We start from the raw sequence: 72,089 nt of genomic DNA on the forward strand, positions 1-72,089 counted from the left end.
ATAAACTTTCTTAAAGAAAACAAATGCATGAAAGATATAAATATTTTCAAGGTAGGATGTAGCTGCTTGAAAGAAGACAAAGCAATATACAAAAATGTAAGGAAATGAGGAGGAGCCACACAAATTGAGGACCAATTTGTATATCCTCTAGTGCACAGAAGCACGGACAAATGACAAAGACTCTAAACCTCCTATTTCCTACCTGTACAAAGGAGAACATACGTACCACATGTGAGCCCTGTGTTTATTTATAAGTGTGAGTAAAGACACTGAGCACTGTTCGAACCATAAAAAAAATAGCAAAATTGTTCCAAACTCTTAAACTTTACTCAAGACAAATGGCTACTTCTGAGACACTTAGGAAATTCAAGTATTCCTCTTTCCTTGAAAAGCAAGACGTGTAAATCAGTGACATATGTATTACAACACCCAGGAGGGCTCAGAGGAATTGTTACTGCACAGCCAACCCACTTTTAAGTGAGTTTTTGATCAGTTGGGACACAGCCCCAAATAGCATACTTCCCTTAAAATTACAAGTTAATTACTTCTTTTCTTCTGGAAAATTGTACTGAAAATCCTGTGGGATAGAGAACTTATGATAACTCACCTACTGGGAGAGAAAAACTAAACGTGCATGAGTAAGGGTTAGATACAAGTGTATGTATTAAAGATTTTAATTACCCATGGGTTTAATCTGTTTTTATTTGACTGATTTGCGAAAGTAAATGACAACATTCGGCTGTAATTTAATTGAGCCACTTCTGAAATATGGTTGCATTTTGTGGCCCGGGTTTCACATTATCTATTCAGAAATGAGCTGGACTCCTCAGAAGAAATTAGTTTTCAGCTACGTATCCAACAGATCAGAAATATCATTCCAATAAAGAAAACATGTTCATTTCCCACATATTCTAAGTTTGTTAAGACTTGAGATATAAGCTACACCTGTGGGCAGACATTCTCCCCCTTCTCTATTGCCTATTAACATTTATGACTTACAATAGAATGATCCAACTTATACTAACATTTTAATGACCCTGCCATGCACAGTGGCACAGTGACTGTCAGATTGTCCTAGCCATATGATCTTCAGTGATCTTAAATTGAGGCTTCACTTTCCCTAGGTTAAAAGTCGGGGTCTTTTCATCTTGTGTTAAGTAGTCCATTTGTCATGCTTCTTTAGTAAAATGCTCAGCCTGACAACCCATACCCAGAGGATGCAGAACTTTAAGTGGTTCAAGTCCATGTCCAGCTAACTAAGAAACAGGCTACAAAGCTTCATCTAGTCTATAAACATATAGGTCATTTAGCTTGTAAGGAAGTACAGAGGATGAAGGATGGTATGAACAGCTGGCCAACAATCCAGTTAAAATATCCCAAACTGCATGGGAGAATTGAATAATTTCATATCTGTCTTCCCACTAGTATTTTGTTCACACCAGTTTATCTGTATGGCCAATATCTGTGATTTTTATATGCATATTTAAATTCTAGAATACAGGAAGAGTTAAATAGATGTTTGTTGAATTCATGCTAACTTGCTTAAAAATCTTTCACATATTAGTGTGCCATGGTTAAATAATGATATAAACTTCTACATCTTTATTCTTACCTAACTGTAAGTCATACAGTAAGTATGGCCTTCCTCATGACTTATGGATGACTAACTGTAGTCAACTTATATCTCATATTTTAATAAATTTTTCGTTTATGACTTTTCTGACGTCTTGTGCTAAGATATTTTCTACTAATGAGCAGTTTCACAAATGCTTTGTACTTACCAAGCTTGTAGTGTTCTACAACTATGCCGAGGGAGGCATCTCATCTGCTTAGTTCTCAGAACACACAGATTGCTATGCACAGAGTACTATCACTATCAAATGAATTTAGAGTTTTTATTTTATTATAGTAAAACCATCGCATATGATCTACCCTTCTAATCAATCTTGAGTATTTAAGGAAGCATAATAACTACACATGTAAGATCACATAGTAGATCTGTAAAATTCATTAATTGTTCTGAACTGAAACTTTTTATTTATGGATTATTAAGTTAAATATAAATTTTTTCCCTCCCCTCATTCTCATGGTCCATGATTCCACTTTCCATGTTTGTGAACTTCACTGTTTTAAAGATCATATTATTTGGGATCATACAACTCCTGCTCTTCTGTAGTAGGTTTATTTCGCTCAGAGTGGTGTCCTCAGAAACTATGCATGCTGGGACATATTGCAGTTTTATTCTGTTTTAAGACTGAATGATAGTCTGTTGTATGAACATACCACATTTTCTACATCCAATCATCTGCTGATTTGCTTTGTTTTTCAAATTGTATTATTATTATTAGTACTGTAACTGACAGGAAATATTAATAATGCTTTGAAATAAATATTTCATTTCTTTTGAATAAATATTGAGAAGAAAGATTGTTAGCTCACATGGTAGTTTTATTCTTGATTTTGATAAACAAACTACATACTATTTTCTGCAGAGGTTGTACTGTTTTACAATCTTATCTATAACAAAGAATTCTATATTTCACATTAATGAAGCAACACTTTATCTTTTTTGCAAAAGCCATCCTAAAAAGTATTAAAATATATAATTGTGGTCTTAACTAAGATTTCAGCTATGATTAGTCACTCTAAACATCTTTCAATAATATATCCACTGGCCACTTACACATCTGTTCTATTTCTTAGCTCTTATTTATTTATTTATTTATTTATTGTATTTTACCTGGGTGTATATCTGGAGGCCAGAAAAAGATATCATATCCCCCGGATCTAGAGTTACTGGGCAGTTGTGAACTGCCACGTGGGTCCTATGAATCAAACACATGACTCTTAACTGTTGATTCATCTCTCCAGGCCTAATCTATTTTTAAATCGTGTCTGCTTCAGTTTAAGGAGTTCTTTGCTTACTTTTGCAAAGCAACTCTTTTTCTTACACATGATATAAACATATTTTCAAGTTCCAAAAGCTACCTCTTCGTCCTCTTGAGTCTTCTCTGTGTTCCGGACAGCCTTTCAGTTTTGATGGAATTTTCTTATTTACTTTTATTTATGTTACTTGCATCTTTAAGGTTCATATGTAAGAAATTGTTGCCCATATAAATGTCATAGAGTAGCCACATATGTATGATTCTAGGTTATTTAGAGTTACAGGTCTGACACTAATCCATTTTTGCCAGTTATTTTTATGGTGCAAGACTGAGATTAAATTTCACCCTTTTGCATTTAGCCACTTAGTTTTTCCAAACATTTGTTAAGGAAAAATTTCATTATCTACTATGTACATCGTCAAAGATCACTCAGAATATAGGTGAGAGATTCTATCTAAGATTATTAACTTATTTTTACTGGTTCCCTATGTTTGTCTTTAATACAGTACCACAATGTTTTAATTAATATGTATTTGAAATATATTCTGGGGTGCTAGAAAGATGGCTCAGGCATTAAAGACTAGGATTACAACCAAAACAAAGCATATTTTAGAAATAACAACTGTGATACTTCTGCTATGCTGTTTCTCAAGATAAACTTGATGATTTTGAGGGTTCTGTGAGTGAGTTTAAAAGTTTGAGTTGATATTTCTTCTTATATAGAGAAAGATTTTGCCAGAGCTCAGGTGGCTCTATAATCACATTGTGTATTATGGACATTTTAGTAATATTAAGTTTGTTTTATGCATGAAACGAAGAGGCCATACCATTTAGTTACCTCTTTTGCAATTTTGTTTATTACCCTCTGTAGTGAGGGGCTGCGGGTCGACTTCCTGCTGCCCTACTCCCAGCCACCGGGTAGCTTATGCCCTGAAATAATTACACAGAAACTGTATTCATTTAAACACTGCCTAGCCCATTAATTTCAGCCTCTTACTCACATCTCGACTAACCCATATCTAATAATCTGTGTAACACCATGAGTGGTGTATTACCGGGAAAGATTCAACACGTCTGGCTCCATCGCATCTCTCTCAAAGGAGAGGCATGGCAGTCTGACTAACTTAGGAGAGGCGTGGCATCTGACTGAGCGATCTACCTCACTTGCTTCTTCCTGTTCTGTCTACTCCACCCACCTAAGGGCTGGCCAAGGCAGTTTCTTTATTAATTAACCAATGAAATCATCAGATAGAAGACACACCTACATCAACCCTTTTGAAGCTGTCAATGGAACAACCACCTGTGCTAATTTTCCCTGTTTGTTTCATCTTTGTTTATACTTTAGAAATGGGCTTGTTTTCTGATTTCCTCTTCAAGAAGTTCATTATCCCTGTATAGAAAGGCAACCAAATTTGTTGGTTACATGGCATATATCTTTGATGACATATTTTAGTTTTTTGGACAAATTTCTTTTTTTCTTTTTTATTGATTTTATTGAGCTAAATGTTTTTCTCTGCTCCACTTTCTTCCTCTCCACTTCTCCTTTAACCCTCTCCCATGGTCCCCAACCTCACAATTTACTCAGGATATCTCATCTTTTTCTACTTCCCATGTAGACTAGATCCATGTTTGTCTCTCTTAGGGTCCTCATTGCTGTCTAGGTTCTCTGGGATTGTGATCTATAGGCTGGCTTTCTTTGATTTATGTCTAAAAAACTACTTATGAGTGAGTACATATGATATTTGTCTTAGTGGGTCTGGGTTACCTCACTCAATATGATGTCTATATTCAACCATTTGCTTGCAAATTTCAGGATGTCTTTTTTTTGCTTTGTAATACTCCATTGTGTAAATGTACATTTTCTTTATCCATTCTTTGGTCAAGGGGCATTTAGGTTGTTTTCAGGTTCTGGCTATGACAAACAATGCTTCTATGAACATAGTTGAGCACACGTCCTTGTGGTACAATTAAGCATTCTTTCGATATATAGCCAAACATCGTATTTCTGAGTCTTGGAGTAGGTTGTTTCCTAATTTTCTGAGAAGCCACCATATTGATATCCAAAGGGGCTGACCCATTTGTACTTCCACCAGCAATGGAGGAGTGCACACTTTACCCCATATCCTCTTCAGCATAAGTTGTCAACAGGGTTTTTGATCTTGGACATTGTTTTATATTATTATTATTAAAAATTTCCGCCTCCTCCCCACGTCCCTTAACTCCCTCCACCTCCCTTGCCAGTCCAAGGAGCAGTTAGGGTTCCCTGCACTGCAGGAAGTCCAAGTCCAACCCACTCCATCTAGGTCCAGGAAGGTGCACATCTAAACAGACTAGGCTCCCCAAAAGCCTGTACATGCGGTAGGATCAAAACTCAGTGCCATTGTTCTTGGCTTCTCAGTCAACCTTCATTGTCTGCCACGTTCAGACAATCTGGTTTGATCCCATGTTCTTTCAGTCCCAGTCGAGCTGGCCTTGGTGAGCTCCCATTAGACCAGCCCGGCAGTGATGCGGCGAAGATTGGAAATAACCAAAAATAGTCCTTTTATAATTATTCAAGTTTAATACAAAGGGAGATAAGGGAACTTACAGAACCAAGGGTCCAGCGGAGTGAGCGCGGGGCAAACGAACGGGGCGCCTTCCGGCTCCCCAATCCTATTTAAGGGGCATGGCTACCCCGCTGGAGCAGCCACGCCCCTGAACGCAGGGATTGGGCCAGCTGCCCCAACATCTCCCCTTTTTTGTCTAAATAAGACAGATTCAGAAACCAAATACAACTATATACAATGGGAACTGATCATATAAAATTACAAAAAGTAAACAATATCAGGCGAGAAGTATATAACGAAGAATTTTTCTAATCACTCTACTTTGAGAAGTCTAAATAATCTAGAAGGTAGCTACCATTATCTAATCTTCAACCCCATCAAAGATCTGAGAAGGAGAGTAAAATTACCAAAGCAACCAGGAAGCACAAACGAGAAACTTCCAAAATGTGCAACAGAAGACAGAGACAATTGACTACCTGGGCAACCACACGAAGTCTTGATAGCAATGTTGAGGCAACCAACTTTGGCTGAGGCCTGAAAAAACCTGACATACCATTATACAATGGCAAGGAACCTTTAGTAGAACTATCCTATCCTGTCTTGGCAAGATAAGACAATTCTGTTTTATCCACTTATGGATATTTTGTACTTTAGTCAGTAATGGAGGTATGGGCTTTTCTTTGCCCCAAGGCCAGTTCTGCCAAGTAGAAGACAAACTCCCAGTGGAGTGTCTTTGGTGCTCAACGTTCTCTCGGGAGTAGAGCATTGTTGCCAGGAGTGATTGTGTCTCAAAAATACAAAACTGTAGGTTAGATTAAAGGCCATGTTCTACAGTTCTTCAAAGAGGTTGAAGATTATGCTATCTATACTAAATACACACCTCTATGTGTCTAAAAAACCTGATTGTCCTAATATAAATATGACCAACATATAATTCTCAACACTTATGTAACTGTATGACTAATAGAATAGACGACTGTGCAAAAAATGAAGACAATGATTTCCAAATGTAAACAGGGTCCTTACATAAATAATATCTGAGGTAGAAATGTACAGTGCAATATGGTAAACAATGTCATTACATAAATAATATCAGAGGTAGAGATGTACATTGCAATATAGTAAACAATGTCAATATAACAATTGTTTCAAACAGAGGTGGTATCATACTCTCATATAATGTTCAATATATCAATATACAAGAATCAACACTCATATAGTTTTTTTTTTAAAAAAAAGAAAAACAATAACTCACAAAAATCAATTATTCCTTCAGATCACCAGTTAATCCCTCCCTCCCCCCCCCCTTTTTTTTAATACATATAGATATACACATAAATTATACCCCTGAGTCCATATAAAGCCTTCCACAACCCGACCACCCTATACCAGCCACCAATTAGTGTCCCTAAATCTGAGGGTAAACTTTATTGGGAGGGGGGGCGTCGTCATCCAAGATTGCTTCCAGCTGACATAGGGGCGACTTTTCTTCCCAGGGGTTCCTGTGAAAGCAAATGATGGTAGAATACCCAGGGTAACATTTCGTCTAGGAAAAATGTGTCCAGCCTCTGAATTTTTTTTTTTTTTTTTTTGAAAAATGAGGCCAGAACGTTGTCAAAAATGTGCACCATTCAAAAGTGTTCTGTGCAATTGGTACCAAAAAACAGGTCAAATATTAGCGCTACTAAAACATGACGTCATAATAACTAGTTGGAGTTGATGTTGCGGGGCCCCGTCTTCATCCTGGAAACTGCAAAGATTACTGAAGAAAAAAAATTTTTGTCGTTTGTTGTGAGAGAGATAAGCATTATCTACAAGGACACATACAGACGTATACGTGCATATCTTCAAAGAAAGGTGCATTAAAAACAACCATAGATATGAATGAAGGCAAAGAAGGCAAATATATTGGTACCATTATCAACATTATTGTTATGAATATTCTGTCTCATAATATTACTCCTAACCTGAGACAGAAACTCTGAGAAATCTCTTATAAACAAGCTTGGAATTGGAGAGGGACTGGGCCAGAGTCCAACTCCAAGAAACCAGCTCTGAATATCTATGAAGAAATGCATATTGACACACATACAAAAATTGTTTTCTATACTCACCGAGCTTACCCAATGTTAATGCTGATCCTTGTTGGGTTGCAATTGGTTCCAATTCATCAATATTCAAGGTATGCAGGGTCCCTCAGGTCCTTTGAAGGTGAGCGTCTTCCTGTGGGGATAAGAAAAAAAACCCTGCCCCCGTACTATATGTTTCTTACCATCAGTATGGTCACCATCCTTGTGCATGAATTGTTATTTTTCTTTTCCAAGGGGGTTCTCCTCTTCAAACCGAACCTTTATTAATTTTGATGGTATCCACGATTTTTCTTCTCCTGTGGAGACAAGAGCAAAACCCCTTCCCCAACGCAGCACATCCCCTGGCTTCCATTGTGAGGTTAGCACATCCTTGAAATAAACTGGTTGATTTAATTCAACAGACTTTTCCATTATCCAATGTCTCTCTGCAGCCGTTGTCCCCTTTTCATTAGCGTTGAGAAAATTCAAAGTTAGTAAAGCATTATGTAATCTATTTCTGGGGGTATTCTCCACCCCCTTTTGCTTGTTTAACATTTCCTTTATCGTCCTATTTGATCTTTCAATGACTGCTTGACCTGTAGGATTGTAGGGTATGCCTGACGTTGGGCGCCAGATGATGCGGCGAAGATTGGAAATAACCAAAAATAGTCCTTTTATAATTATTCAAGTTTAATACAAAGGGAGATAAGGGAACTTACAGAACCAAGGGTCCAGCGGAGTGAGCGCGGGGCAAACGAACGGGGCGCCTTCCGGCTCCCCAATCCTATTTAAGGGGCATGGCTACCCCGCTGGAGCAGCCACGCCCCTGAACGCAGGGATTGGGCCAGCTGCCCCAACACGGCAGTCTTAGTGGGTGGGCACACTCCTTGCGGTCCTGACTTCCTTGTTCATGTTCTCCCTCCTTCAGCTCCTAATTTGGGCCTTGGGAGCTCAGTCATGCACTCCAGTGTGGGTCTCTGTCTCTATCACCATCCATTGCCAGATGGAGCTTCTATGGTGATATGCAAGATATTCATCACTATGGCTATAGGAAAGGGCCATTTCAGGCTCCCTCTCCTCAGTTGCCCAAGGAACTAGCTGGGGACATTTACATGGATACCTGGGACCCTCTCTAGAGTGAAGTCTCTTGCTAACCCTAAAATGGCTCCCTTATTTAAGAGATCTTCTTCCCTACACCCCTATTAACCCTTCCTTTATCCCAACCATCCCATTCCCCCAGGGTCTCCCCATTCTTCCCTTCCCCCTTTTCCATCCACATCTCCCCATCACCCCTTATCGCCACCCCACCCCCACCCCCAAGATCCCAATTTAGGCCTGGCAATCTAGTCTACTTCCAATATCCAGGAGGATACCTATATGTTTTCCTTTGGGTTCACCTTCTTATTTAGCTTCGCTAGGATCAGGAATTATAGGCTCACTGACCTTTATTTATGTCTAGAATCCACTGATGAGGGAGTACATACTAAATTCATCCTTTTGGGTCTGGGTTACCTCACTCAGAACAATGTTTTCTATTTCCATCCATTTGCATGCAAAGTTCAAGATGTCATTGTTTTTTTACCGCTGAGTGGTACTCTTATGTGTATATATTCCATACTTTCTGTATCCATTCTTCTATTGAAGGACATCTAGATTGTTTCCAGGTTATGGCTATTACAAATAATGCTGCTATGAACATAGTTGAACAAATGCTTTTGTAGTATGATAGGGCATCTCTTGGGTATATTCCCAAGAGTGGTATTGCTAGATCCTGGGGTAGGTTGATTCTGAATTTCCTGAGAAACCACCACACTGATTTCCAAAGTGGTTGCACAAGTTTGCATTCCCACCAGCAGTGGATGAGTGTACCCCTTACTCCACATGCTCTCCAGAAAATGCTATCATTAGTGTTTTTGATTTTAGCCATTCTGACAGGTATAAGATGGTATCTCAAAGTTGTTTTGATTTGCATTTCCCTGATCGCTAAGGAGGTTGAGCATGACCTTAAGTGTCTTTTGGCCATTTGAACTTCTTCTGTTGAGAATTCTCTGTTCAGTTCAGAGCCCCATTTTTAATTGGGTTAATTACATTTTAAAGTCTAGTTTCTGGAGTTCTTTATATATTTTGGAGATCAGACCTTTGTCTGTTGCGGGGTTGGTGAAGATCTTCTCCCAGTCAGTAGGTAGCCCTTTTGTCTTAATAACAGTGTCCTTTGCATTACAGAAGCTTCTCAGTTTCAGGAGATCCCATTTATTCAATGTTGCGCTTAATGTCTGTGCTGCTAGGGTTATACATAGGAAGTGGTATCCTGTGCCTATGTGATGTAGAGTATTTCCCACTTTCTCTTCTATCAGGTTCAGTGTGTTCAGATTAATATTGAGGTCTTTAACCCTTTTGGACTTGAGTTTTGTGCATGGTAATAGATATGGATCTATTTTCATTCTTCTACAGGTTGACATCCAGTTATACCAGCACCATTTGTTGAAGATGCTTTCTTTCTTCCATTGTATACTTTTAGCTCCTTTATCAAAAATCAGGTGTTCATAGGTTTGTGGGTTAATATCCAGGTCTTCTATTCGATTCTACTGATCGACTTCTCTGTTTTTATGCCAATACCAAGCTGTTGTCAATACTGTAGCTCTGTAATAGAGTTTGAAGTCAGGGATGGTAATGTCTCCAGAAGTTCCTTTATTGTATAAGCTTGTTTTGGCTATCCTGGGATTTTGTTTTTCCATATAAAGTTGATTATTGTTCCCTCAAGGTCTGTGAAGAATCTTGATGGGATTTTAATGGGGATTGCATTGAATCTATAGATTGCTTTTGGTAGAATTGCCATTTTTACTATGTTGATCCTCCCAATCCAAGAGCATGGGAGATCCTTCCATTTTCTGGTATCCTCTTCAATTTCTTTCTTCAAAGCCTTAAAGTTCTTGTCAAATAGATCTTTCACTTCCTTGGTTAGAGTTACCCCAAGATAATTTATGCTATTTGTGGCTATTGTGAAAGGTGATGCTTCTCTGATTTCTCTCTCTGCTTCTTTATCATTGTGTATAGGAGGGCAACTGATTTTTTGGAGTTGATTTTTGGAGTTGTATCCTGCCACATTACTAAAGGTGTTTATCAGCTGTAGGAGTTCTTTGGTGGAGTTTTTGGGGTCGCTTATGTACACTATCTTATCATCTGCAAATAACAAAAGTTTAACTTCTTCCTTTTCAATTCGAATCCCCTTGATCTCCTTATGCTGTCTTATTGCTATTGCAAGAACTTCAAGCACTATATTGAAGAGATATGGAGAGAGTGGACAGCCTTGTCGTGTTCCTGATTTTAGTGGAATGGTTTTGATTTATCTCCATTTAATTTGATGTTAGGTGTCAGCTTGCTGTAAATAGCTTTATCACTCCTGGGTCAAGGAAGAAATAAAGAAAGAAATTAAAGTCTTCCTTGAATTTAATGAAAATAAACACACAACATACTCAAAACTATAGGACACTATGAAAGCAGTGCTAAGAGGAAAGTTCATAGCACTAAGTGCCCACTTAAAGAAAACGGAGAAAACATACATTGGACTTAACATCACACGTGAAAGCTCTAGAAAAAAAAGAAGCAGACTCATCCAGGAGGAGTAAAAGACTGGAAGTAATCAAGCTGAGGGCTGAAATCAACAAAATAGAAACACAGAAAACAATCCAAAGAGTCAATGAAACAAAAAGCTGGTTCTTGGAGAAAATCAACAAGATTGAAAAACCCATAGCCAAACTAATCAAACGGCAGAGAGAGAGCAAGCAAATTAATAAGATCAGAAATGAAAAGGGGGACATAACCACAGACACAGAGGAAATTCAGAGACTCATTAGATCATACTACAAAAGCTTGTATCCCACAAAATTGGAAAATGTAAAAGAAATGTACATTTTTTAGATAAGTATCATATACCAAAGTTGAACCAAGATCAGGTGAACAATCTAAATAGACCTGTTAGTCGCACAGAATTAGAAGCTGTTATCAAAAATCTCCCTACCAAAAAAGCCCAGGTTTCAATGCAGAATTCTACCAGAACTTCCAAGAAGACCTAATACCTATACTCCTTAATGTATTTCACAATATAGAAACAGAAGAGTCATTGCCAAATTCCTTTTATGAAGCCACAGTTACCCTGATACCTAAACCACACAAAGACTCAACCAAGAAAGAGAATTACAGGCCAATCTCACTCATGAACATTGACGCAAAAATTCTCAATAAAATACTGGCAAACTGAATCCAAGAACACATTTCAAAATTATCCATTATGATCAAATAGGCTTCATCCCAGAAATGCAGGGCTGGTTCAACATACGCAAATCTATTAATGTAATCCATCACATAAATAAACTGAAAGAAAAAACATATGATTATTTTATTAGATTCTGAAAAAGCATTTGATACAATTCAACTCCCTTTTATGATAAAGGTCTTGGAGTTTCTTTCAGTGTCTGTGCTGTTAGAATTATATTTAGGAGTTGGTCTCCTGTGCCAATCGGTTCAAGTGTACTTCCCACTTTCTCTTCTCTTATGTTCAGCATGGCTAGCTTTACATTAATGTCTTTGATCCAGTCAGACTTGAGTTTTGTGCATGGTGATAGATACAGATCTATTTTCATTCTTCTACATGTTGAAATCCAGTTATGACAGCACCATTTGTTAAATATGCTTTCTTTTCTCCATTTTATATCTTTTGCTTCTTTGACAAATATCAGGTGTTTGTAGGTATGTGGTTTAATAGTTGGGTCTTCAATCAGTTCCATTGGACCTCCTGCCTGTTTTTATGCCAATACTAGGCTGTTTTCATGCCTGTAGCTTTGTAGTAGAGTTTGAAGTCAGGGTTTGAGATGCCTCCACAAGTTTTTTTATTGTACAGGATTGTTTTGGCTATCCTGGGTTTTTGCTTTTCCTTATGAAGTTGAGTAATGCTCTTTCAAGGTCTGTGAAGAATTTTGCTAGGCATTGCATTGAATCTGTAGATTGCTTTGTGTAAAATTGCCATTTTTACTATATTAATTCTACCTACCCAAGAATATGGGAGATCTTTCCACTTTCTAGTGTCTTCTTCAATTTCTTTCTTCAAAGATTTAAAGTTCTTGTCATATAGGACTTTCACTTGTTTGGTTAGAGTTACTCCAAGATGTTTTATTTTATTTGTGGCTATTGTGAAGGGTGATTTTTTTTTAGTTAATCTTGTATCAGGATACAAGATATTACACTTTCAGTAGAAATCGTTTATAAGTTTTATAAGTTACTTGTTATAATTTTTGGGTTGCTTATATAAACTATATCATCAGCAAATAATGAGAGTTTGAACTCTTCTTTTCCTATTTGTATCCTCTTGATCTTTTTTGTAGTTGTTGTCTTATTGTTCTAGCTAGGACCTCAAGAACTATACTGAATAGATATGGAAAAAGTGGACAACCTTGTCTTTTTCCTGATTTCAGTGAGATCACTGTGACTTTCTCTCCATTTAGTTTGATATTGGCTGTTGGCTTGCTGTATATTGCCTTTATTATGGTTAGACATGTTCTTTATATTCTTTCTCTCTCCAAGAACTTTATCATGAAGGGATGTTGTATTTTATCGAGAGCTTTTTTATCATCTAATGAGATGATCATTTAGTTTTATTTTTCAGTTGTTTATATGGTGAATACAGTGACAGATTTTCATATGTTGAACCATCCCTGCATCTTTGGGATGAAGCCAACTTGATCATGGTGGATGATGGTTCTGATGTTTTCTTGGATTAAAGTTGTTAGTATTTTATTTAGTATTTTTGCATCAATGTTCATGACTGAGATTGGTCTGTAATTCTCTTTCTTAGGAATGTCTTTATGTGATTATGATATCAGGGTAATTTTAGCCTCATAAAAATGGTTTGGCAATGTTCCTTCTTTTTCTGTTGTGTGGAACAATTTGAAGAGTAGTAGTTCTTCTTTGAAATTTTGTAGAATTCTGAGCCAAAACTGTCTGGTCCTGGGCTTTTGTTTGGCTGGGAGAATTTTGATGACTATTTCTATTTCTTTAGCAGTAAAAGGTCTATTTAATTTGTTTATCTGGTCTTGATTTAATTTTGGTAAGTGATATTTATTCAGAAAGTTCTCCATTTCCTTTAAGTTTTCCAATTTTGTGAAGCACAGGTTTTTGAAATATGACCTTATGTATTTCCTCCATGTCTATTCTTATGTCACCCTTTTTATTTATGATTTTGTTAATTTGGATATTCTCTCTGCCTTTTGGTTAGTTTGGATAAAGGTTTGTCTATTTTGTTAATTTTCTCTAAGAACCAACTCTTTGTCTCATTGATTCTTTGTATTATTTTCTTTGTTTCTATTCTGTTAATTTCAGCTCTCAATTTGATTATTTCTTGCCATCTAGTTCTCTTAAGAGAGTTTGCTTCTTTTCGTTCTAAAGTTTTCAAATGTTCTGTAAATTCACTAGTGTGGGATTTTTCCAGCTTCTTTATGTAAGCATTTAGTGCTGTGATCTTTCTTCTTAACACCACTTTTTTGTGTCCCATTAATTTGGGTATGTTTTGTGGTAATTTTCATTGAATTTTAGGATATCTTTAATTTTTTCCTTTATTTGTTCTTGACCTATTGATGATTAGGGTGAGCATTGTTTAATTTCCATGTGTTTGTGGGCTTTTTAAAATTAGTGTTGCTGTTGAATGCTAGTTTTAAGCCATGGTGATCCAACAAGATACATGGATTATTCCAATTTTTTGTATATGTTGAGGTTTGCTTTGTTACCGCATATGTGAGTCAATTTTTGAGAAGGTTTGATGAGGTGCTCGGAAGAAGGTATATTCTTTTATGTTTGGATGGAGTGTTCTATAGATATCTGTTAATTCCATTTGAATCATAACAGCTGTTAATTCCCTTATTTCTCTGTTCATTTTTTGTCTGACTAACATGTTCAGTCATGAGACTGGAGTGTTAAAGTCTCCCACTATTAATGTGTGGGGTTTAATGTATGATTTAATCTTCAGAAGTGTTTCTTTTACATATGAAGGTGCCATTTTGTTGGTGGCATAGATGTTTACTATTGAGATTTCCTCTTGTTAGATTTTTCCATGACTAATATGATGCCCTTCTTTGTCTCTTTTGATTGATTTTAATTTAAAGTCTATTTTGCTAGGTATTAGGAGAGCTACACCCACTTGTTTCTTAGGTCCATTTGATTGGAAAAATTATTCCCAACCCTTTACTCTGAGGCTATGTTTGTTTGAGGTTTAGGGGCATTTTTTGTATGCATCAGAAAGATGGATTCTGTTTTCATATCCAATCTGTTAGCTTGTGACTTTTTATAGATGAGTTGAGTCCATTTATATTAAGAAATATTAGTGACCAATAATTGCTATCTCCTTTTAGTTTTCATTGTTGGTGATGTTATTTTGTGTGTTTTTCCTTCTTTGGGATTTGCTGCTATGAGATCATCGATTGTGTTTTTGTTGATATAGACAACTTATTCTGCTTAGACTTTTCCTTCTAATATTTTGTGTATGTCTGGGTTTGTGGCTAGGTATTGGTTAAATCTGGTTTTGTCATGGAATATTTTCTTTTGTCCTTCTATGGTGATTGAATGTTTTGCTGGGTATAGTAGTCTGAAATAACATCATGGATCTCTTAATGTTTATATAACACTTGACCAGGACCTTCTGGCTTTCATTGTCTCCATTGTGAAGTCAGGTTTAATTCTGATAAGTCTGTCTTTATATGTTACCTGGCCTTTATTTTTGCAGCTCTTAATATTCTTTCTTTTTTCTGTATGTTTGGTGTTTTGATTATTGTGTGGCAAGGGAACTTTATTTTTTTTAATCCAGTCTATTTGGTGTTCCGTTCTTCTTGTATCTTCATATAGCTTTCTTTAGGTTGCAAAAGTTTTAGTTTTCTTCTATGATCTGTTAAATATACTTTCTGTGCTTTTGAATTGAACTTCTTCTCATTTATCTATCCTTATTTTTCTTAGATTTGGTCTTTTTATGATATATATTTCCTGTATATTTTATGTTAAGCTTTTGTTAGATTTAATATTTTCTTTAGCTGAAAGTTAAAGAAATATAGTATTTCCTCTACTATATTGTCTTACTCTTGTTTTCTGCTGTTTATGGTTGCATTTTTGGTTCCTGATTGTTTTCTCATCATTTCCATTGCTATAATTCTATTGGTTTCTGTTTTCTTTATTTTCTCTATTTTGATTTTCAAGTCTTGAATCATTTCTTTCATCTGTTTGATTGCTTTTTCTTGATTTTTTAAAGGAATTGTTGATTTATTCCAATTTTTGCTTGTTTTTTCCTCCATTTCTTTGAGGTAATTTTTTATTTCCTCTTTAAGGGCCTCAAGTATTCTCCTAAAGTTATTTTTGTGGTCATTTTCTTCTTTATCTATATTTGGGTGTTCAAGTTTTGTTCTTGTAGGGCCACTAGTTTTTATTAGTGTTGTGTTACTCTTTGGGGTGTTGAGTGTGTTCTTACTTTGTCTACCCATCTTTTCTACTGATTGTTTTAGTTAGAACTGAGTCTCTGATGATAAATCTTCCAGGTGCCAGTGAATCCAATGCTCAGATGGTTTCTTCTCATGGTGCAGTCATGCCAAAGGTCACTCAGTATTCCTGGAAGTCACTCAGCACTCCCAGGGGTTGCTCTGCAATCCTGCATGTTATTCGGGCCTGCTCCCACAGAGGTTGCTTGCTTGGTTCAGCACCCACTGAGGTCACTGTCTTGGGCCTATCCTGAAAGAGGTCACTGGCTCAGACCAGCTCTGGCAGAGCTTGCTGATTCAAGCTGAGGCCTACAGAGTTTTCTGAACCATGCCTGCTCCCTCAGAAATGGCTCCCTTGCATGTGCTCTTGTGAAGGTTGTTGCCTCAGGCATGTTCCTGTGGAGGCTACTGGCTCAATCCTTCTCCTGTGGAGGTCACTGCCTTGGGCCTGCTCTGGCTTTGGTCACTGGCCCTGGCCTGCTCCAGGGGAGGTCACTTGCTCATGCTTGTTGCCACAGGTGTCCCTGGATTGGGCCTGCTTCCACAGAGATCCCTGACTTGGGCCGGGTCCAGTAGAGGCCTCTGGCTCAGGCCTGCTCCCTCTGTGGTCACTCCCTTGTACCTGCTTCTGTGGAGGTTGCTGCCTCAGGCCTGCTCTGACAGAAGTGTCTGGGCAGAAGTGCCTGGCCCCAGCTTGAGTTTGGAAATTATTTTTATCATAGCAATAGTAACCTAAGCTAAGATAATAATTACATGAATGGTTTACAAAGTTTTTATATCGTTAAGCATATTCTAGCCATAAAATATAATCGCTGAATCATCTAAAGCAGTATTTCTCAACTACCCTAATTCTACAAAACTTATATACAATTTCTCATGTTGTGGTGACCCCAACTATAAAATTATTTTTCTTGCTACTTCGTAACTGTAATTGTGATAGTGTTATTAATCATAATGTAAATATTTGATATGTCAGATTTTTAATGTGTAAGCCTGGTGAAAGAGTTTGATTTCCAAAAAAAGGTCATGACATACAGGTTAATAAACCACTGTTCTGAGGTTAACCTGAAACCTGAAACCTTTCTATGTTTCTGAAAGCAACATAGGGACAAACTTGAAATTCCTGTGTTGAAGTCTCATACTTGGCTGAAAAAGATGAAAAGGGCTCTAGGAATATTTGATGAGTGTTACAGGAAGGTAATAACTAAAGGTGTTTGCTTTTCAGTTCGGAACACTGCTAACCTGTTTCATAATCAAGTGTATGTCCATTGTTCTCTAAGTGTTAGTTACATTAAGACAATGTACATTCTTATAGGTCTACTGATTTTATAAAGCTATTTATTATATAACACTCAGATTTTTAAACCATAGTAATTAGGTATACATGAATTTCTCTGGATAAATTATTCTTCAAAGAAAGTACTCCTAGTAATCCTTTCACAAAACATAAGAGGAAACTAAGTGCAATGTCCAAAGGGCACTGTTTCCTATGGATACAGCTATTAGTATTTTTTTTATTTTTCTCCTGCAATTATAAACTATTATATAATGCTTATCTTCTAAAAGTCTGATTCTTTTTTTTAAATGGTCAGCATTCTCTTTTTTAATATTTATTTATTTATTATGTATACAATATTCTGCCTACATGTATGCCTGCAGGCCAGAAGAGGGCACCAGACCTCATTACAGATGGTTGTGAGCCACCATGTGGTTGCTAGGAATTGAACTCAGGACCTTTGGAAGAGCAGGCAATGCTCTTAACTGCTGAGCCATTTCCCCAGCCCCTAAAAGTCTTATTTTTCTGCCAACATTCAACTCAAGTAACATAGATTATAGGAATGTGAACACAGAATCAGCTAATTTAAACTACCCAAGGAAATTAATTTGTTATTGTAATATCTGACTAGAGTTTAAAATGTAAAATCCTTTTGTCATTTTTTTTCCTTTTCTAAGTTCTGCTTGGAGGTAGATGAAGCTTCAGTGTGAAAATGTATTTGTGTGACGTCTTTGGCTGTGTGTACAAAACTTTAGTATCTCAGAATGAACTATGGTGAAACTGCCGATTCATTTTAAGAACTAAATTGTGAAGGTAATGCGAAGAATAGTTCATCAGGGACCTAATGGATTTTTCAGAAGTTATACTACAGGAATGTATGTTTGTATTTACATAAACAATGCATTAAAATCGTCTTTTACTCAAGTGTGGAGATTTGTGCAAGAAGCTGCATTATTTTACAGTTTTAGGTCCCTGTTTATGACATTTAAATTAAATGTGAGGACCATCATTATATAAAATTTTATATGGACTCTGAAGAAAGTTATTCTTTCATTAAAATTTGACCAATGTGTAAGTTCTCAAAAAATAAATAATGTTGCTATGAACATAGTTGAGCACATGTCCTTGTATGATTGAGCGTCCTTTGGGTATATACCCAACAGCAGTATTATTTCCTAATTTTCTAAGAAATCACCATACTGATTTCCAAAATGGCTATACCAGGCTGTACTTTCACCAGCAATAGGGGAGTGTGCCCCCTACCACACACATCCTCTCCGGCATAAGCTGTCATCAGTGTTTTTAATCTTGGCCAATCTGACAGGTATAAGATGGAATCTCAGAGTTGTTTTGATTTGCATTTCCCTGATGACTAAGGATGTTGATCATTTCCTTAAGTGTCTTTCAGCCATTTTAGATTCCTCTGTTGAGAGTTCTCTGTTTAGGTCTGTACCCCATTTTTCCTTGGCTTATGTGTTTTTTGATGACAAATTTATTGAGTTATTTGTATATTTTGGAGATCATCCCTTCATCCTATGTGGAGTGGAAATATATTTTTGAAAAGTTCCTACATGCATGTAGTATTTATATCATTTCCACCCCTCTTCCCCTTTAACTCAGCAATATATTTTGCCTATATATGTAAATATATATTTATAAATAGATATATTTAAATACATATATATTTCTTAGTCCAGTTATTGTGGCTTATATGTATATATGTTTAAATAGACTACCTTTGATGGATAACCTATCAGGAAGCTCATCCCTGAAACTGATTGTTTCTCCCCCATCCAGCTGCCATCAATGGTCAATAGTTTATTATTTAAGTGTGAAGCCCTGTGAATTTTCTGCCATTGGTTTTGTCATTATTTAGGTCTTGTCTAAGCTGTACCTAGAAAATCCGAACAATATGATTTCTTGGCAATCTTTATGCCAAAATGTTTCATTCATTGTTACCTGTGTTGTACAGGTGTATGCCAATATATCTTTGTTCTTAGAGTCTTACTAAGTAATTATTTTCCTCTTCATAATAATAAGTAATGATTTTCTTCGTTTGTGAAAAACTCTGACAGAAACACCTTGTTATTTTTCCTTGTTCATTCCTATTGCAAAACGGGCAATGCTAATCGCCATCTGGAGAGCCTTTACGCAATATGACTTGGAAAGGCTTAAGCCTTCTCACAGGATTCTATGTTCCAGATCACCAAGGTTCCACTCAGATCGCAGCTTCAAACAGTACCTTTCAGCTCTGTAGGCTTCACGAATTAAGTGTTGCTTACAGTTATGTGTGTAATGACTTAATTTCAATGACATAAAAATTGTCATGATCTAGTTGTTTGGAATAATGGTATGGTAAAATGCATATTTATTTTGGCATCACTTTCATCAGCTTCCTTATACTTTTTTTTTTAAAAAAATTTAACCCTCTTCACTATGTTTGAATAAAGTTTAGCAGAATATTTTCTTAAAATGCTTTGCTTTTTCTCTGCCTTGTGGTTATTTCTTCAAGTCAATTCTAAACATGTGGGCTCGGCATGCTTCTTTTGAATGTAATTTTATTCTTACTTTCCTTCTCTTTATCTTTTTCTTTCTCTCTCTTACTCTTTGTTTTAATATTTTTTCTTGTTAAAAGGCAAATGTTATGAAAACATGGACTTTTTAAACAAGCTTTTAAAAAATTCTGTTATATGCTCTCTCTATATTTATGAATTTAAATATGTAATAATATTCTAATATTTGAAATTCTAATCTTGTTTCTTAATTGCTCCTTTTATTTTTTGAGATTATAATTACATCATTTCCTGCTACCCTACCCTTCCTCTGAACTCTTCCATGTATCCTTCATTGCTCTCTTTCAAGTTCATAGCCTCTTTTTACATTAATTATTGTTATATACATGAATATTTCTAAATACATAAATCCAATTTGCTCATTTGGATTTGTATTTGTATGCATATATTCATGGTTGCCTACTGGCTTTGTAGTAAGATAAATATGAGACTAAAATTTATCAGGCAGTTGGGCACTGTTATTATTTTATTGGAAGTACTCCACTTTTTCACATTTATTTAACAAACTCTTTTCATCTTTTCAAGTGTTCCGAGCTCTTTTATTTAACATTTGAGGGAAGCCCTTAATTACATGACCCAGTATTTTTCTCAGGGCTGTCTGCATGTCTTTGTTCCTTAAACTGTAAATGATGGGGTTGAGCAGAGGTGTCAGAACAGTGTATGTCACTGCCATCAGTGTGTCATTTCTGAAGGTGTCCCCATTCTTGGGCCTCAGATAGACAAAGCAAGCAAATCCATAATGTATGAACACCACGGTGAAGTGGGAGGAGCAAGTTGAAAAGGTCTTATACCTTCCCTTTGCAGAGGGCATCTTCACAACTATGGACACAATGAAGACATAAGAAACCATGATCAAAATAAAGCTGCCCACCAACACAAACACAGTTAATGCAAAGAGAATCATTTTCTGAAGAAAAGTGCAGTTACAGGCAAGGGCAACCACAGGTGCAATGTCACAAAAAAAGTGCTGAATGATGTTGGAGTTACAAAAAGACAAGTTGAATATTATGATGACAATGCACAGAGAAACTGAGAAACCAACCACCCCAGAGACCATGATGAGCTGGAAGCAGATCTTTCTAGTCATAAAGATGGGATAATGCAGGGGGTTATAGATAGCAGTATAACGGTCATAGGACATAGCAGACAAGATGAAACAGTTATTGGCTGCCAATCCAAAGAAGAAAAACATCTGTGTGGCACACTCATGGAGAAAAATGGCCTTGTTCTCTGATAGCAAGTCAACTAACAGTCGGGGTAAGATCACCATAGTGGTGCAGGTTTCTGAAAAGGACAGAGCAAAGAGGAAAAAGTACATAGGGGTATGAAGGTTGTGATTGAGCTTGATGGCTACCATGATAGATGCATTTGCTAGGAGGATGGTCACATGGGAGAGGAGAATCACAACAAAGAGTAGATGCTGCAGTTCTGGGAAACTGGAAAATCCCCACAGAAGGAACATGGTCACTGTGGTGTGATTGTCCATTCTCATGGTGGTAGCTATTTTGCCCTAGAGGTTAATAAGTACTTGTTGTCAAGGTTGAGATAAATGCCTAAGTGCTGATATCAGCTGATCTTCAATCAAGGGCTCCAGTTCAGTGGTCAAGGAAGGTTCTAAAGCGAGAGCCTGTAGAGGGTGAATTAAATACCCGTGACTGCATTCAGTGTCAGAAGCTAACATCACAAGGAGAGTGAGTCTAAGTTATGAATTTGTAAATTATGTGTAGTTTTAAACATTGTAAGACAGTCCCCTCTGCTTTTCCTTACCTTACCTCTTTCTCCTTGTCAGTCAAAACTTCACAAGAGAAGACAGTACTTAGAGAGTGCTCATGTTCTTATCCACTGAATACAAGAATAACATCTGTGAAGTGTGCTTGTATGATTTGTCTAAACCTGGTAACATGAGACTTTCCAGTATTGACTGTACAATCAAATGAGGTTTAAAAAAATTACCTTCAGATTTATAAACATTCTTTTAAAACCATCCTATGTTCCCTATACTGCCAGAATACAGTGACTGTGTGTGTGAAGTTGTATCAATGAGAAAATCTGATAAATAAATTTACCATATTGAAATATATACAAGATTCTTCTCTATATCAGTATAATAAGGCTGAGGGCTTAGAATAACTGTCTCTGAAATAGGTGTATCATTGGGTTATAAAGCATTTGTTTCTTTCTAGTGGTTTATTTGTAATACGATTATGATGTCCTGGTCCATTTTTGAGTTTTTAAGAAAATTTGCAAGATATTTTATGACTTTTTTGTGACAAAGATTGCTTTAAATGCAAGTATGATAGAAATTAGCTCATGTTCTTCAGACTATTTCCCCTGTTTCTATTAGTTTTTGAAATAGCCACACTACATGAAATGACTGAGCAAAAGTAACAAAAAAAATATTTTTATACAACATAGGGTTTAATTACAGGAAAGTGTTAGGGAAGAAAAGAAAGGCAATGGGAAAACATGTATGGGGCATGGGGTTAGGATAAAAGGGGTTCACTGGGTGGTCTTTTGAAAGAACCCACAAAGCTGAGAGATCACAAGTGACAATATATTTTTAAGTGGAACATGTTAACATGAAACTGTAATCCCAGTTACTCCAAAATCTGAGATGGGGGAGTTCTTCAGTCTGAGAATTCATGGTCAGCTTGAGCAAATTTATGAAAAGGAAGACAGAAAAGAAAGAAAACAAAAAGGAAATTATTTTTAAATATCTATTTTATCCTGAATTTTTAAAAATAAAATTTAAATGAGGCACTCCAATAACCAGCATTTTCTTATCTCTAGAATTAGTGAATTATTCAGACTATATATTAGATACATTTTCCTCATTCAGCTTCCCCAACCATTATGTGTGGTATTTCAACCCTTATAACACAGAAATTGAAACCAAGGCATAGGTTGCATACGAAACTATCAAAACTGGGTGCACTGATTCCAATAATAGTTTAATATCTATGAGTTGTCAGTCCTTTGTTTGGTGAGAAAAAATACTATGGAATGCCATTTCAATCAGTTACCCTGCCTATGACAGAGATAAATAACACAAAGTGATGGAAGAATATACTACCATTTACTGTGGAGTCAAGAATTCCCTTCTGATGGGGTTCACACTCACATTGTTATAGAATATGGTTAGCTGCTCACCATTTAAAAGCCTGGAAGAAAGTATGTCAGACATTTGAAAAAAAACAGTAAAAATCCTTGTCATTGAAAAGAGCCACTCATATTCAAAGAATACCATGAACTCAATGTAATTGGGTTGTGCCCTCTTGAACAGCATCTTAGAGTAATAGTATTGTGCTCATGCTTGAGGTTAGAGTGCAGTAGCTTAATTTGGGAAGCCAGTATAATTTGTAAAGGATGGATATGGTGTTCACACACAGGTGATGTTCCTCTAGACAGAGAAGATGTCCCTGTAAATACTAATGTCATAGAGTGACATTCAAGAGAGTGCCCTATAATTTTCTCACAACAACCTTCTTCCTTTGGGGAAATATCCTGATGTCCACCAAACCTGTCTTTTTCTGTCCTTGTTCCTCTTACTTGCCCTACTCTTCGCTCTCCTCATTCTTCTTTGGCTCTTAAACCATAGTCTTTTCTTCCAGTCCAATTCAAACATTGTCTATTTAGAAAGCATACTAATCACTGTAACCGAGTTAATGAATTTTTCTACATTGACATCTGATTTTATTATGATGACATTGTACATGATCAGTTTCTATAAGAATTATGGCAGAGGAAGAGTTTATCATTTTGTATCTCCTCCCTGATGTCAACAGGACCAACAAGCTAAAATACCCTGAAATTGACAGAAGAAGGAGGGATACAGAAAAAGTCACATTTTATAAGTTAGCGTGGAGGTCAGAGAATCAGTGAGAAAGCAGAGTGTCTGGGAAAAAGTTTCTAGGTGGCTGAGCTACAGATACTGATTCATTCAGCACAGGCTTCTGTGCTCAGATGACAGGTGACACCAGCAACACATGGCCAAGATAAAAAAAAAAAGATAATTTGTCTAAGTATAAAGACATTATAGTCATTCAACTCCAAGTTTAATTTTTTCTAACACTGAACATATGACTTTTTAAAATGTGTCTAAAGAAGTACTTATTCTCTTACACAGCAGTCTCCTTTTCAGTTACCTTAATGCAAGTAAATTAATAAATATTATGAGAAAAAAAACAAAAGGAACAGCCAAGAATGGGAGTGGGCTAGTGATCTGAAGAAAGTATACAGAGGATTGGTGCTGGAGAGGTGATTCAGAGGATAAGAGCAGTTAATGCTTTGGAAAGTACCAGAATTACTTCACAGCACCCATGTGAAGTGGCTCACAACCACCTGCAGCTCCCGCTCCAGGAAAGCTGACTCCTTCATCTGACCCCACCAGCACCTCCACTCATGCGCACAAATACACACAAAAAATTAAATCTGAAAATAATTCTTTAAATCTGAGAAATATTATTTTGACACAGTTTGTGCTAGGCCAATTCTGGAGTTGGAAAGGGAAACAATTTTCGTTCTCCAAAACCCTAGCCCCACGTTCTTCAGACCCCACTCTTGCAGTGAGATCTAGAAGAGTTGATCTAACATATTTCTTTGAAACAGCAGGGACATCTACAGGGATTTTACCCTTATTCTTCACTTTAAGTTAGTTTGGCCTTCAGCATTTGAAAACTCAAGGGTGCTGTTACCTAGTGGACTGACAAGCGGTGTTTGAATGCTTGGTCAGGTTAGGACTATTCCCCACCAGAATGTACTGCTAAACTTTCCCAGCAGGTACAACTAATTCCTCATTGAGTGAATTTCTGTGCTAAAATATAGTGACTATTTGTTACCAATTTTTGGGAAAGTACACTTAGCTTTCTTCAAACCTAATTTGACTTCAAATGATGCATAACAGTTACTGATATTTTAATAGTCTGGAAAATTGAGGCTATATTTTTATTGAGTTAAAGGTGGTAGAAAATATAACAAAATATAGAGATACATGGATTTTGTTTTATATTTTTCTATCTGGAGTTGAATTTCCAGGTTTCTCATATATATATATATATATATATATATATATATATATATATATATATATATCCTTTAATTGAACCATAAAAATGCTTGTTGAGCTTATTAATTAAAATCCCATAGTGATGAGATAAAAATGATCACAATGAATGAGTAGCAAAATGACAAACAAGAAAAACACAGGGAGAAGTCAGCTGCCCATGATTTATAGTGCAGCTAAACCATGGGTGGAACAATGAAAATAGAACCATTTCAATCATAAATATACACAAACACATTTTCAAATACACATATATCCATATTAACTTGATCATTATATATTTAGGTGTATTCAAAACTGTATTTTCATATTTATATTTAATTATTTCTGCTAATTCTTTTGATACCATGAGATTTGACATTAAACATGCAGTTTCACTAGACTATTTTTATGGAATAATGAATTTAGCAAATACAATAAAAGACATATTCAAATGCAATTTCTTCCATTTTAAACAAGCAAGTAATTTATATCCCTTAAACTATTTTACTCCTTGAAACTACTTATCCTTTTGGCCCAAAGAGGACTCTGAGACAATAAATATTAAATGCTTGCTAATTGCATTGACTAAGATATCACATGACCTACAGACAACTTTTCCTTGCCAGTGCTTATATATACTTTCATGCCCACAAAATATTTGTTTCATGGTGCTAGATGCTGCTGATCTGCTCAAGTAGATAGTCACAGCTTACTCCCATATAGTCTGGAGTTTTAAATATCATTTTTCCTTCTCAGTTTATAGTTTTCCAGGATCCTCTCATTGTCTACCTGTCAGCTAGATATACTATAAGTAGAAGAACCACAACATTCTCCCTTCCAGTCCAGTTGTACCCTTATTACCCTTAGTATATTCTCCCTCTTAACACTCACAATGACCTGGTTACTAGTGGATGTTGAAAATAAATGTTCATAGCAAATAGATAAGCAAATTAAATTCCCACCTCATACCAAAGAAGGATAACACCCAATCTTTTTAAAATAGGAGGGTAGCTATATGTAGACCTTACAAGTAATGCAGTTTTCTGCAGTTCTTTCTGTAATGTCATTCAGAGAAAGTTTTTAAGTCATTTTCCCCTGTGCATGTCTGTGGTGAGTTCCCTTCTACCTGAAACTGAATTCTCTTTTGACAACAGGGCAATGTCTTTTCAGCTCCTGTGGCTGAAGCTAGGTTTGGTGCACCCATAATGAGATCCACAGGCCACCTGAGACCATTACCCCTTGCATCACTTAGAGCTTTCTGTCCCCAGCAAGAGAACTGTACCCTGTGGACCTATAATTCTTTATCATGTCCAGAAGATATTGTTTTAATTCTTTTTTTTTGCTTTGTCCTGCCAATCAAAAAAAAAAAAATAGAAAAATAATTGAAATTCAACTTGTTGAAACATGTTTGAAAATAAGTTAGTTTCTCAGAGGCATTTCACTTCTTATTTAGTACCAGTCTATGTATTTCTGAAAATTCACCAAGGCTCGGAAGTCTTAGGTCCCGTGTAGATGTCTAGGAAAAGTTCTCACCAGGTAAAGTTATAGCCTGAGAATTCATGTAGAAGAAAGTTAGAAAAGGAAAAGAACATTTGGAGAGCATGGCTGTCGTGACAGGTCTCTCATGAGGCAACTCTTGAGGAAAGACCTTTTTAAACATAAAACACACTGTCATCAACTACTACACATTGATTCATAAGTCTTGTAATGAACTATTGTGACAGTTTTTAAGAATAAAGTCAGACTGCAGCAATTTCACTGAGGATGTTAGTAAATTTATTTCTTAGATTTTACTGCATGGTGGTGCATAATATACTACTCCACTTCTGACTACATTTAAACAATTATACCATATTCATAGATAATAAGACTCAAATAAGAGACATGTTCACTCTCTTGTATGATTATTGATGCTAGTTGGTGTTTGAAATCTGAAATGAATATTTAGCCTTTCTATAGAGGTATGAGGTGTTGATTCCACAAGTGAACATCCATGAGAGTCTAGTAATACCATAAAGTCTTTTTATGTTCCTTTTGCCTTTACCAGATATCTGTATGTAGAAAACACTAGATACACTGAACCTTATAGAAGAGAAATTGGGAGATACCCTTGAACTCATTGGCACAAAAAACGACTTTCTGAACAGAGTATCAAAGACACAGGCATATTTTCAACAATAAATGAATGGGACCTCATGAAACTGAAAAGCCTCACAAAGGACACAATGATTTGGACAAATCAGCAGCCTATAGAATAGGAAAAGATTTTTACCAATTCCACATCCAATAGAGAACAAAAATACAGAATATATATATAAAGAACTAAGATACTACAAAGCCAAATAATCCAGTTTTAAAATGGGGTACAGATCTAAACAGAGGATTCTTAATAAAGGAAACTCAAATGACTGTTAAACACTTAACAAAATGTTCAACATCCATAGCCATCAGGGGAATGCAAATCAAAAATACTTTGAGTTTCCATTTTACACCTGTCAGAGAGATAAGTCAATAACATAAGTAATAGCTCATACTGGGAAGGATGTTGGGTCAAAATGAGCCCCATTCACTTTGGTGGGAATGCAAACTTGTACAGCCACTATGGAAATTGATACAGTGATTACTCAAAATGATGGGAACCAATATACCTTAAAAGGCAGTGATACCACTATCGAGCATATATCCAAAGGACACTTCACTTCATCCTATCACAAGGAAATTTGCTCAAACAAGTTTATTGCTACTTGTGGTGGTTTGAATAGGATATGTGATCCGTTTAACTAATTATTCGCTACCAGCAAAATATTGGGAATCAGATATCAAGTTAAGAACCTGAAAGATCAGAGAAGCAACTGAGCAACCACCAGTAACTTCTTATTTTTTCTATTCCTTCCTCCAAAAGAACGGAGATTCTCTCTATGCTCCACCTTACTACTTCCTCAGTCAATTGCTAATTTTAGTCAGGTAGTGGCTAATTCCACCCACTGATTCAAAACAAACTTTATTTAGAGAATGCAATCAAAATATCACATATTTCCTCCTTTTGTATAAATAAAAAGGAAAGGTTTTAACTCTAACATAGTAAAACTATATATAATAAGTATAATAACTATATACAAATATATACAGGTAAGAATTATATTAACAATTTCCAGTCCATTTGCATTTGGCAAATTCAGAGAAAATACTCCATTATCTATTTTATTTTGGTGAGTGAGTCCAAAGGGTTATACCTAAATTCACTTTCTTTCTTAATTTGTATCACCAACCCAAAACTATCTTTTTATGTCTTCAACTTTATATGATTTGCACCTCTTTTGTGAATTTCTTTTCTAAATTTGGTAACAAGGAAAAAAACTATAACTATCTAGTTTTCAACTCCATCGGACACCTGAGAAGGATATATCACTACTTGAGTAAACAGAAAGTTCATAACAAACAACTTCCAAAAATAATAATGACAGAAACAACTGGATGCCAAGACTTTGAAGTTATCTTGAATATAGAATTTATCTTGAGGAAACAGCAGTGGAGGCATTCTGCGAGGCTAGAGTATCTGGGTTATTTGTGTTGTAGTCATTGGTGTCGGGGTTTTTTTGTTCTGAAAACATGCAAATTTTTAAAGGTAACATACATATTTGCATTAATACAAGTATGGAATGTGCTGTGTGCACAAATAAGCTAAAGATGATTCTCTGCTCTATGCTTGAGCAGGTAAAAGGCATCTTTCAATTTTATAAGTAAATTTGTACTATATAACCAACCCACAAAATAAATTATCAACTGTGCCATATGAAAGAATAGCATGTAATAATAAGGCATGAGGACTCTGTGCCAACAAGATGTATCAGTCTAATTCAGTCTCAGAGCTGTTCCCTTGTAGATGGGTCAACAGATACATCACCTGTTTTGGTAGTTTTTCTTGGTTTCTTCCTTCATGTCTGCATCCAAGATTTTCAGGATATCTCACCTAGAAAATATGATCTTTATTTATTTTGAAAAACTCTATAACTTTTTTTTCCCTGTGGAAACAAAGACATAACCTCTTCCCCCAACAAACACAGTTCCTGACTTCCATTCCAAAGTTAAGACATTCTTAAAATATATAGGCTGGTTCAATTCAGCAGTTTTTTACACAATACAATGTCTCTCAGCAGCTATTTTTTTGCACATTAGATTTTTAAAGTTAATAAAGCACTGTATAAAATTCAAGCACACTGTGTTAGGGTATTTGTCTTATGTGGTTTGTTCTTTTTATATTACTTTACTCTTGTCTTAAATACTTTATTATTTTTAAACTATTTTTCTATGGCTTTCTCTACCCATTTTCTTTTCTTCAGAATCTAAGCATATTTTCAAGCATATTGTACCTGTTCAGAGTTTTGTCAGTATGGACCTGGCTTTCTGTGCATGTACAGTATTTCTCTGACCATATGTAAAGCCTTAAAGGGCCATGCCATCTACCACAAGCAACCCAACAGGAAAGAGTCGTCCCACATAGTAAGCACTTACAAGCCTGCAAGAGACACTGTAACATCTGCACACTGTGGGTCCAGAAAAATGTTTCTTTTGTCCCTCTGTGCATGTGTAGGCATCTACTGTGACTTTATTTAGCACATGGAACTGTCAAGTGGCTCTTCCCCCTTGGGTTCATTCAGCAGGCTGCCCCACTGGTTCTGGGCTATAGCCACTGCTTGCCTTTCCATGAGGGTCTAGCCTCACACCTGCAGGTATAATCTAGCAAGAAAGACTGTGCTTCTAAGAAGCCACATCTGGTTCCTCACCCGTAACTTTTCTTAGCTGTCTCACGCTCTGTACTTTGAGCACCAATTTGGACAACCAGCTTCCAAATAATAACATGGAACAACTTTTTATTCATTATGAAAGATAGGGTTTCACTTAGGCTTGTTCCCAACTAGCTCTTCAAACTTAAACTAGCCCATCTGTAGTAATCTACATTCTGCCGTTTGGCTCATTACCTCTCCTCAGCACTGTATGTCTGACTTCCTCTGTATGGGGCTGATGAATCCCCCTGCTTACAGTTCTTTTCCCAAGTTCTTATCTCTGCCCATAAGCCCCACCTATCTTCTTCCTGCATAGCTATTGGTCTTTCAGCTCTTTACTAAACCAATCAGAAGCTGCCTTAGAGAGCTGAGGAAGGGCAAAGACAAACTTACAAGATTTCCCCGACAGAGGGAAGAGGATACTACTGAGGTTAAGTTACCAGGCTCTAAAAAGTATTAGCAGGCAGTGGGTAATACCTTACCTTGGGTTCCTAGTACTGGAATGGTCTTTGGTACCTAAACTCTTGCTTTTTGATAAAAACAAATCATCCTCTCAAATTGACTTTAAATTTTTCAATATTATGACCATATCTCATTTTCAGATCGGCCTTGAAGTGTTTGTACTTTCTCCTTGTCAGTCAATCACGCTTCTGTTTTCTACTCACTGTCCTCTTCCCTCCCCAAGCCTTCCTCTTCTGTTTCTCTACCTACATCCCTAGCCTTCTTGTTTCTTCCTAATTTCTTTTCTTTTATCTTTTCTCCCTAATATAACAATTCTTTTCCACCAAAGCAATCATGATCATAAAAATAGAGTTCCAAAGAATTCTGATATGTCTACTGAATGTATACATGTTTACATAAATGCCTGAAAACCATGATATAATTGCTGTAGAGTAGTAGTGAGACCAGGACATTTGGGCAGTTATATAATATTCTAATTGCTTTGTACATTACATAATGTCTTTTTAATGGAAATACCTAATTCTCTACTCTTGTTGTCATTGCTCAACAGCTGTTCTTAAATGTTCAGGGCCTTTTTACTTGCCAGGCAAGGCAAAATAATTGTTAATGCTGTGTAGTATACCTTCCTCAAGGCTGTCTGCATTTCTTTGTTTCTTAGGCTATAAACAATGGGGTTGAACAGAGGTGTCAGTACTGTATATGTGACAGCCATCAGCATGTCTTCACTGAAGGAGTCACTGTTCTTGGGTATCAAGTAGACAAAACAAGCAAATCCGTAGTGCATAGACACCACTGTGAGGTGAGAGGAGCACGTTGAGAAGGCCTTATACCTCCCCTGTGCAGAAGACATTTTTACAACTAGGGACACTATGAAGATATAGGAAGTCATGATTAAAACAAGGCTGCCTATGAGCACAAATGCAGAGATCATAAAAATAATCAGTAAATGATGAACAGTGTAATTGCAAGCAAGATGAACCAAGGGTGAAATGTCACAGAAAAAGTGCTGGATATTGTTGGAGTCACAGAAAGACAAGTTGAATATGGTACAGGTGACACCAAGAGAACAGAGGAACCCGACCACATAAGAAGCCATCACAAGCTGAACGCAGACCTTTTGGGTCATAAGGATATGATAATGCAGTGGGCTGTGGATGGCAGTGTAACGGTCATAGGACATGGCAGCCATGATGAAGCAGTTATTGGCAGCCAGTCCAAAGAAGAAAAACATCTGTGTAGCACACTCAGGTAGAGAAATGGTCTTACTCTCTGATAGCAAGTCCACTAACATTCGGGGTAGGATCACCATAGTGGTGCAGGTTTCTGAAAAGGACAGAGCAAAGAGGAAAAAGTACATGGGAGTGTGAAGGTTGTGACTGAGTTTGATGGCCACCATGATGGATACATTTGCTAGGAGAATGGTCACATGGGAGAGGAGAATCACAGTGAAGAGTAGACACTGCAGCTCTGGGAAACTGGAAAATCCCCACAGAAGGAACATGGTCACTGAGGTGTGATTGCCCATTCTCCAGGTGACAGTGATCTTGCTCAAGAGGTGACTAAGTGCTTGAGGTCAAGACTCTGAGACGATTGTGAGGTGCTTCTATACTGATGCCATCTGTTATTTAATCAAGACTACCAGAGTTACTATAAAACAATTGCATGGGATAACCTGTAAAAGGGGAAGGAAGGACAGTGAAATAAATTGGCAACTAAATGTGCTTGTAGCTAAGTCTGTTGGCATGAGTACAATCTCAAGTACCTACAGATTGGAAGGAGAAAACTGACCCCCACACATGTACCATGGCATGTGAACCCCCACACACAAGCACACACATAAAGAGAGAGAGAGAGAGAGAGAGAGAGAGAGAGAGAGAGAGAGAGAGAGAGAGAGAGAGAGAGAGAGAGAGAGAGAGAGAGAGAGAAAGAAGGAAATGAGTGTATATGTGTAGGCACAAATGTGTACCTACATGAAGTCAAGCCAGGAGCCTAATAGTTGAGGGAATGGCTTTAGTATCAGATTCTGTATGAAGCTCACAGAGTGGCCCCAGGTGTCTTGAAATATACTCACAAAGCATTCCTTAACACTCTTTTCTCTATTCAGGATGTGCACTGAAGAAAGCAGAGAATATAAATGTCTCAATTGCTTGATTTTGATATGTTACAGTTTTTTAATGATGTTTCTCATCAGATGATGCCCTCATCCTCAGCATTGTTTACTAATCTATTAATGGAATTCACACAGTAACTGAATAACTTCATTTCAAATCGACAGGATTTTTTAAAAATTCCGCAGAGATCGATAAAGAATTCTGAAGGAACTTTCACTTTTTTCAGTGTGGTCCTACTACTGTTTGTATTGTCCACCACCCAGTGATTCTAGGAATGATTTTTGCAGCAATAATCAGGTAAGATGAATAAATTAACTCAGCATGTGTAATTTCCAGATTCCTATCTTAGTATAGTAATTGAAGATGGAGAAATAATAGAAGCCACATAAATAAAAATCTATTAGTCCTGTAAGAATTGCATAATTTTAAGTGCTTAAGGAAGTAAAGGTCTCATCAAAGCTCTTATGCAACGCGTAGATGATACAATAAACTCACCTGGAATATCAAAGTTCTTGTTCAATGCATAGATGATGTAAGGGAACTCACTTGGAGTGAACATGATCTTAAAGACATAGTCTCTTTCCAGAAGAGCAAATTGTTGTCATGGTGGTCTGATAAACTTTTGAATTTTTAGCAGAACTCCCAGTGCCTTTTCTAGATGGTGAAGTTTAACATTTCTCTTTGCAGTGGAGACATGGAAAGAACCAAGTGAAGTTCCTCAAACCAATCTTCCACAGTCATATTTCTATCTTGTCTGTTCCTTTGGCATGCAATCTCTGACAAAAACAGGACAGGAAATTGCCAGGAAGACTCTCTACAGAATTTTGCATTTTAATCTCAGCTACTATTAAAGGTGAAGAAAGACTGTAAGAAAGTTGGATAGAAAATGAAGGCATGAAAGAGAAATAGAGATAGATGCTAGCTAGATATTATCTAGTAAGATTCACAAAGATTAAATTAAAATGATGAAAGACAAATTTATGTTTTTATTTGAAGACTTGATATTTTACTATTTGCATTTTGAATTTAGGTACAGAATACAATAGCAGCCAAACCAGAAAGTGGGCTCATATTTCACACTAAAAATATGTCATGAATGTATTGGGGCTATATAGTGCTATCTAATAGAATTCTGTCAAATCACATATTAAGGTTGGCATTTAGATTTACAAAGAGAAGATTTAGGTACAGAATGTTTAGGTATCTATAATTATCATTAATTTATTCAATATATATTAACTAAGTGCCCATGATGTTCCAGACACTTAAAGTCAAATGAGAAACACGTGTGGAGTTCTACTATGTGGCAGTACATGGCTGTTTAGTCAATGAGGGATATCATCTCTGAAGAGGTGACATTTTAAGATGCAGAGGAGAATCACAAACTGCATACAACATGTGAGACCTGGCAAAGAGAACATCAGTGGCATAAGAATAGCCAATGCACCGAGCAACAGAACTACTCACGCAGCTTCACTCGGACTCTTAGAGTTGCCTTCAAGTTCACCCACAGAGATTTTTTTCTCTGACAGTTTCCAGTCAATTTACCTCTAAAGGAAAATCTTTTTTCCTTTCTTACTGATAGGACTACAGTTTACTCCATATGATGCCCTATTCCCTCTCTTATAAAAATGCTCTTAACTTAGGGGCACATGTCTGTAATCCTAGCACGTGGGAGGAGACAAACAGATCAGAAGTTCAATGGCAATCTTGGATACTTAGTAAGTCCAAGACCAGGCTGGACTAACAGAACCCTATTTCAGAAACAAATACACTATAGCTTTTTCTGGTATATCTTTAGTGTCACAATACTTTGAAATATTGAAAAAAAAGATTTTTCTTTCTCATTTTTCATCCTGGTAAGTCTCTTTAATAATTATAGAGCTCTACTGACATCTTAGTCTCTATGTGAAACCCTATTATCTACTATTCCCCCATGTCTATCACACTGAATGAATACAGGGACCTCCACTTCCCACTCCTGTGGCATACTTCCTTCTGGCTTTTTAAATGCCATATCTGTACCCATGCTATGTCTTAATTATAGTTGCTTTTTATCCTTGTTATTTAAAAGGGAGATGGTGGTAATAACTTCCAGTCCCTAATGTTTCGGGTAACAGCTCATGTGTCCTCAATGCTGCTAGAAGAACAACTACTGGAATGATCCTGTTATCATGAAAAAACTACAGCTTAGAGAGGTGTTCGATCTTCCAAAGGTGCTACAGGTGGTGTGTCTATCTGGATTGTACTTTATAGAAAGGGGTTGTGAGGACAGAAAACAATTTATTTGCTTCGCTGACTACAAAGCCTCCTCCCAAATACACAAGCTCTAGCATGAGTTTGAGGTCTCACCAATCCATCTTCATTTCTTGTCAGCCACATCAGTAACATGTACTATTTCTAAAATGTAGCACATTCTTTTTTGACTTTTCTACTTTACACATTTTTTTCCTGAATTAAAACAAATGTCTGTTTGCTCTTTTTGCAAAAATAAACAAAAAATAAACAAAAAAGAGTTTTCATGAAAAGACATTTTAAATATCACTTACTTTTAGAAGTCCTACTAAGTCATCCTGGTTCTTAATCTTGATTGCTTTCCACCTCTGGATTAATATAGCTTTTATGGTGATGAGAACTTTTCCCCAAGATTGATTCTTAAACAAGACAGAGGCTTGTGTCAACTTTCATGTGCACCAACTTTCAGCGTAAGTTGAATGAATGTGGTTTTTGAGTACTGCTTTTTGAATTACTGTAGAAAAATGTAAGCCCCATAATCTGAAGAAAGTTCTCCACATCTGATACACCTTTTACCTTACTAATAGTTCCCTTACTTATAGTTCCTTCCCAATTATATTATTTAATCCATTTGCAGGTATTAAAATGTGCACTGAAATAGTCGCCTGCTCTCTAAACAGATTTTAAAAATCATGTCTTGAAGATGAAGTCTTAAGAACCTGTGCTTTATAAATGCTTGCTTAATTTAATGAATGTGTGACAATAAAAGCAAGCAGACCCCTCTTAAAATACCAACTGTGTAATATAGCATCCAAGAGAAAAGCGCTATCATCATTTCTTATTTGGGAGAGATCAATATTTGCCATAGTATCAATTCCCACTCAAGCCCTAAATGATCTTCCTATAGGGATTTTAGAATTGTTAGAAGAGATTGTCAATATGCTATGCCCTCCCCCACCCTGCCCTCTCACACATTCTCCATACCACACATTTTAGAAAAGTTTCTAATCCATACCAGGTGAGATATAGCTTGACAAAGTTTCTCAGAGACTTTAGTTGATAGCTTTAATTGATAGATCTGGTTACAGTGGTTTCCATATATGTCCATGGTAGGTTCTGATGTCCTCATATTATCCAGGTGTAATTAATTACTGGAGATGCAACTATATGATATTATTTCCATTTTTTACCAATGATCCTGACAACCACTGAGGAAAATATACCTGGAATACTGGATCTGCGGTCATGTTTGTTTTACCCAGACCCAATCCTCTTTATATATACATCTCTCTTTTGCTTTGAGATTTATACTCCTAATTATTTCATATCATCAATGCTTTGTATGCATGGTTTTCTGCTCCACCAAAAATGAAGGACGGATAGCATCATTAATTTCCAGCCATCTGTGCATAGCATTTCTTTGATAATTCTTAACAAATTATAAAACCACACAAGCACTTACTTGGTCATTAGAATAATATTCTTTAAGAGAAAAACTGGTCTGAAATTGACACCTGGTGGCAAAGAAGACTCACTGTCCAGTCTTTAAAAATAATGAAGTAAGTAAGCTCCAGGAAGAATGTAGTCTCACAACATAGTAGTGCCTTTTAACAAGACTTTGTGGTTTTATCTATCTTAATCCAGGGATAAGTTTTAAGTATGTTCCCTTTTAGATGTCTGCTTAAATCTCTTATGAATTTAAACTCCATAAATGGCAGTTCTGTGTTCATTTATTGTCAATAGGGTTCAGTACAATGGACCTTTTAATGAGAGTCCTGAGGTCACAGGGGACCATCATCTTGAGACCTTTGCTTCTAGATGCAAGCAGAGTTGTACTCAGTATTGTACCATGTGGTGCCCATAAAAAATGCTTTTCATCTTCAACACCATGGGGAGTTTTCATTCATACTTCTTGTGATTCTACTGAATAATTTTAGAAATAATTTCAATTCAATATAGTGAAAATGTATCTTGGAATGCGCATGGTTCCCACAGGCGTAGTTTGCTTCTTACATGATACCATTGTTCTCATTTTAAAATTCGGAAAATTTGCCAAGTCTCTCGGGTCTCTTGGACTGAGGTGCCATGAGAGGGAAATACCTGGGGAAGCAAAAGAAGCATGCATAAAGAAACACCATACAATGTGATCACTGTAATTGCTTCTCATAAGAGTGACTTTACTGAAGGGGAAGCCCATCTTTGCCCCAGTCCCCAGTGATGGCACGCTATCCTTAGTTCCCAGAAGATCTTCCCATTTCCTGCCTCACATCTTTTCCCCTCAGCATCTTCACTATCTTTATAATGTGGCCTCAATTTTCTCTCCAGTCTGACCCCCCAATGTCTACTGTTATAATATTAATACTATTGCTGACCATTTGACATTCTGTCTTAAATTCTCCGTTTCCCTTGTTCCTCTCTGCATTTCTTTTTTTGAAAATCCCCTTTCCTAGCTAGAAAATTTCTTGTGGCTATAAATGGTTACAAATGTTTGATCACTATCTTTTTTTCTTTTTTGGTTCAGAACAAATCACACTTCATCCAAGAAACTTCAGTTTGCATAATACATAACAACAGAAACAGAAAGCATAGTCCTTTGATAGGAAGTCTACAGCTAAAAAGGGCAATCTATTAGGAAGGAGTACTGGGGGGGGGGGCTTCACTGAGTTCCAAAACCTCACTGGAAGCTGACACTGTGTCTGATGCACAGGTGTATATAACAACAATTTAGAACTCTTACCAGATTTTTCCTTCTATTGGTGTATAGTCATTACACATAGCAACAGGTTTCATAAAGCTTATGAAGCCTTAGAGGTTTCTTTCAAGCTTATCATAGATTTTGACCAGATTCACATGATACCATTTCCTCCCTTAATTTCCCCTTCCTCTCTCTTTTTTCCTGTTAGCCTCTCCCCTTCCTCTATTCTCCCTTCTCTTAGTCTCTTGCATTAATTTTGTCTTCCTCTGTGCCCATATGTTTCATGTTTCTATAAGGAGTTGGGAAAACCACAGTAATATTTTAAAATATTAATACATTCAAATAAATAAAATATGATTTCTGTTTATCGATTTTGTGTGTTGTTCCTGGATGAAGGTACTTACAAGTTCTAAAAGATTTCTGGTTCTGTTTTTGCTGTCTCTCATGTCTGATCACCTTGTCTGCAAATAGTTATAATTTTACTTCTTTCTTCTCTATCTCTATTCTATTCCTCTATACTGTGCAATGGTACAAGCTGGGGTTTCAAGGACAGCGATGAGTAAGACTAGAGTACACCTCTTCTAATGTCTGATTTCAGTGAAAAATGCTCCCCACTTCGTACAGTTTCAGCTATAACTTTGTCCTATGTATCATTTATTATATTAGCATTTGATCCCTAATTTCTTTAGGACTTTTATTTAAAAAGTAGTATTAATGGTTGAATATTGAATTACTATTATTATGTGATTTCTTCTGTCCATGAGTTCATTAATGTGATGTATTGTTTGCTGATTTGCCTTTGTCAAACCATTTGTGTATCCTTCAAATTAGCTCACTTGGTCCTTGTGAATGATCTTGCTTATGTTAGTTGTAGTTGTTATTTTTCTCTTTGGCTCATTTGGGGGCCAACAATCCAGCTCCCAAATAAACCACATGGAGGCTTGTTCTTTGCTATGAATGTCTGGCCTTAGGTTGGCTTGTTTCTAGTTAGCTTTTCTTAACTTAAATTAGCCCACCTATCTTTTACCTGTGGGCTTTTATCTTTTTCTATTATGTATAGCTTTCATTACTTCTTATTCCATGACTTGCTGTGTAGCTATGTGACTGGCCCCTCATGTCCTCCTCCTTTTCTTGCTCCTTGGTCTTTTCTTCCCAAATTTATCCTCCTATTTATTCTGTCTGCCTGCCAACCCTACCTATCCTTTCTCCTGCCCAGCTATTGGCTGTTCAGCTTTTTATGAGTACTCAAGTGCTTTAAACAGGCTTCACAGAGTTAAATGCAGCATAAAAGAATGCAGTACATTTTTGCATCATTAAACAAATGTTCCATTGCATAAATAAATGTAATACATCTTAAAATAAATATTTCACAACCTGTAGTTACGTTGGATTTGTAAGTATTTTATTGAAAAATTTTAATTCATCTTCATCAGAAAGATTGTTCTGTCAGGTTTTTTTGTTTGTACTTTGTCTATTTTGTTATGAATATAACTACAACATCTATAAATGAATTTGGCAGAATATTTTTGGAAGTTTGAGGAGGACTTTGTCAGTTATTTTTTCAAAGGTCTGATAGTATTCATGTTTGAATCAATATGAACCTTGTTTTTTCAGTTGGGTGTTGGTAGTGGTTGTGGTGGTATGAATGTGTGTGTGTGTGTGTGTGTGTGTGTGTGTGTATTGCATTCCTGTGAGTATATAGGTGCACATGTCCATATGCATACATATGGAAGACTGAGCATAAGATGTTTTCTTCTACTGCTCCCTTCATTGATTGCTTTGAATTAAGTCTCTAACTGAACTGGAAGTTCACATTTCAGCTATGCTGGCTGACAAGCAAGATCTCAGAATCTGTCTGATTCCACTCCCCAATGCTGGGGTTACAGACATGCATAGCCTTGCCTAGCACTTCATATGAATGGTACAGAATCAAACTTGGGTACACATGCTTGTAGAAAATGTGTGCTTCCCTTCTGAGCCATATCCTCACATCTTTTATTATTACTGCTTCATTGTTATACATACATATATTTCCAAATTATTTCTATATCCTCTTGGATTAATTTTAGTGGGTAATATGTCATCTAGAATTTTCTATCTATTATAATGCTAAATGGTTTACAGTGTGTTAAAATATATGCAGGCTAAAGGTTAAAGTTTTTAAAGTAAAAAAAGAGAAAGAGTAGTTGGGTGTGATGGCACACACCTTTAATCCTAACACTTGTGAGGCAGAGGTAGATTGACCTCTGTGACTTCAATCCCAATGCCTGGGAGGCAGAGACAGACAGATTTCTTTGAGTTCAAGGTTTTGTAGCACACACCTTTAATCCCAGCACTGGGGAGGCAGAGGCAAGTGGATTTCTGTGAGTTCAAGGACACTGGTCTACAGAGTGAGTTCCAGGATGAAGATACACAGAAACCCTGTTCAAAAAGCCAAAATTTAAAAATAAAAGAAACAGAGTTTAAAATAAGCCACGTAAAGATGGAAAACACACAGAGAATCTGGATACTGGATGTTATCATGCTCTCTTTAAATTGTTTGAATTCTGAGGAAGGAGCAACTCGTGCTAAAAGATATTTGCTTATTAATGCTGCCAAATTAACCCAAGATAGGTATTTTAAAAATACCTTGACTTCAAAATTGAAGTCATAAGGTATGTTACTTTTGAGAAGAGAGGTTGCTTTTGTTTCCACAGGAAATGAGAGGTTGCGGATTCATTCTGAGTTTTTTTAAAAAAAAAATTAGGTTTGATCAAGGAAGACTACCTGAGAAATTTCCGGTAGGAACAGATGGCCCAGATGTCTGAGTTCTGCATCCAGAACAGATTCAAGACTGCTGCCTGAGATGATCAAGACTCACAGGATACTCCAGTCAGAAACTGATTATAACTCTAAGTTTTCTTTAGGTCCCCATAAGATTATCAGTGCCCCCAACAAGCCAGAAGTAGCCTGGAATACTATGCCCACATTCCCAATAAATGGACTATGGATATTTTCCTTTGTTTAAAAAAAAAAGAGGGGGAAGTGGTATGGGAGAATTGTCTGTATTCTGTTAATCACGTTTTAATAAATGATGATTGGCCAGGCAGGAAGTATAGGCAGGTCAACCAGACAGGAGGTAGAGGTGGGGTGATGAGAATAGGAAACTTCTAGGAAGGAAGAAGCCCATTCCTCACAGTCCAGCCCAGATCACCAAAGAAACAAGATGTGACCTGTCCTGCTGAGAAAGGTGCCAAGCCATGTGGCTAACATAGATAAAAATAATGAGTTGATATAAGTTATAAGAGTTAGCAAGAAGCCTGAGCTAATGGGCCAATCAATTTATATCTAATGCAGACTCCCTGTGTGATTCTTTGGGGCTTGCCAGCTATGGGAACTGGACAGGACAGAAACCCCAACAAGACTAGCCTTCATGTTACATTTATTTTTGGTTAGTTTGGCTAAGGGTTTGCTTTTTTATGTTTTTAGGAACCAACCATTTTATTTAATCATTCTTTGTATTGTTTTGATTTCTATTTCATTAAATTTTACTCAATCTTCACTGTTTATATCTGTGTGGTGGTTTGGTTTGGCTTTTCTTATATTTATAACACCTTTGAATACCCCCATTTCCCTTCAATAATTTCTTGACCTTGGCTTTATCAGGTAATACAGCTGAAAAACACATTTAAAGATTAAAATCTTGCATCTGCATATGATAGAAAATATGCAAGATTTGTTTTTCCAGGTCTGGGTTATCTCACTCAAAATAATTCTACCCACATTCTTGTGAATAATTTCACTTTTAACAGATGAATAGTACTTCATTTTGAAAATGTTGCTTGTTTTCATCATATGCTTGTCATTTGATGGGCATCTCAGTTGATGTCATTTTCTAAAGATTGTGAATAAAATAGAAATGAACTAGAAGAACAAGTATCTCTGGAGAAGGATATAGAGTCTTTTGAGCATATTCCTAAAAGTGATATAGCTGGATCATGTGGTAGATCTATTTCTAGCTTTGCAAGGAACCGCCAAACTGATTTTAATGCAACTGAAGCAGTTTATTTTCCCACCAGCAATGAATAAATGTCCCTTTTCCCTACTTCCATGACAACATTAATTATTTTTTTTAAATCTTTGCCATTCTAACTATGGTAAGATGAAATCTCAAAGTACTTTTGACTTTTATTTCTGTAATGGCTAAGTATGCTGTATACTTTTTAAATTATTCATCATCCATTTGCATTTAATCTTTTGAGAACTCTCTATTCAGCTCCATGCCCTATTTTTAATTGTGTTGTCTATATTCTTAATGTTCGGTAAGCCACTGTAAAATGTAGTCTTTTTTCCATTCTATAGTCTGCATCTTCACAGAATGGTGTCTTTGCTATAAAAATATCCATCAGAAGATAGTACTACTCTTAACAGATATGCATTTTACATCAGTGTACCCAATTTCACAAAACAAGCAACACTGGATATTTAGATATATAGTATCCTTAACAGAGTAATAGAAAATGACTTTAATATCCCATTCTTACCATGAGACAGATCATCCCAACAAAATGCAAGCAGAGAAGCATTTGATTTAAATGACATCATAGATCAAATGAACCTAACAGATATCTACAGAACTTTCCCTCCAAACACTAGAATGCACATTTTTCTCAGTAGTCCAATAAATTTCCTCTATAACACAACCAATAAGACACAAATGAAGTCATTAAAAATATAGGGAACTTGAATGAACTTCTTGTATTCTGTCTGACTACAACAGAATAAAGCTATAAATCAATGACAGAAGACACATTAAGTCATGGAGATTGAAGAGCACATTTTTAATGATGAATATGTGATTGAGGAAATCAAGAAAGAAATTTGAAATTTTCCAAAACTAAATTTAAATAAAACCCAAATCCAACCAAATCTCTGGAATATGATAAAATGAATTCTAAGAGGGAAATTGATAACTATTTATGTTTAAAACCCAGAAATATCAAGGGAATTGTACAGATTAGTTGATCTCTTAAAGTTTCATGGTATTCATTCACAAAATGGAATAAGCATTTTGTTTAGATGTATTCCTTTGGATAGAATTATTTCAAGAGATTTTAAGGTCATTGTGAATGGCAATTATTCCCTTAACCCCTTTTGTTTGCATAAATAAACCTATATTTATCATTTGTATAAAGAAGGTTACTGATTTTTGTATGTTAATGTTAATTTTGTACACTGCTACATTCCAAGTTAGAGGAATTACTGTTGAAGTCATTAGGATCACATCAAATCAAAGAGGAATAGTATGATTTTTTTCCCTTATTATTTATATTTCCTTTTTCTTTTTCTTTTTCAGTTGTTTTATTGATCTGGATAAAACTTCAAACACTATATTAAACAGGAGAGGAGAGAAGGGATATCCTTGTCTTGTCTCTGGTTTTAATATGAATTTTTTGAGTTTTCCATTTAGCATGATGTTGGCTGTAAGATTCTAGTGTATTGTCTTTACTATGTGTTGAGATATGTTCCCTGTAACCTTAGATTGTCTCATACTTTTATCATAAAGGGAGTTGAAGTTTATCAAAGGCTTATTCTGCATCTAATGTGTTGTTTCTGCCCTTTAGTTTATTTATGTGAAAAGATATACATTTATTGATTTAGATATGCTGAAACATCCCTACATCTCAAGGATGAAGTTTACTTGATTAATGTGGATAATCTTTTTTAATTATCAATTTCTTGAGTTTGATTTGCAAGTTTTTTTCTGTGTCTGTGTCTATCAGAGATTGTGTTCTATAGCTTTCTGTTTTCTTAAGTCTTTATCTGATTTGAGAATCAAGATAATATTGGCTCCATAAAAAATTTTGATGGTGTTTCTTCATTTTCTACCTTATAGAATAAAAAAAAAAACAGTGATATTGCAAAAACTAACTTAATGGTATATGTTAAAGCCTTAGTTAAAAAAAGAACAAGCCAAACCAAAATCAATATTTGGAAAGATAATAGAAATCATCAAGGAATTAATGAAATGGAAATTAAAATCAATTAAAAGAACTAATGAAACAAAGAATTTGTTCCTCAAAAGGATAAACAAGATAGACAGATATTATCAAAGTAACTAAAATAGGTTGAGAAAATACAACTTAATAAAATTAGAGATGAAAAGAGAGACATTACAATAGATAGCAATGAAATTCAGAAAACAGAAGAAAGAACTTTGAAAAGTTACATTCCATTTAACTAAAAACTTGAAAAGAAATGGATGAATTTCTAGGTGGCTATGACATATTAAAATTAAAATAAGATACATAAACAATTATGTAAAGAGAAACAGAATCTGAAGTTAGCCGCAGGAACTCCTTCTGCTCCTTCAGTTAATAGCCTTGAAGATACCAGCCCACTTGGGCAAGGTCTCTTTTGCTTTTTTTTTTTTTTTCCTCATGATTTATTTTTTTTATATTTAAAAATTTCCATCTCCTTCCCTCCTCCTCCCCCCTCCCTTCCCTCCTTCTCCCCCTTCCCTCCCCTCCCCTCCACCCATACCTCCTCTCCCTCCCTCTCAAGGCCAAGGAGCCATCAGGGTTCCCCACTCTATGCTAAGACCAAGGTCCTCCCAACTCCCCCCAGGTCCAGGAAGGTGATCGACCAAGCTGAGAAGGCTCCCACAGAGCCCGTCCATGACAGTGGTAGCCATGCGCCCACTCTTTTGCTTCCTGCTCTGCTTCTAGCTACTAGACTCCTTTCCTGGTCATGCAGAAGGCTGTTGTCTAGAACGGTGATCTGTAAGTTTTTTCCCCTTAAATAAATAACCCTTTTGTTAAACATAATTCCAAACTGGTATGGGATTGGTTTGTGACTTACACCTTCATCTGGTGCCCAAGTTTGGTTTTAGAGGCACCCTCCCCTCTGGCTCAGCTGCCTGCCACCAGCTCAGTTTGGCACAAGCCTTCCCTCAGCTGCGGCCTGTGCATGGAGCCAGCAGTTCAATATAGAATGTTGTGCAGTGGCTTTTCTTGCTGCAATTATTTATATTTTCTCTTTACACGCCTCGGATTGGCTTCAAGTCCCCACATACCCTATTGTTTGCCTCCCCGTGTGAATTTAAACTCCATGCCTCCTGGGCTCCATGGGTCTGGACAGTCTCTGCCCACCTGGTTTACTCTTTTCTGAGCACCTTTTAAATCCCCCTTGCAGCACAGCACATAAACAGCTCAAGCAGTTGCAGAACGCTGCAACCCCTCGGGGCAACTCTTTGTCAAGTGGAGGCACATACAGCTTCTGGGTTGCTGTTATCTACCCCTGGATTCTGGGTTTCTGGTTCCGTATATGGAATTGATTTAATTACATTTACTTTGTTGAGCAACTCATATTTCCCAGTTTTTAACAAATACTAAGGCAGGACCCTGTTTCTGTCACCTTTTCATTGATTCTAGTCATGCCTTAGCAACAGCTCCACCTGCTGGATAATAGGTAATATGGCAGTTTTCATTTCCATTGCAACTTTTACTTCTTTCTTTACTAATACAATGGATTATATCATGCGAGTTTATATGACTATGGGGATACCTCAATTTACTGGTTACTAGGTTTCAGTTTTCTTCACCATATTCTATCATTAAGGAAGAATATGGCACTCCTAGGAATGAGACAATCTTTATGGACTAATAATGAATGGCTAGCTGAAAGGATTAAAATTATTGAAAATCAGGGGTTATCTGAACAAGTGGATACTATGATAGACAAAACTGACTCCATATCCAAGAGTATTAGGAAGTTACCTGAATGGGTTCATACTGTTGAATTTGATGTTCAGAAGTTATCACAAAGTTTTGATAAGGTAACAGACAGAATGTACCTCCAGGATGGCAATCTACATGATATCCAAGAAAAGTTCAAGGAGGACATGTTATCTTTGAAGGGAAACATTAAAACCTTGGAATCACGGGTGCAGAATGGGTCCCAAAAATTGATACCTTAGTGAAATCGCTAGAAACACATGCAGGTCAGGAGATTCAGGCTTTAAGAGAGACAATGATAAAAAGATTTGAAATGATTGAGGAACTTGGAGCTGGTGAACAGGGTAAGAAGGTCCAAGGACAGGATACAACATCACCACTGGTTGTCAGAACTGGTTTACCCAGGGTTTTAGAGTAATACCCTGTAATTTACTCTGACAAAGCATCAACTTCTAAAGGTTCAAAGGGAGCCAAAGAAGGTAGATAGATGCCAATAGGAATGAATGATCTAAAAGAAATTAAGCAAGCTGTCTTTAATTAAGGCTTTTACTCTACATTTGTTAAGAAAATGATAAGGACTTGGACTTCTAGTGTCAGACCTACCCCCATGATTTATCTCAGTTAGTGTCTGAAATATTGGATGATGGACCTTCCTTGATGTTTGGAATTTATTTCAGAGAAGAATCCAAACATATGGAACAGCAAGGAAGAGCAAAAAATGTGGAGGTGTTCCAAGATCAAATTCTTGGTGTAGGAGTATATGCTGACCCACAGGTCCAAGCTCTTTAAGACGAAGAAGTATTGTCCCTATGCCACAAAGCTGCCTTGAATGCTTGGGATAGGATACAAGAACCAAGAAAAAGAATCAAATCATATACCAGAGTTAGGCAGGGACAGAGAGAACCCTTTACTGACATTTGCAAATATTAATTAAGATTCTGTAAATAGGAGTAACAGACCCAGAAGCTAGACGAATACTTCTTGAATCTCTGGCTTTTGAAAATGCAAACAGAGAATGTAAAAATAATTGGGCCTTTAAGGTCTAGATCAGCACCTATGGATGAATAGATCCACAAACGATGAATGTTGAGACATTTGGCTATAATGACGAATCTTGGGTAGGAGAAGTGATTGCCAAAGCAATGAGGAGACATCAAACTGCCAAATGTTTTAATTGTGGTAAATTAGGATACCTGAAAAGGGATTGCGGGCAAGGAATTTCTAGGAATAATATCTCCTCTGGGAATGACAAAAATAGGAGACCTCAGCCTTCAGGCATGTGTAGGAGGTGTGGTAAGGGCCGACATTGGACCAATGAATGAAGGTCAACAACAGACAGACAAGGCAACCCAATACCATCAGGAAGCCTCTTGAGGGGCTTCTTGTAGGCCCCATGTCAAAAGTGGTCCAGTCATTCCCAGTTTCAGTGGAGAACATGTCTCACCAAGAAAATTTAAAAATCCAATGCCTGCTGTAAAAAGCAATGCTGGTCTAAATGATAAGTTAAATGTGAAGGATGAGTTAAAAAATCCAGTAGGACAGAGTAAATGTATATTTTGGCAGACTTCTATTAATGATCAAAGACAAAGCTTAGGGTTTGTATAAATAACATTTTTATTGAAGGTTTATTAGACACGGTACAGATGAAAGTATCATTAATCCAGAGTCTTGGCATTTGAATTGGCTTCTTCAAGAGGTAGATGTTCAGTTCCTGGGAATTGGAACCCTATCTCAAGTAAAACAAAGCATGAGATGGGTTGAATGCATAGGGCCTGTAGGACAAATAGGAAGACTAAGGCCATATATAGCCAATACTGCAATAAATTTATGGGGCCATGACATGCTGCAGCAATGGAATACCCAGATTAACATTCCTGTAGTCCCAGGAACTCATAATTCCGGGAAGGATATAATGAGGTATTATGGAAAAAGTCACTAGTCATTCAGGCTATAAAAGAACATACAGCAACTAGCAAACCTTTAGAGGTACCAACAGCCCTACCTTTAAACTAGTTAATGAAGAAGCCAATATAGATCAAGCAGTGGCCGCTAGCTGAAGATAAATTACAGGCTTTGGAACAGCTGGTACAAGAGCAACTAGATGCTTACCATACTGATGAATCAACAAGCCCTTGGAATTCTCCTTTGTTTGTTGTAAAAAAGAAATCTGGTAAATGGAGAATGGTGACAGATCTAAGAGCTGTCAACAAGGTAATTAAACCTATGGGTCCTCTATAATCTGGAATTCCTTTGCCTTCTCTATTACTAAAAGGATGGCCTCTTATAGTTATTGACTTGAAAGATTGTTTTTTCACTATACATTTACAAGAAAAGGATAGAGAAAAATTTTCCTTCACAGTGCCAACTTAGAATAATTCTCAGCCTACTAGGAGATATCAATGGACTACCCTCCCACAGAGGATGCTCAATAGTCCCACACTGTGCCAATATTTTTTAAGTCAGCCATTGGAAATAATTTGTAAGCAATTTCCTAAGTCTATAATTTACCATTACATGGATGACATTTTGTTATCTGATTCAAATAAAGATACTTTAGAGAGGATGTTTGAAGAATTAAAGAAAGTCTTGCCTAAATGGGGATAACAAATTGCTCCTGAAAAGATTCAAAGAGGAGATTCTGTTAATTACATAGGTTATAGAATAGGTTTACAGAAAATTAGAACATAAAAGGCACAAATTAGGAAAGACCATTACAGTCTCTTAATGACTTCCAAAGATTGTTAGGACACATTTCCAGTTTATGAACAGCTGTTAGGATAACACCTGATCTAATAGTTCATTTAAATAAAACCTTAGATGGTGATAAAGATTTGAATAGTCCCAGAGAATTAACAGATGAAGCAGAAAAGAAACTGACAACGCCTCAACCACTGACACATGACATGATATCTAGAAATGGATAAGCAGGACTGTCAAAATTTGCCAAGACAGGATAAGATGGTTTTGAAATTTTTCCTGCCTCTGAAAATGGTCTGTCAATTACACTAGATCATAGGCAAAGTGGGTTGCTTCAATGTTGCAAAATGAGACTTTGGGTGATTGCTCAGGTAGCTAATTGTCTCTGTCATATATTGCTCGCTTTGGAAGCTACTTGATTGTATTTCCTGCCTGCTCAAGTAATATTATCTCCCTTTTCAGGCCTTTGATAAGGTTGAAGATTGGATAGTAATAGTTACTGTCCTATTATGATCTAGCTAAGCCATTTCCTATATAAGACATAGACTCAATAAGATAGAATGTTTATTAAAACATTTAGCATATGTTCCTTGCTTAATGTTATTTATGCCGATTGTAATTCTAATCTTATACTTAATATATGTTCCTAGTGTATATTGTTTTGTATTGGGTTTAGAAGTCTCTAATGCAAAAGGGAGAAATGCTATGGGAGCTCCTTCTGCTCCTTCAGCCAATGGCCTTTATGATACCGACCCACTTGGGCATGGTCTCTTTTGCTTTAAAAAGCAGTGGTAGCCATGTGGTCGCTTTCTTGTTTCTGGCTCTGTTTTCAGCTACTAGACTACTTTCCTGATCGTGCAGAGGGCTGTTGTCTAGGACAATGATCTGTAAATTTTTCCTTTTAAATAAATAACCCTTTTATTAATCTTAATTCCAAACTGGTGTGGAATTGTTTTGTGACTTATGCCTTCAGCAGTTGATAGGTTACCAGACCATTGTTGTGTTTCTTTTTCATTTGTTTATTTTTATTGAGCTATACATTTTTCTTCACTCTCCTCCCTTCCTCCCCTCTCCCCTTCTGCCCTCTCCTATGATCCCCATGTTCCAAATTTCTCAGATTTTATCTTTTTCACTTTCATATGTAGATCCATGTATGTCTCTCTTGGGGTTTTTGTTGTCTATGTTCTCCAGAATTCTGAATTGTAGACTGGTTTTTCTATGCTTTATGTCTAAAAGCCACTAATGAGTGAGTACATATTATATTTGTCTTTCTGGGTCTGGGTTACCTTACTCATTATGGTTTTCTGCAGATCTATCCATATGTCTGCACATTTCAAGATGACATTTTTACACTGTGTAGTGCTCCATTGTGTAAATGCACCACATTTTCTTAATCCATTCTTTAGTTGAGGGGTATTTAGGTTGTTTCCAGGTTCTTGCTCTTACAATTAATGCTACTATTAACATAGTTGACCACATATCCTTGTAGTTTGACTGAGTATCTTTGGGTATATACCCAACAGTGGTATTGCTTGGTCTTAAGGTAGATAGTTTCCTAATTTTCACCATACTGATTTCCAAAGTGACTGTACAACTTTACACTCCCACCAGCAATGAAGGAGTGTTCCCCTTACCTCACATCCTTTCCAGTATAAACTGTCATCAGTGTTTTTGATCTTAGCTATTCTTATAGGTATAAGATGGAATCTCAGAGTCATTTTGATTTGCATTTTTCTAGTGGTTGAAAAATTTATTGAGCATTTCTTGAAGTGTTTTTTGGCCCTTTGAGATTCATCCATTGAGAGTTTTCTGTTTAGGTCTGTACCCCATTTTTATTGGATTATTTATTCTCTTGATGTCAAGTTTCTTGAGTTCTTTGTATATATAAAAGATTAGTCCTCTGTTCAATGTGGGGTTAGTGAAGATCTTTTCACAATATGAAGGCTGCAGCCAGGCGGTGGTGGTGCACACCTTTAATCCCAGCACTCGGGAGGCAGAGGCAGGCGGATCTCTGAGTTCGAGGCCAGCCTGGTCTACAAGAGCTAGTTCCAGGACAGGCTCTAGAAACTACAGGGAAACCCTGTCTCAAAAAACAAAACAAAACAAAAAAACAAACAAAAAAACAATATGAAGGCTGATGTTTTGTCTTGTTGGCCATGTCTTTTGCCTTACAGAAGTGTCTCAGTTTCAAGAGGTCCCAATTATTAATAGTTTTGTTCAGGGTCTGTGCTACTGGGGTTATATTTAGAAGTGGTCTTCTGTGCCAGTGCATTCAAGTTTACTTTTCTCTTTATTTTCTATGTAGTTTAGCATGGTTGGTTTTATGTTGAGGTCATTATCCATTTTGACTTTAGTTTTGTGTGTGGGTGATAGATATGAATCTATTTACATTCTTCTACATGTTGATATTCAGTTGACTAAAGAGATTGCTCAGCAGGTAAGACTATTGTGTTTCTTATATGAGACATTCAACTACATGGAATTAGTTGATGGAGACAAAATGTGTAATTTAAAGTACTTCAGTAACTTTGTCTGTCATGTAAAAAGGTATCCCAAACATAGGAAAATCAATTAAGACAATGTTTATAATGTAAAGTTGGAGTGGTGTATAGTTTAAAGGAATTTGGGGACCAAGATCAAGTGGACTTGTCTCTGGCAAGTAAGCTGGCAGGTCCCTGAGATGTCAATCAGCTTCCTAAGCAATGGCCAGTGACATTAGATGTGGTCACTTTAAAGGATCTGGGTATTTTAGGGCCTTTTTGCCACAGTGGGGAGACCAGAAGCAATGTTAGAAATTCAGGTCATTCCTGAGGCATGTAAACCCTTGTGCCATTAGTAGCTCAGATTCTGTATTGTACATGTAAATCCACAGTGACTGTGACAGCGTGCACAAGACCTGTGCAAGCACAAGCCAGATGAAACCCCAGCATGGGCAGGGGAGATGGGGGTGAATTTCCACCCCTTGCTGAAGTCTACTGAAAATTGATGGCTGCTGAGATAAGAAAAAACAATTTTCTTTAATGGCATGATCCTATACATGGATAGAATCTCCCTCCCCCCACAAATGATTTCAGTAGAAACATAAATTGGCTTAATAGTTTTTTTAAAAACATAATAATACATAGTTGGTTGTGTAGGAAGGTGGTGTTGATGTGGGAGGAGATGGGGTAACTATGACTAAAATACGTTATGTAAAATTCTCAAATAATTAATAAAAATAATTATTTTTGAAAGTCAGAGATAGTAAATGAAAGAAAGCCAATGTTATTCTTTTGTATATGCATGTGAGCACTCAATAATCTGAAATATTGATGTATACATAAAACTGTTAAGTCTGCCAAATAATTTGTTATATCTTATAATTAACAAATGGAAGTGCACTTGTATTTAGACAAAAGTAAGAATAAGGATTAACAGCATCCGTGAAGATTATTTGTACTTCTGGGAAACAAACTGCTCAATAGACACTAGAGAATGTGATAATGATCCCTGGTGTGTTCCAAGACACATTTGACTCTCTAGAGTCATTAGAGAGATCACCTAATAATGCAAACAACAATAAAAGAAAGTTTAGAACTGTATATTGTAATAACTTCAGGATTTTGTCTGCAATCTGAACTGATTCTCATTTTTATGAGGTAAGATAAAGGCTTTTGTGAATAAATCTGGTTTATTAATTTCTCTTTGCTGTTTCAAAATATGTATATGTACTCTCAAAATTGTGTCCACAAGCTATCATTTAGAAATAGACATAATCAAGTAGTCAGTTAACATCTTTGATTGAGTTAAAATTTTCTTTAAATTAGCTAAAATCAAATTAAATTATTGTAGCTAGATAGGCATAAATTAGTTTGCCAATAGTTCTCATTTATACAACTGTAATACCAGAATTCTGCACATATTTAACCACATATAAACTTAGCACTCAAATATAATGTTTAAAAAAATAATATTTGAAATGATTTGACAGTTCTATATCTGAAACACATATTTTGTGTATTACTGAGTACCCCTAGCATTGTAAACACTAGACACTTTGAATAATGACTAAGATACAAAGGCAAAAATCTTGGGAAGTGTGTCACCCTGGCCCATAGCTATGTCCACTCTTTAATTGTTTAGTACCAAAATGTATTCCCTAGTAACTATGCTGAAACTTTCCTTATTTTATTTCCACATGCTGCAGTTAGAGACTATTTTTGTACTAGGAAAAGATTTTATGCTGATAAATAAACAGTGTCAAAAATACTGGTCTAAATATTCATGTGATATTTTGTATAATAAATAGATTGATATTTCAAGTGGAAAAATAATGACTTAATTGATATTATTTAGAATGGTAACATTATGCAAAAATTTAATTTCAAATTTCTTTCTATTTCTTCATTATCATTTTGGTAAGATTGTATAACTTTGTTGATTTTTTTTAAAGTTTTGCTAAACAGGCAGACATTGTAAACTATATAAATGACTAAGGATCTTTTTATACATTGGCCATCAGAACTGACAATCTAGCCTATTTTTTTCATTTACAATATATCCAACTCTATTACAAATACTAATTAATTTCTCTTGAGGAATAGTTTCAAAACGAATTAACAAAATTAAACCTGAAGATTTACATTCTGATTTCATTACTACATAAACAGTCTTAGGTAAGTTACTGGATATTTTCCAAACTAATTTTCTCAATTACATGTTGGGAATAATAAAAATACTTAAATAACTTCATGGATATTTAAATAGAGTTAGATATAAAATGGTAATTCCGTGTCCATCATCTAGTAAGCATAGCATAAATGTTAGGTGCTTCTCAGGTTCCAGTGTCTCATCCTAGACACACAAGATTTTTTTGCTATGCCAAGACAATTTTAAATAGTCTCAAGAACTTCATTTTTTTAATCCTTTCAGTTAATGTATATCTATGAAAACTCACAGTGTATGAAGCCTGATTCCTGTTGCTTCAGCAAAAACTTTTGAACTATAGAGATTCATTACACACAACTTAAGTATTAGAACACAATTCTTACTACAAAATAAACAGAGTTCTAAGTGATTTTTAATAGCATATTTGTTTATAAAATTTCCATCTATGAAATAATAAATATGGTATATTTATCAATACCTTCATGTAATGTCTCCCTCACAGCCTTGATCTGACAGCAATTTCACTGTCCATGGCTTTCCTGGACTATGGGAACAACACTGCAGTGACAGAGTTCATTCTATTGGGCTTAACAAAAGACCCAGTCCTTAGAGTCATCCTCTTCATCATCATCCTGTGCATCTACCTGGTGACCGTGTCTGGGAACCTCAGCACCATCCTTCTCATCAGAGTCTCTTCCCAGCTCCATCATCCCATGTACTTTTTTCTCAGTCACTTGGCTTTTGCTGACATAGGCTACTCATCTTCTGTCACACCCAATATGCTTGTCGGCTTCCTGGTGGAGAGAAATACCATCTCCTACTTTGGATGTGCCATCCAACTTGGTTCTGTTGTCTTCTTTGGATCAACTGAGTGCTTCATTCTGGCTACTATGGCTTATGATCGCTTCATGGCAATCTGCAACCCACTGCTTTATTCAACCAAAATGTCCACACAAGTCTGTGACCAGTTGCTCCTAGTTGCTTACATAGGTGGTTTTCTTAACTCTTGGTCTTTTACTGTATGTTTCTATTCATTAGTCTTCTGTGGCCCCAATGGAGTCAATCACTTTTTCTGTGATTTTGCTCCATTAGTAGAACTCTCCTGTTCTGATGTCAGTGTCTCTGCAGTTGTCCCCTCATTCACAGCTGGATCCATCATTGTGGTGACAGTATTTGTCATAGCCGTATCCTACATCTACATCCTCATCACCATCCTGAAGATGCGCTCCCCTGAGGGCCGCCAGAAGGCCTTCTCCACCTGCACCTCCCACCTCACTGCTGTCACTCTGTTCTATGGAACCATCACCTTCATCTATGTGATGCCCAAGTCCATCTACTCCACAGACCAGAACAAGGTGGTGTCTGTGTTCTACATGGTGGTGATCCCCATGTTGAACCCACTCATCTACAGCCTCAGAAATAATGAGATTAAGGGTGCTCTGAAGAGACAGCTTGGTAGGAAAGTATTTTCTTAGAGACACATGTTATTCTGTGGAATGTGTTACTGTGATAATACACACAAGCTCTAAAATTAAATTTTTTTCCTTTGAATCTTTAAATACATCCACATTCTTCACTGCCTCAATGCTGCGTCTCATGAGATAACTCTACCTAAAATGTGCTTTTCTCTTCACCTAAGAACTATCAAGTCACAAAAATTAATACAGCTTTCATCTCACTTATTTTGCATTAGAAATATTTGCAACCTACTCTTCAAGAAAATGTATAACATAATAAAATATGATTAACTATCTCTTCTTGTTCTGTAGGTCACAAAACATTTATTTTATTTTATTGCAGTTTTGTCCTGTGTATCCCTTTCTCCACATCTCCTATACAATTACCAAAGGTATCATCTTTCTATGAGTTTGAAGTTTAAAATATTTTACATGCAACTGAGATTCTGAAATGTTTTTCTTTCTGCATAAGGATTATTTTAAATAGCACGAAGAGCTCAAATTTCATCCATATTGCTGCAGATGAAAAGAAACTATAGAGGCTGAATAAAGTTAGTGTATGTGTAGGGTGTATTTATGTCTGTGTGCTCCAATTTCTTTATGCATTCATCACTGGCAGTCACTTAAGTTGCCTTTGTATCTTGATGAACTTGAATAAAATTATTGTGGTAAATGAGGTATCCTCATGAATGACTGACTTAATTTTATTTAGATGTATACCCATAAATGGGATTCTATACCAGCTCTCTAGGACATATGAAGGTTCTACTTTTTCTTTTTGAAGAGTTCCATACAGTTCACATAATGACCATGGCAATTATATGTATAGCAACAGTGTAAAAGGGCTTTGTTTACCATACCAACTCTCATCACACATGCCATTTGCCTCTTCTTTGGTGTGTCAAAATTGATTTCTACTTTTACACTCATAAGAGAACTACACAATAGCATAGTTGATCAAATTCCAGCTCTCTTTCCAAAGGATATTTGAACAGGAGGAGGAAGTATGAAAATGTGAACAAGAGCATGTTTTTACAGAGTACTGCAGTCTGAAGCAGCTCCTGGAAATGACAAATCATTTCCAGGCAGTTGGGCAGGAGAGGCAGATGATAATGAGTCCCAGAGAGCCTCATAGTGTTCACCAGTCACCTTCCCTTTAGAAAGTCCACTGCAGGTTTCAACAATAGCTTTTTTATTGGCTTCACTATTCCTGATGACTATGAACACAGATTAAAAATTTCTGAATTCTCATTGCCATTTGTATGTTTTTGTAGAAAAACATCTATTCATCTTCCTGTAAATTTCAAATCAAACTATTTCTTTTCTTGCTACTGAGGTTCTGTATATCCTTATCTATTCAGATGTTAAGTATAATCATATATCAGTTATCAAATATTTTCTCCAAATTCTGTATACTACCTTTCCTGTTTCTGTATTATTTTGTTTGATGTGAAAAATATTTTTAGTTTAATATGTGTATTTGATTTTGTTATTTGAGTTTCTGGTATCAAAACAGAAAAAAAATCATTCACAGAGTCAATATCAGAAACATAAAGCAAAGAAAATCCAGCCTACAGACCATAATCCCAGAGAATCTAGACAACAGAGAGAGAGACATATATGGATCTCATAGGAAAGAGAAAAAGACAAGATCTCCTAAGTAAATTGGGAGGATGGGGGAGGGGTCCTGGGAAAGGGTATAAGGAAAGAGGGGAGGAAGGGAGGAGAGCAGACAAAAAGGCATAGTGCAATAAAAAAGAAAAATAAGTAAATGAATAAATGCAATATAGTTGATGGTAAAGATTAATCATTACAGGATATTACTAATAAAACCCTTAGGAATATTAAAAACTTATTTCTTATATTCTATTCTTACTTAACTAACTCAATGAATTTTCCAAATTCTTTTATTTTACTACAAACTTTTTACTATTTTTAATTTAAATTCTTTTAAATGCAATGTATTTTGAGTACCTTTATGTCCATTTACCTGATGATGGATATCTGGGCTTATTTCTGAGGTATAGTGAATAAAATGATAATAAACATAAATATGTAATCATCTCTGTCATAGAACACAGAGTCCTTGGGGTATATTCCAGGAGTTGGTATAGTTAAGTAGTATGGCAGTTCTAGTTTTAGCTTTTTGAGAAATCTTCAAGCTGATTTCTGTAATGGCTACACCAGTTATCCTCCCACAAACAGTGAATAATGATTCCCCTTCATATTCCAGCCAGTATTTGTTTACATTTCTAGATAGAAACACAGTAGACTAGGATAAGATAGGCTTTCAAAGAGGATTTAATTTGCATCTCTCTGGCTAAAAATTATAAATTGCTTTTAAGTATTTATTAGCCGTTTTTGCAGCAAGGACACATCATAATGTCTCTGAGAGGCCATAGTGCACCACTGGTGTGGGAAGTCCTTCTGTGTATGTGTTGCTTTTATTAGTTAATGAATTTAGAAGCTGCTTTTGGCCAATGGCTTTACAAAGTAATGCCACATTGAAAGAGAAATATAGAGAGAATAGGCAGAGTCAGGGAGATGCCATGGATCCTCCAGAGGAGAAAGAAGCAAGCCTCCAGCCAGAACCTGGCCAGTAGGCCACGAGTCTCATAGTAAAATATAAATGAAAAGAAATGGATTAACCAAAGATATAAGAACTAGCTAGCAATACTCTTAAGCAATTGACCAAGCAGTAATTTAAATAATAAAAAAAAGTGATCCTGGTCAGAAAAGGATTACAGATATGCAATAAAGACAGATTCAGATGAAAAAGGCCTCTAAATGGGTAACTTTGTTGGATAAATGCTTGAGGGGGGAAGAGTATAGACAGCAATAATATAAAAGAGTACAATCATAGATTAAAGTAGTAAAAATGATAAAATAAATATTAAACTTGTAGAAAAATAATAGAGTAAGAAAAATAAGTCATGTAAAGATGGAATATACACAGAGCGTCTGGATTATGTATATTATTGTTTCCTTTGAATTTTTTGACTGTGAATAAGTTAAGTACAGAGACACATTTCATTGTAAACCCACATACATATTTTAAAGATAACTTGTCTTCAAAATTTGGGTCTAAAGGCATGTTACTTTGGAAAAGAGGTTCTGCTCTTATTTCCATAAGGATAGAAAACAGTTGATTCCTTACTGACTAATGTGGTTTAATGGACCAAGACCATCTGAAAGGTTTCCATGAACACCCCAAAAATTACTTCGCCCAATAAACAGCAGGAAGTAGTTTGGGGAGAACTATGTACTAATTCCCAAATATTGTTCATAAATGTTTGTTGACATTTAAATGGGGATATGCTATATATATGAATACTTTGCATTGGTATGTATCTTGGTCTATTGATACAAATTTTAGGTCAATTTTGTTGTATGTATATTTCTGTTCTTGATTGAGGTATTGTGTTTGTACAGCTATTTAAAATGTAATGAATAATCAAGAAATACACATTAATAGACAGTTGCTTACAATGCACTTCCTGTTTTCTTATATTATACCCTTCTGGAGTCTTTGAGAGAGTTGAGGGATATATAGCTATAATTATAGTTTTTCTTAATTATGATAAAAGATAAAGTAGCTGTAAATATTGTAACTGTAATTCTCACTTGATACTTGTTTTGTTATATGTAATTTTACTATGTTGATATTAAAACCTTCCTTTTTATTTAAACAGAAAAGGGGAACGGTGTAGGAAGTCCATATATATACATATATATATATGTTTATATATATATATATATATATATATATATATATGGTTCTTTTATTGGTTAATGAATAAAGAAGCTGCTTTCAGTTAGTGGCCTAACAGAATATAACCAGGCTGGAAAAGATATAGAGAGAGAGTAGGTGAAGTCAGGGAGAAGCCATGTGTCTTCCGCTGGGGACAGACATCTTCACTGGAGCCCAACAAAACTTTGCCAGAAGGCCACGACTTCATGGTGATTACACAGATTAATGAAAATTGGTTAATTTAATATATAAAATTAAGCTAGAAATATGTTTAAGCTGCTGGGCAAACAATATTGCAAATAATATCGATTCTGAGTGATTATTTTGTGGTCTGGGCAGCTGGGAACAAAAAAAGCAGCACCCCTCAATACACCACTGAGATGTCAAAATTGAGAATAGTTATATGAAAATGGAATATTTTCATGGCACATTGAGAATTGAAGTATTCATATAGCATTATAATGCCCTAGCATAACACTACTTTTTCTTTAATTAATTTATTTTTTAAAAAATATCTTTTCTCATTTTACATGCCAAATCCAGTTCCCAATCCCTTTTCTTCTTCTGCTCCCTCCACTTTCCCCCATCCCACCTCATCCACTTGTCAGAGAGGGTAAGGCTTCCCATGTAGTCAACAAAATCTAATACATTGTTTTGAGGCAAGACCAAAGCCCTCCCCCTTTATCTAGACTGAGTTAGGTATCCTCCAAAGAGAATGGGTTCCACAAAGCCAGAACAAGCAGTAGAGATAAATCCTGGTCTCACTGTCAGTGGACCCACAGTCTGCCCCTTACAGCTTTCATCCACATTTAGAGAGTCAAGTTTGATCCTATGCTGGTTTGCTTGCTGTCAGGCCAGAACTGGTGGTCTCATATTATTAGTTCATGTAAACTGTTTCAGTGGATATCCCCATTATGGTCTTGACCTATTTGCTCCAGTGCTCCACTGTGGATCTCTTCATCTGCTTCCATCTGTTGCTAAATGAAGGTTCTATTATGCCTTTTAAGATAGTCATCAATTTGACTACAGGGTACCCTATCCACTATTGCTTAAGGTCTTAGCAGGCGTCATCCTTGTGGATTCCTGGAAATTTCTCTAGTGCAGGTTTCTTGCTAGACCCATAATGGCTTCCTCAATCAAAATATCTCTTTTCTTGCTCTCATTTCTGTCCCTCTGTCATCTTAACTATCCCATTTCCTCAAGTTCTCCTCCCCCTCCCCTTCTTCTCTCCTCCTCCTTTTCCCCCTTTTATTCTCGCCCCATCGCTATGCTCCCAATTTGCTCAGCAGATCTTGGTTATTTCCCCATCCCTGGGAAAGCTATGTATGTTTCTCTTAGGGTTCTCCTTGTTACTTTGCTTTTCTGGGTTCATGGACTATAGGCTCCTATCCCTTTGCTTTACAGCTAGCATTCACTTATGAGTGAGTATATACTCATCTTTCTGGGTCTGGGTTACCTTACTCAGGATTTTTTAACTCTATCCATTTGCATGAAAATGGTCTTGGAGAGTTCAGGGATGCAAGGAATGTATCTAAATATAATAAAAGCAATATACAACAAGTCGACAGCCAACATCAAATCAAATGGACAGAAATTCAAAGTGATTCCACAAAAATCAAGAACAAAATAAGGCTGTCCACTCTATCTCCATATCTGTTCAAGATAGTTCTTAAAGTTCTAACTAAAGCAATAAGACAAAAGAGGAGATCAAGGGGATTAAAATTTTAAAGGAAGAAGTCAAACTTTTGGTACCTGCAGATTATGTGATAGTATACAAAACTGACCACAAAAATTCAACTAGGGAACTCCTACAGCAGATAAACACCTTCAGCAATGTGGCAAAATACAAGATCAACTCAAAAAAATCAATTGATAAAGAAGCAGACAAGAGAAACATCACTTTTCACAATAGCCACAAAGAACATAAAATATCTTGGTATAACAGTAACCAAAGAAGTGAAAAACCTGTTCAACAAGACCTTTAATTCTTTGAAGAAAGAAATTGAAGAAACTATCAGAAAATGGAAAGATCTACCATACTCTTGGATAGGTAGGATCAACATACTAAAAATGGCAACCTTACCAAAAGCAATTGATAGATTCAATGCAATCCCCATCAAAACCCAACACAATTCTTCACAAAACTCAAAAGAACATACTCAACTTCATATAGAAAAACAAAATACTCAGGATATCTGAAACAATACTGTATAATAAAAGAACTTCTGAGACATCACCATCCCTGACATCAAGCTCTGTTATAATGATACAGTAATGAAAACAGCTTGGTATTGGCATAAAAAAAGACAGGTGAACCAATGGAATCAAATCAAAGACACAAATATTAATCCACACACTTACAAACACCTGATTTTTGACAAAGAAGAGAAAAATTATACAATGGAAAAAAGGAAGTATCTTCAATAAATGGTGTTGGCATAACTGGATATCAGCACATAGAAGAATGCAAATAGATATATTTCTGTCCCCATGCACAAAATTCAAGTCCAAATGAATTAATGACCTCAACACAAATCTGGCCACACTGAATCTGATAGAAGAGAAAGTGGGAAGTAGCCTTCAATGCATGAGCACAGGAAATCACTTCCTTAATGTAGCACCAGTGGCACAGACACTGAAAGCAACAGTAAATAAATGGGAACTCCTGAAACTGAGAAGCTTCTGTAAATCAAAGGCATAATCAATAAGACAAAAAGGCAAGCTACTGAATTGGAAAAGATCTTCACCAACCCCACATCAGATAGAGGACTGATATCTACAATACATGAAGAACTCAAGAAATTAGACATCAAAATATCAACTATTCCAATTAAAGAATGGGGTATAGGTCTAGACAGTATTCTCAACAGAAGAATATCAAATAGCTGAAAGACATTTAAGGAAATGTTCAACATCCTTAGCTGTCATGGAATGCAAATAAAAACAACACTGCGATACCATCTTATACCAGTCATAATGGTTAAGATCAAAAACACCAATGAAAGCTTATGCTGGAGAGGATGTGGAGTAATGGGAGCACTCTTCCAATGCTGGTAAGAGTGCAAATTTGTACAACCACTCTGGAAATCAGTGTGGCAGTTTCTCAAAAAACTGGGAATAAACCTACCTTAAGACCTAGCAATACTATTCTTGGGCATATACCCAAAAGATGCTAAATCATACTACAAGGGCATTTGTTCAACTATGTTATAGTAACATTATTTGTCATAGCCAGAATCTGAAAACAACCTAGATGCCTTTCAACCAAAGAATGGATATAAAAAAATGTGGTACATTTACACAATGGAGTACTACTCAGTGGTAAGAAACAATGGTACAGCATTGTAATGAAACAGTGGGGAAGCAAAACCAGAGGACATCTTTACAGTGGCACAACTTTGGTGTGAAAATAGAGCATTGTCACAGCACAGAAAAGGATTGTGATATCTCATAGAGTATAGCAATGGTAAAGTGGAACACTGTGATGCCAGAGTGAAGCATTTCGGTTCACGATGAACTTATGAAGCCACAATATACTACTGTAAATCATTTTTGTATAAAATTAAATGTTTTAATGTAATGTTATATAATATTGTGATGTCACAATGGAGCTGTGATGTCATAAAGCAAGATTCTTCTGTCATTATTATATCACACATCACATGTAGAATTGTGAAGATGGGACTAGAGAGATGGTTTATCAGTTAAGCTTGCCTACAACACTTGTGAAGGACTAGTTCTGTCCCCAGCACCAATGATTCTATTTGGGTATTTTTTTGAAAAATAATGAGAGTTTAAAGTTCTAGACTTTAAGACTTCTGTTCAGGGTTCAATTAAAGATGCCAGAAAAATCTAAAAGGGTGCTAAAAAATCTGAGGGCAAAGAATTCTACTCATAATGAGAATCATCTCTCCATGTTTCTTTATTCTTCTCTACATCCTTATTCTTCCATGTTCTCTCTTGTTCTACCTTGTTCCACAAATTACAAATTTTCCCAGTCATATATATCTTGAAAACCAGCAATTCCCTAGACCTAGTAGGTTCCAGGACAGGAACTCTCATGCTCTACTGAAAATCATATAAGGGTTCACACACACACACACACACACACACACACACACACACACACACACACACAGAGAGAGAGAGAGAGAGAGAAAGAGAGAGAGAGAGAGAGAGAGAGAGAGGGAGAGAGACAGACAGACAGATAGACAGACAGACAGATATACAGACAGAGAAAGAGACAGAGACAGAGACAGAAATGCATAGTGGGAGACACAGAGAGAAAGATCCATGGGAGTAGCTAGAACACATCTAGTGAACTCCTTAACAGAGAAAGTTAGTTAAGAAAGGAATTAAATCATCAGGGAACTCTATAGGGGAAAGTTAGTGCACTAGGTTACATTTTTAGGTGGTTGATAAAGAGGCTAAAAGGTTTTTTTCCAGAAAAACGATGAATAGGGCACAGATTGTTTAAATCACCATGTTGCTTCTTTTCTCCCAGTATGCATAAAGGATACCAGGTATGGGTGGAAGGGAGGGGAGGGAAGGGGGAGGAGGAGGGAAGGTGATGGAAATCTTTAATAAAAAAATGAGGGAAAAAAAGGATACCAGGTAACCAGGAAGATAGGGTTAGCCACAGAACGAGCTGGTGGGAGCACACTGACTCCAGAGTGATAGCAAGGTAACCTGCATAGGACCAAACTAGGCCTTCTGAATATGGGTGACAGTTATGTGGCTAGGGCAGTCTTTGAGGCTACTGGTAGTGGGATAATGACTTATCCATAGTGCCTGAACTGGCTTTTTGGAGCCCATTCTTTTTTGAAGGATTCCTTGCTCAGCCTAAATATAAGGGGGAGGACCTTGGTGATGGGTCAAACTTTGTTAACTCCCCATGGGAAACCTTACCCTCTCTGAGGAGTGGATGGGGAATGGGGTGGTGGGAAGTGAGAAGAGAGGGAGGAAGGGAAGGAATAGAAACTGGGATAGGTATGTAAAATGAGAAAGATCATTTAAAAATAAATTTAAAAAAGTAAAATAAAGAGACAAAATGACTGAAGCCCTTGAACAAAATGGGGATACAAGGGAATGTAAAACAGTAGGCAAAAGATAAAAGTAGGAAACCACGATAGTACTAAAAGAAAATTTTACATTCAATAAAATGTGTCTCCTGTCTCTGGTTCCTGCACACTGTAATTATAGGTGCAGCCCATCAAACTCATCTCTGGAATTTCTCTTTTGACAAACATCTACAAAAGTCTGGTGAAATGGAAAGGGTGAATTATGTACTTATATTATAGTCTCAAATATGAAAGTATAACTTTTCAATGATTATTTAAATTTTTGTTGTCTTCTCAGGTCACAATGAATATAATGTCACAGTAACAGTTCACAATATTCTTTCTGACATAACCCTGCATGTGACTTTATCTCTTGAGATGTTTCCATCTAACATTCACAGATATCCAATTGACTGCCATTTTCCTAGTTGACTTCTTCTCATCCTTCAAAGGGATAGTATTATTAATTATTGTCCATTCAAGCTTGCAGTTATAATATAAACCAATTTTATATTACAAGCTAAACCTAAAACATCAGTATTAAGAATATATCTAAGTTGATGCCCCTGCATGGCTCTTCACAGCCCAGGCTGACTGAAAACATCCAGTCCCTCATGGAGCCTGGTGGCACTGAACACATAGGCAATATTGTGATGAATAAATATATGGTGGAGAAATTGGAGAGAATGAGCAGAAAAGTTTGTGTACTTTGGAAAGAGGCAGAACAGAAGAAGCAAAGGAGGTGAGGAACAGGCTGATGAGGGTAGCCTGCCTGCTTACTACATGGGGCCATGGTGACATCTGTGCCTGGGCTTCTGCCAAGAACTATGCCTGAATCTGTGCTCCTATCCAAGTCAAGGTCTGTGCTGACATCTGTGGCCCATGTTCCCATCAAAGGCCACATGGATGCCTGGGGTCTGGGCTTCCACATGTGGCCATGCTAGTGTCTAAGAGCCATGCTACAGCTAAGCCATACTAAACTGAGTTGTCTTTTCTACTACCTGAGGCCATGCTGACATTGAGGCCAGGCAGCTAATGAGGGTCATATCTAGGTAGGTGATCCTACTACAGCCAGAGTCTATGTTGATGGCCATGACTCATATTGTTATATTGATACCTGGGGTTGAGGTCTGGGCCATCACCCACAGCCAATTTGGTGTCTGGAGGCCATGCTGTCCCCCATGTCATGCTAATCTGAGTGGCCTGAACTATACCCAGAGACATGGTATTATCCTGGCCCAAGCTGCTTCCAAAGGCCATGTCTGGGTTTGAGACTCTACAGCAGCCAGGGTCTGAGTTGATGACTGTGACTCTTCACTACCAAACACCATGTGTTTACCTTTGATCAGGTCAGTCACCTGAGACCATGTTGGTGTCCTAGGGTCAGGCTGCTGCAAGGGCCATACTGATCTGGGTAGCCTTCACTGCTAATGAGGACATGTTGTGGAATATTTAACTATGTAAAGGTATGTTACATTTGTTTATGCTGTAGAATATTCTAGGAGGGAGGCCGCTAGTAGGTTTCCAGCTGCTTAGCCCTGAAATAATCACATGGAAACCATATTAATTAAATCACTGCTTGGCCCATTAGCTCTAGCTTCTTATTGGCTAACTCTTACATACTAATTTGATTACCTTACACTGTCTTTTGCTGGCCCTGGGAAAGTTGACCCTTCCTTTGCCCCTTGCTGGCTACTGCAGTAGAAAACTTGGCCCTACGTCTCAAGGAAAAACTGGTCCCACCTCTCACCACAGACATACTAGAGCTGGACCCATGATATGGGGATAGAAGATCTGTTTCCATCCCTCACCTGACAAGGTGTTTAGTGGCCTGGAAGTCCAACTCCCAGACAACTACCCAGGGTAACTCAGATAATGCTGCTTAGCAGCAAGGGTTGAAAGATCTCTATAATAATTTCACATAGTATTGAGGGTCATTTTCTTTTATTTTTCTTTTAATTCTAATTATTTTGTCTAATTGTCAAGAAATTCAAAATAAAGCTGTAATTTCTTCACTTCCCTCTTTGGTTCAAATTCTGTAGTTTTAAAACTTTTTCTAATTCTCTGTTCCTCTAGCCTAAAAAAAATTTTCTACAGGAGGCTGAAACAATAATAAAAAAAATTAGAAGAGTTACATCTCATTGATCAAAAGCACATTCCTTTACAAAAATCAGAACCATTTACTCTGGTAATGCAAAGTTTCAAGGTTTCTAGAGTAAGATTGTGGTGAGAGGGTGGAGCATTGTGCCCAGTGAGACACACTGTGAAACATGGGTCTATTATCATCTAGACATGGCAAGTGAGGAATGGGCATGATATAATTTTTGGAGGCTTCTTTGTGTGAATAACCTTGGTTAGACACCTAAGACTCTCTCTGACCTTATGCATGCCTTTAAAATATTAAACTTAAGATCCATTTACAAAAACCTTTAGTCTGATTTAAAGTTGCTCTGAGGTAAAAATGAGCTAGTTGTGTGGAGTTTGCTAGACTGAAGAAAAATGATTGTTTTCTGATATTAGTCTGAGTAAAAGGAACAAAGTGGCTTATAAGGGCTTTGCGGTCCTTGTGAGAAAATAGATCTATTTATGAAGCATGTCCTAGTATATTTTAAATATATCAAAATTATACAGCTTAATATGAAGTCATCTTCCTGACCATCCAAAGATATATGTGTGCTCAGGAGATGGAAAATTTTCAGGAGATAATACTCAATCAATGGGAAAATACCCAAAGCTATTCTTAGGGAAGAAATGAAGTGAGTCATGAGAGAAATTACAGGCAAAGACATACAGTTCTCTACAGCCAGTGAACACATGGCCATGCCAAGTGGTACTTTCCAAGAGAGAATCACTCATCTGATAGGTCAGCCTGTGGAACACAAATTGTCACCTGCTGTATATTCCCATGGCCTCCAACAGGGGTGGTCCCAGTTGCCCAAAATGACAACATCAGCTATCACCAAGTCTCATATCCAGGACTGTGAGTAGGCCCACCCCATCATCTACCCCATCTATGACATGTCAACGCATGTGAAGGGACTGCTCCTGAGGAACCATAACTACAGGATCTCCATGGCTCCATGACAGGGAAATATCTGAGAGTATGAGGTATACCAGAAGCCAGAGACCTTAAGCCATATTAGCAATGAACCAACACTTCCAAGTAAAGCAGAATGGACAAAAGGGTATACTCTGTGACACATGACAGTTCTCAGTGCCACTAAGAGGAAGTAGTTTTTGTTTGTTTTGTTTTATTTTTAATTCATATGTTTTTGTTTTTTTCTGGAGAGGACACAGTTGGGGTAAGTAGTAATTATAGAGGGACTGAGATTGTGGTACATGATGGGAAATTCCCAAAGAATCAATAAAATAAGTTAATTTTACATATTTATACATATAATGACTTATTTTGTTTCTCAATAAAAATTGTATAACAATAACATAAAAAGACAACAGAAAATTCAGAAGAAAATTTTTGAACTGTACTTATTAGCATGTATAATGATTTAATGTGTGGCATATTTCATATATCCTTTAGTACATGATACACCACACACACACACACACACACACACACACACACACACACACACAAACACACATACACACACACTAGTTTCTTTTGAAACAAGATCACGTATCCCAGGTTGTAATAAAAGTCCTGATCTCCCTGCTTCAGTTTACCAGTGGTGGAATTACAGGCATGTGCCACAGTGTTTGACTTAGACTTTTAAAACTAGTGTTTTCATTGATTGCTTCAACGTTGCAAATGAGACTTTGGGTGATTGCCCAGGTAGCCAGTTTTCTCTGTCATTTGTTGCACATTTTGGAAGTTGCTTGATTGTACTTCCTGCTTACTCAAGTAATATTATTTCCCTTCTTAGATCTTTGATGGGGTTGAAGACTAGATAGTTGTAGTTACTTTCCTCTTATGACTTGGCCAAGTTATTTATTATATAAGACTTAAACTCATTAGAATAGGATAATTATTGAATATATTTTTTCTTATTGTATATGATTTCGTATTAGGCTTAGAACTCTCTTATTTAAACAAAAAGGGAGGTGCTGTAGGAAATCCTACAGCCAGTAGCCCTTAAGTTACCCACCCACTGGGGCATGGCCTCTTATACTATTTATGATGATGAAAAGTGTGTGTCAGTCTCTTTTCCAGCTGCAGGATTTGGTTGCTGTTCTCCATTCCAGCAGAGGATATTGTTTTGTGAGTCTACCTCTAAATAAATAACCATCTATTATTCTAAAAAAAAACTATTGTTTTCAGTTTGGCTTGAATTGTAAGAATTGGTTTACACTATAACTTAAAACATAATTTTGAGATCTCTGTTATAACACACTGAGTGGATAGGCAATAATTAATAACAATTATTTTTATATACTCATCTTCCACAACTCTTAGCCATCAGAAACAGAATTGTCAGAATTCAATAAAGCATCATAGAAATGCCATAATAAAATGTGATAAATATAAATAAAAATTATAATACCATTCTTGTTCTTTTTCTTACAGTTTCAAATTGAAAGAATTATGTCCTGTGTTCAAAATATGTTTATCTCCATGGCTTAAAGTAATGAAAAACTAAACCAAATTCTTTCCTATGCTAACTGACTTATTTCGTGTTTTGTTAACTTCTCATATCTCTTTGGTTGAGGAGTATTTCCCATGTCCCTGAGAAATCATTAAAGTATAATATGTAATACTTCTCAAGGCCTTTATCATGATACTCACAAAGCTTCTTAGGTCCCTTTCAGATACTTTTTAAAAGGTATCTCCTTACAGAATATGTTTTTTTATTTTATGATTCAAGAATCATATTATCAAGAGTTTACACCTTCTACTCAGGTTTACTAGTTATAAAGTTTACAGAAATACAAATTTTTGTTAACAATGCTATTGCAATTTCTTGAGGATCCAAGCATCATCAAATCAGTAATATTAGTATTATATGTTCTTAAATACGAATTCTTTCATTGGTGTAAACATTGAGTGTCTCCTCTGGTGGGGCTCAGTTCATTTACTAAGTGAGTGGCGGTGTGCAGAGAAGCAATAGGGAAACATTTGCGGCGTGGTCAAGAATGTCTTCTGGTCTCTTCTGACACTATACTTACATACCCTACAGACATAAATGAAGATAAAACCCCCAAAGACATAAAATAAAAATAAAGGTTAAGAGCATTTTCAAAGAATATGTTTTCAATTTTAGCAATTGCTCGCCATGAGTTTATTGGTACAAACAAACTATCTTATACACAAAGCAAGTGAAAACATGAGTAGAGCTATCACACTTCTGATGTCTTCCTTTTGCTAATCCCAGAACCCATCATTCTTTAGTCAGTCACTGTAATGAGCTATTCAGATATGTTGAAATCCTTTCTGAGACTCAGAAAATAGTTAAGTTTGAAGAATAAGTCTAAGATTAAGTGCTGAGCAATGTTTGCCTCTTTGCCATTTGTCTCTATCACAATTCAGGGGTACAACCCCACCTTCACTATGGTGCCATTAGGAGTTGATCTGTTCTGACTTCAGAGTATTGCAGAAGGGAGTTGAGCAAAGCCAATGCTTCGTTTTACGTTTTCCAGCTGTGCTGACTCACACGAGATAGAGAATATCTTTGGATCTCAACTTCTGTGTTTATACAATGGGAATGTATGTCCAATGCTGCTTTGTTGTGAGATTAATAAAGATGAGATCTGTAAATTATAGATCACACATCAGGGTTAGGAAACATTTTTTTAATTAAATGAAAATGAAAAACTTGCAGATTTTCAATAATAAACCATGATTTGGAAAGAATCAGGATGTTACAGCATGTCAAGAGACCTTGCCAAAATCTAAAATAAGCAAGTATAGTCTCTGATACTTGTTCAATACCTGATTAAGATATTAGTTGTGTTGTACAATGCCTTATTTTTAATTTTCCTTTCCTCTCTACTGGATCTTTAAGGTCTAGAGCTTTCTACTTGTTTCAGGACCTGAACTTTAATCAGAAAATCTAACCACTCAAATATGCTTTCTTCTCTCAATGTATTGGCCACCAACAATGTAAATACAAATAGATGTGTGAACCTATCTCAACCAAATATCTGCCGTTTATTCCGATGACCTTTTTATACTCTCTGCTCATCAAATTCAGCAACAGTTTTGACTACTACAAATCTTTACACACTGCTAGGTTACCCTGGGAATACTGGTCTAGGTGGGTAGGTGCAATTGCAGTGCCTCTCCTTTGGGTGGCATTCTTTCTACAGGGTAAGTGTGAAAAGGAACAAAATTGGTCTTTAAATTTATTTATTATTTTTGTACAAATGAAAAATTTATCTTAACCCAAAGTCCTTCTTCTTACCACTTAATATCTAGAGAGACCTCTGCAGGTCTGGGAATGAGTCTGGGACCTCCAAGGGAGTAGGCAGGAACTAGAGACCTCTGCGGATACAAGCACGAGTCTGGTACCTCAGAGAGAGTAGACCTGAGCCAGAGAACTTTGCAGTACCACCAAGCCAGGGACCTCCATGGGAGTGGCCTCAGACCAGGGACATCTGTGGAAACAGGTGTGAGCGAGTAACCTAGACCAGAGCAGGCCATCAAACTCCACAGGAGCAGGTACAAGAAAGCAACCACTGAAAGAGTAGGCCAGAACCAAAGACTCTGCTGGACCTGGCATGAATTAGCTCTGAGGTAGCAGCCCTGAGCCAGCGACATCCACTTGGGAGCAGGCCTGAGCCGGCAATCTCTGCCAGAGCAGGCCCAAGGCAGCAACCTCAGTAGAAACAGTCCCAAGCAAGCAATATCTGTGGAAGCAGACCAAAAAGACACCTGGTATTGCAGAGCAAACCCCAGGAATGCCAAGTGACCTCCAAGAACAGCTACTGACAAATGGGATGACTGGAACCATGGCAGTGACTGCACCATGAGGAGCAAACATCTGATCCTTGGATCTACTGGCACCTGGAAGATTGATCAGCAGAGTCACAGATAGCCCCAACTACACCAATCAGAGGAAAAGACAGGTAGACAAGGTAAGAATACACACAACACCACAAAGAATACCACAACACTAGTAAAAATTAGTGGCTCTACAACAGCCAGATTTGAACAGCCAAATATAGATGAAGCAGAAGAAGATGACCTAAAAATAACTTTAGGAAAATGTTTGAGGCCCTTAAAGAGGAAATAAAGAATTCCCTCAAATAAATGAAAAAAGGACAAACAAAAAATTTGAAGACATCAACAAATTCTTTACAGAAAACCATGAAAAAGACATCAAACTTATGAAAGAAACTGTTCAAGATTTGAAAGAAACAATTAAGGAAACACAAGCCAAAAGAATTATAGAAACAGAAATTATGAAAAAGGAAAGATCAGGAAGAAATGGAAGATAGAATCTTAAGCACTGAAGATACAATAGAGGAAATGGACTCATTAGTCAAAGAAAACATTAAATCCAACAAAAGCATAACACAAAATATCCAGGATATGGGACAAAATGAAAAGACCAAACCTAAGAATAATAGAGATAAAAGAAAAAGAAGGAGTCCAATTCAAAAGAAAATATATTTAATAAAATCATAGAAGAAAACTTTCCCAACCCAAAAAAGATATGTCTATGAAGATACAAGAAGCTTACAGAACACCAAATAGACTGAATCAAAAAAAGTCCCATCACCACATATTACTCAAAACAATAAACATACAGAATAAAGAAAGAATATTAAGAGCTACAATGGGAGAAGACACATCTGGAAGGTAAGTGACTTCCTGACCCCTCAGCAGCAGCCTGGGAGACAGAGCACAGCCACTCCCTGACCCCCGACTCTCTCTAGTCTTCCGGCTGGGGCTAGTCTCCCTAGCTACTGCCTCCATCTTCTGACCCCACCCAGCTTGCACCCAGAAAAACCGTCCCTTCTTCCTCCCCTCTTCGGGTTCATAACATCTTGAGCTCAGCCCGATCAGGGTGCTGGGACTGCATAGGAAGTGCAACCAGTGGGCGGGAATTTCTTTGTTTCAATAGCCTGCCTGCAGCAAGGTAGGCCCTCTCTAGAACTCCCTGGCCAGCAAAGACACTGGATATTAGGACCAGAAGACATATCTGGGAGGTGAGGGACTTCCTGACCCCTCAGCAGCAGCCTGGGAGATGGAGCACAGAAACTCCCTGACCCCCGACTCTCTCTAGTCTTCCAGCTGGGGCTAGTCTCTCAGGCTACTGCCTCCATCTTCTGACCCCACCCAGCTTGCACCCAGAAAAACCGTCCCTTCTTCCTCCCCTCTTTGGGTTCATAACATCTCCAGCTCAGCCTGATCAGGGCGCTGGGACTGGGTAGGGAGTGCAACTGGCGGGCGGGGGTTTCTTTGTTTCAATAGCCTGCCTGCAGCAAGGTAGGCCCTCTCAAGAACTCCCTGGCCAGCAAAGACACTGGATATTAGGACCAGAAGACACATCTGGGAACAAAGACACCATATATTAGGACCAGAAGACACATCTGGGAGCAAAGACACCGGATATTAGTACCAGAAGACATATCTGGGAGCAACAACACCGGATATTAGCACCAGAAGACACATCTGGGAGCAAAGACACCGGATCTTAATACCAGAAGACACATCTGGGAGGTGTCCCTCAGCTACCAGGAATCTCAGATTCAGTGCTGTGGAGTCCCATCTGGATGGCCTTCCCTAGTGTATTCAGGTGTCCTGACCCTGTACCAAGGCCACTTACCCAGAGGGGTGAGAGGCTACCCTCCAGGCAGGTCTGTGGAGACCAGCAAGGGAGTATGGCCTCCTTCAGATTGTGCTGCAAGGAATAGCTCCTGCTCTGGCACTGAGGAGATCCACCCAGACTCAATCACAGTGAAGACTGGACCAAGACACCAAGTTTCTCCTAGCTCCACTTGAAGGAAGAGATTGGAAGGCGCCAATGCAAGAACTCCTCCAACAACCCAAAAGGCAACATGACATCACCAGAATCCAGGCATCCCGAAACAACAATAATTGAAAACCCTACTCCAGAAGAAATAGAAGAAACCGACCTTAAACAGTAGTTTATTAAAATAATAGTGGACCTTAAACAGGAGGTTAAAAACTGCTATAAAGAAATGGAGATGACAAACAAAAAGGTAAACAAAATAAATAAATCTCTCAAAGATACCCAAGAAAAGCAAGAAAAATGAGAAAAAGCAATCAAACAGGTAAGGGAAACAGTTCAAGACCGGAAAAATGAAATGGAGGGAATGAAGAAAACACAATCTGAGGGAAGACTGGAAATGGAAATTCTGAGTAAATGAACAGAAACTACAGAGACAAGTATTACCAACAGAATACAAGAGATGGAAGAAAGAATCTCAGACTCTGAAGATACTATAGAGGAAATAAACTCACAGATTAAAGAACAAAACAAATCCAACAAATTCTTAACACAAAACATCCAGGAAATCTGGGACACCATGAAAAGACCAAACCTAAGAACAATTGGGGTAGAAGAAGGAGAAGAATTACAACTCAAAGGCCCAGAAAATATATTCAACAAAATTCTAGAAGAATATTTCCCCAACCAAAAGAAGGATAT

The 72,089-nt window shown here is 36.8% G+C and overlaps 3 protein-coding genes across 3 annotated transcripts; 1 reads left to right on the plus strand and 2 right to left on the minus strand.

The window, feature by feature from the left end:
• Positions 1 to 20,376: 20,376 nt before the first annotated feature.
• Positions 20,377 to 21,342, minus strand: LOC119823372 (olfactory receptor 10T2-like). The gene has a single exon (XM_038343383.1). The coding sequence runs from the start codon at positions 21,340 to 21,342 to the stop codon at positions 20,377 to 20,379; it is 966 nt and encodes a 321-aa protein (XP_038199311.1).
• Positions 21,343 to 30,702: 9,360 nt separating this feature from the next.
• On the minus strand, positions 30,703 to 31,671 carry LOC119806809 (olfactory receptor 10T2-like). The gene has a single exon (XM_038318844.1). It carries the CDS (start codon positions 31,669 to 31,671, stop codon positions 30,703 to 30,705), a length of 969 nt encoding a protein of 322 aa, XP_038174772.1.
• Positions 31,672 to 52,776: 21,105 nt separating this feature from the next.
• On the plus strand, positions 52,777 to 53,721 carry LOC119818676 (olfactory receptor 478). Its single transcript, XM_038336367.1, has one exon. It carries the CDS (start codon positions 52,777 to 52,779, stop codon positions 53,719 to 53,721), a length of 945 nt encoding a protein of 314 aa, XP_038192295.1.
• The last annotated feature ends 18,368 nt before the right edge of the window (positions 53,722 to 72,089 follow it).

The sequence above is a fragment of the Arvicola amphibius genome, chromosome 1, assembly GCF_903992535.2.
Source record: "Arvicola amphibius chromosome 1, mArvAmp1.2, whole genome shotgun sequence".
In the NCBI taxonomy this organism is placed as follows: Eukaryota; Metazoa; Chordata; class Mammalia; order Rodentia; family Cricetidae; genus Arvicola; species Arvicola amphibius.

Bases quoted from the DNA above. Each gene is read 5' to 3' on its own strand.
- LOC119823372 (XM_038343383.1), bottom strand. From the start codon at position 21,342: ATGGACAATCACACCACAGTGACCATGTTCCTTCTGTGGGGATTTTCC.
- LOC119818676 (XM_038336367.1), top strand. From the start codon at position 52,777: ATGGCTTTCCTGGACTATGGGAACAACACTGCAGTGACAGAGTTCATT.
- LOC119806809 (XM_038318844.1), bottom strand. From the start codon at position 31,671: ATGGGCAATCACACCTCAGTGACCATGTTCCTTCTGTGGGGATTTTCC.